Source organism: Ornithodoros turicata, chromosome 1, assembly GCF_037126465.1.
Source record: "Ornithodoros turicata isolate Travis chromosome 1, ASM3712646v1, whole genome shotgun sequence".
NCBI lineage: Eukaryota > Metazoa > Arthropoda > Arachnida > Ixodida > Argasidae > Ornithodoros > Ornithodoros turicata.
This window is the reverse complement of record NC_088201.1, coordinates 183834458-183906546: the sequence shown is the minus strand read 5'-3', so window position 1 is coordinate 183906546 and position 72089 is coordinate 183834458. Positions and strand designations below refer to the sequence as shown.

General features: G+C 45.4%; 1 protein-coding gene and 1 non-coding gene across 2 annotated transcripts; both read right to left on the bottom strand.

The window, feature by feature from the left end:
• Nucleotides 1-22820: 22820 nt before the first annotated feature.
• LOC135378867 (uncharacterized) lies at nt 22821-71017 on the bottom strand. The gene is made up of 7 exons (XM_064612017.1): nt 70796-71017; nt 52924-53003; nt 45759-45860; nt 45382-45557; nt 27883-28051; nt 23776-23916; nt 22821-23192 (listed from the first exon to the last, which is right to left on the bottom strand). Exons 1-7 carry the CDS (start codon nt 70898-70900, stop codon nt 22925-22927), a joined length of 1041 nt encoding a protein of 346 aa, XP_064468087.1. The 5' UTR covers nt 70901-71017; the 3' UTR covers nt 22821-22924.
• Trnat-ggu (transfer RNA threonine (anticodon GGU)) lies at nt 53471-53543 on the bottom strand. Its single transcript has one exon. It is a non-coding gene; the product is annotated as a tRNA-Thr (tRNA).
• Nucleotides 71018-72089: the final 1072 nt, after the last annotated feature.

Here is a 72089-nt window from a genome sequence, read left to right as displayed (position 1 = left end):
CGCGCGCATATACGTGATTCCGTTGAAGGCACACTGCGCCATGATTTCCCGCGCGATCACCAGAGTCTTCCAGCCGGCACCAGCTGTGCTGCCTGAGGCTTTCCCCGAGTTTCGGACAGAGCTTCCAGCCGAATGCCGGCACATTATCCCATTGAAGTCGGCCCAGGAGACACACTAACCCCTTATACCCGACTCGTTCCTGCTGTCCTCTCTGCATCTGTCCACGTCTATACGCCGCTCATAGTCGCACTAGGCTTCCTGACGCTAACACGGAATTTTAAAAAATCGAAGTGATATCAACAACAATAACAGACCACAACTACCCACTCTTTGCCAGCAGACACAGAATGACCACCGCCTTATATTGACCGAAAAAGCGTCTTTCTGTCCACCAGTGCAGTGCCTCCTCCAACCAGCTCCGCCGCCAGAAAACACGTAGCCCTTTGACACGAACGTCCGTCACTTCTTTTGCACCCGATAAGTGCCTGTTTTCAGTTTCCGCCCATTTGCGTAGCAACATTTAACGATCTATAGCTCAAAGTACGTGCTCGTATCAGAACATTTTAAAATTGAGGCTGGATATAAAAAAATGAGTGGCCCCAATCGTGCTGTCTCGCGTTTCCCGGAAAACATCTAATTAATAAGTTCAGTCGTGAATTTTAGCTAATTAATCGTGCAGTTGTTAGGCACGTTTTCCGTAAGGATGTTAGCGTGGCCGCCTAACCCACCTGCGAAAGCTGTATCCAGGTAGTTCTTTATAAAAATGATGACAAGGATTAAAAAAAAAACACCCTGTATAAAGGGTATAGGTTTTGTGGTGCAACTCTGTAACTATAATTTCGGTTCTGCGTGGTATCCTCCGACTATGCCTCTGCTCAGTTTTTTTCCTTCCAGTATTCGATCGGATCCATGTTTCTTCGAAACCGAATATCCCAAGCAGCACAGAATATTGGGCCCATATTGGATGGTCATTGGCGATACGGGTCCAATATGGGGCCCGTTTCGCATATATTTGTCCCATATTGACTGAAATTGGGCAATATGGGTCCTATATTGCCCAGTTTGAGCCAACATTGGGAAGATCCTGGCAATATGGGCCCCATATTGCCCGTGCCATATTGACTGAAAATACAGAAAATGGTACGTACCCGTGTTGCACAAATTCCCAAGTAGCACGGCAAGATTGTACGTTCAAGCGTGTGAGATGCCCAATTCAAAACGTCGTTACCTCCAACAACTTCCCGCAGATGGTACACATCTTTCGTAACAGTCAACATGCGTGGCAATCCCATTGAAACATTCACTAGATCTCCATTTTCTCATGGAGGAAAGAAGAAAAGGAGGCGCCCCAACTGCTCTTCGACAGAAGAGCCGAGCGTAGGGCAAGTGATGTCAGGATAGGAGATGAGCGTTAGCTGCTATGGAGCCGCGAGAGGGTCACGTTACCTGAACAGCCCAATGAGGTCGCTTTGCACACACCACTATGGAGGCACTTTGGCGCCCCCACACCTGTCCAAAAATTCCGAAAGTATGCGTTTGGGTCTTCCATAGAGATGTATGTAACTGAAACCGGGGGAAAGCGAGCGGTGATTTCACTGGAGTGGCCCCCGCTCTCGGCTTCATTTCTCGGAGCAGTAGGGCTCCTCCTCTCTTTCCTTCCTCCATGCACTTACTAGAAGCAGCTGCCATCTTGCTTCGCGATGTCAATTCCAATAGGTGGAACCGACTGAGAGCGAGCGTGGTCATTTGAGCGAAATCACGCGTCCTACAACTAATGCGCATGCGCGACTGTTGTATCGGACATTTCAAATGACAAATGTCAAAATGTCACCATGTCGAATGTCACCAGTGACCAATGTCACTGGTTCCTCTAATGATAACGGAATTGCCTCAGGTCAACTAAAAAACACAATGTTTGATAGAAAGGGATCTCCTCTGTAAAGTTAGGTGCTTTCAAGTTACTGCAAGCAGTGTGAGTTGCTCGGTGTATGTCCGTCACCATCACGAAAGGTTTCGCTCCCTTTTACTCTCGGAGCAGGTTGGAAATTTTTGGTTCATAGACTATTGCGATCCCAACGAAGGATTCTGAGGGATGTTTGGCATTGGCAGTTCCGTGACACAGCCTGTGTCCTTCAGCAAGACGGGCGTAGCACCCGTTCTCCGTTTTTGGGGCGATGCAGTCTTGTTTTTGTAATTGTATGCAACGTGGACCAATGAGATCTGCAGAAATGAGAAAGCAAAAAGAAGATAGAAGTAATGTCAATGGTGGACATTAAATCGGATAATGCTCTATTATTACACGGGCTTCCCGTTGGCGTTACCACATAAATATTGGCGCAAAATGGGCTTGCCAATATGGGCAGCCATGATTGGTCCAATATGAAGCCTGGTTGGACTCCCCATATTGGTTCAATTTTGGCAGCCCATATTGGACCAATATTGGCAATCTTCGCAGCCCATATGGGTCCAATATTGGACCAATATTGGCGTGCTGCTTGGGATATTTCCAATGCTGCCGAAGCTGCACACGTAAGGGGACCATGGTACTCTCATAATAACTAGAGACCATGGCATCTTAACATGTGAGCCGCCATGATCGATACGGAAGGCGTAGCGAGTTACGGACGGTGTCTCGTACGAGTTCCGTTCTTTCATGTCGCAAACGCTCTGCGCTCAAAGCTCTTCTGATATTTCTGGACACCATCGGACTTCGATCGTTATTGTGATGGGGCTCGTTATTTTATTCCCCACATTCCCACCAGCAATGGGGTAGAGTATCGCCTGTGGCGATGAAACTCCCCACTCTCCAAAGCCAAAATAAAGTTGTTGTTGTCGCAGTACAACGTTTCAACCGTAGGATACTGGTTCCTTACGGAATAAGACACAATCCAAGGGCACACGTGATAGCGCACGAAACCAACGCACCTCGCGTACTGCATGGAACACGGAGCCCATCGGAGGGAATCCCGACTTGAATTGGATATCACGGCGCCGAACTTACCTGATCCAGTGATGGGCAGTACTTGAAGTACCAAGTACTCAAGTAGTACTTTAAGTACATTTCTGTGTACTTGTACTTTACTTTAAGTACATTTTAAATCGTGTACTTTGTACTGTACTTAGAGTACTTTTTTCCTGTACTTTCCCATCAAGTACTCAAGTACCCAAACTTGAACTCCAGACAAAAAATCACAAAAGAGAATCAAAAATGCATCGTACTAAAAGTGCTAAAATGACAGCAAGAAAACGAAAACACACAGATAGCGCTATCTGTGTGTTTTCGTCTTCTTGTCGTAATTTTAGCGCTTTTATTGGGATGCAGTACGTACCAAGAGTCCCAGTCTGACATTTTACCAAAAAGGATTTTTGTGCTGTTAAAGAGCATAATTGTTGAAGCTAATGTATTGTCGAGAGGCTTGAAATGTTGAAAAAGTATCAAGGCTTCTATGATTATGTAAAACGAATGGAATGCAAAGACACGCACACATTATGACACTGCAACCGGCAGCACAATGACTTGGTCAGTTGTCATTCCACTTCTCCCAATGCAGGGTTCTACGCTTTTTTGATATGGTTTCCTTCATTGGCAATTAATAATCATTTGATATCACAATGTGTGATTGCATTACATGATGAACACTCTGAAAGACACACATGCTTCCATTTTTACATTTTACGTTTGTTTTTTAAATTTGTCACATGGATTACATTGCTGCAGATCACAGTCGTATAAAAATGATGGCTTACATTGTGCTTCATCCTCTTTTACTTTCTTCATATTCTTTTTTAAACATGTTGTATTTCAAAAAGCAACATGGAATGCCCAGAAATATATAATCTCCGTTGACTTGTACTTTTTTCCCTCGAAATTTCCTAGCCTGTTATAGCAGAAGATTAATACCGGAACACCACAATATGCGGGTGATCTTGGATCAGTCAGGTTACAATACATAATCACAGCACAGCTGACGGATTACCTCTCTACATGTAACTGCAAATTATGTCATCTGATTAAGTTCATATTCACGGGTTAGCACTTAACCTAGAACTTTATGGCTTTAGAGGATTTGTCAAGAATGCTCGCTAAAGTTTTGCCAAAAAGGCAAGACACAGATAATAGTGAAATGCAAAGTGATACAAATTAAATTCGCAATGTACTTGATGAATACTTGAAGTACTTTGCCTTGTACTTTGTACTTTACTTGAAGTACATTTGGAATTGGGTACTTTGTACTGTACTTGAAGTACTAATGACCCCAGGTACTTGGTACTTTACTTTAAGTATAATCTTGAGGTACTTTGCCCATCACTGACCTGATCTTCACGCATGATAATGCTGTAGCTGAATCACGACGTACTAGAGTATAGCCGACCATGTCACAACCACTAGGGTTCCTCAATACTAGCTCCCTATGTATAGGGTGAAGACCACCGCGTCGTCTGCTACGAATTTCCGCCATGATGACTCCCATGCACAGCTTGCGATGCGCTCTCAAGTGTAGCTATTCGCTGCGAGATCGACCAATAGGAGGCGACACTGTCACCGTTCTAGTGTGGATAACACGTGGGCCGATGTTCAGAGTTGATTCTTTTCCGTAATTCTTGTGTATATTCACCGGAAGATGAATTGTGCCGCGATGGTACGATACTGTTCGGTTCCCCTATGCCCCACTTAAGGAGCAGATATAGTCCAACGTTTTTGGCGTCGCAGTCAGCGACAGCCGAAGTCAGACACGCCAAGCAAAGCGATCCGGGAAATATGCGTTTATAGTCAGACGCGCGTCAGCAGTGGCCTACGACCGTTGCGCATGCGCAAAGTCGCTGTGACTGCAGCAGCGCGACTGCACTGATCTGAGCGCGGCCGAGCGCGATCGGCGTCGCGAGCGCGGTCGGCGAAAAATAGAACATGTTCTATTCTGCGCGGGCGACGTCCTAGCGCGTTGAATGCCGCCGGCCGCGCCAGCCACTAGACAATAGAGGTTGTGATTTCCCCCGACGTAGCGCAACTGTGCAGCGCGTGTACGCGCAGCACAGTTACGTCGGACTATATCTGCGCCTTTACTGTGCCGAACGCGGAATAAACGTCCGCAGCGCGCCGACACCGTTCGATCTCAGAGCGAATACGCCAGGGATGGGCCGTATTTAACTACATTGTATTTAAAGTAGTATTTAAAATATAAATGCATGTACTTAAAATACGTACTTAAATACAGGCAACAAAAATTTATTTATATTGATATTTAAATACCGTTTTTTGCGTATTTATATTTGGAATACACTTAAATGCACATGCCTCCTCCTCCCGTATTTGTGGGCTTCTCTGGAGTTCCACATTGTTATTCCACTAATTCCACTAATTCCATTGAAGCCGTTCAGAACCGTGCATCCAGATTCATACTCTCTAACTACGATTATCACGCATCTGCATCAAGCATGAAATCTGAACTTAATATTCCTAGCCCTTCAGAGAGACGTGCTGTAGCGCGACTGTGGTTGTTGTACAAGTTATTTTTTCTTTGTCTATCACAGCCTAATTCCTGTCGTCTGCAGTACACATGTCATCGCGACTAGACCATTGCTTCAAACTAAATCGCCCGCTCTGTCGAACATTAATATCCCGTAGCAAACTAGCCCGTTGCGAACTTAGTCAGATCCACCAGAAATCTGCTCGATATTGCAAACGGAACTGCAAAAAAAAAAAAAAAAAACTCCCGAAATTGAGGCTTCTGAGTTTCGGGTATTCAACGACGCACCAAATCAGTCGCAAAGATGCGCGAAGAGGAGGACATGCTCCTGCCCCCATGAAGCTAGAACAATTTATCGCCAGACCGGCGTGCAGCACAAGACGCGCCGATAACAAGGCGGGTGACATTCCACCATACGTTGATAAGCGGCAAACAAAAATGATTCCGCCTCTTTTTTCGCGCCCTCTTTTTTTGCGAGCTTCTATCTTTCATGGGTGTAGGAGCATGTCCTGCTCTCCGCGCATCTTTGCGCTGATTTCGTGCGCCGTTGAATACCCGAAATTTTGAAGCCTCAATTTCAGGACTTTTTTTCTTTTGGCAGTTCCATTTGCAATATTGAGCGGATTTCTGGTGGATCTGACTAAGTTCGCTACGGGCTCTCTAATTCTGTGAAAAACAAAAAGAAAACAAAAAGAACGTTAGGTTGACTTGGGAAATTTTGATTTAATTTTAATTTAAATTTAATTTCTTTTAGTTAAAATCAAATGAAAATATTTTTGCAAGGTGGGAAATTCAGTTGCCACACAAATGCCGTTTACACCGTATTTTTCCGTCGCCCCGTTTTTTTTTTATTTTAAGTCCGAATGACACGTTTTTTGAAACACCCTGTATGATACAGCCTTTGCTCCCCGTACCATATGAGATTGGAACTCGCTTCCCCAATCCATTGTCTCACAAACTTCCATAACACACTTCAAACAGGCATTGATTTCCTATCTTTCATCAGCACATCGTCAACAAACTAATTTACAATACGATGGTCGCCCATCTGTGCATCAGCAATTTTTTTTTTTTTCGTGTTGTGTTCTCTTGTCGGGCTGTTGTCTGTGTCGTTGCCACTATTTACACATGCATTTTATAAATACTCACTCCGTTCTGTAATGCCCTCAAGTGAGGGCCTTGAACGTATAATAAACAAAACAAAACAAAACAAAATAATGGCTGCAGCGCGTCGGACAATTTTGGACGGGGAGTTTTTTGCTGTCGTCGCTAAAGACGGAAAGTCGGTCCACGCAAGGTCTAAAGCCTGCAAAACGTCATTAGAGGATCCTATTCGGCAACGTCGAACTTCAAGCTTCATCTGAAGGTATGTGACACTGAAACGTCATGTTTTCCTTGTTGATAAGCATCAGCTATTGCCTTCGTTCACTTCTGAAAAAATTTGCGCGGGTCTCGGCGCGCTTCTGTAAAGGGATCTGGCAATGATTAGGAATCCAAGTCGGGGGTGTTGTTAGGTTATAATTTTCTAAGAAAAACTGCGCGTTAGAGTTTCAGAACTACAGTAGGTGACGGCTAGCTGTGTCACAGATCGTGTCTGACTCAGTGCCTTCATTTTGTTCGCAGAATTGATTTTTTCGCGGAATTTACAGATCACACCCTGTCCTGCTGGCGCAGTACGAAGATACCCTTGGCTTGAAAGCTAAAAAAAATAGCAGGGCCATTCCGAAATCGAAACAGCCACGACTGACAGAATTTTCGGTAGGGGCAGCTACCACCGCCATAACACAACAAGACTTCGACAAGCTGCTCAAGAAGTTCATCATCATGGTACTCCATCCCGTTCAACTTGTTGAACAGCTAGAGTTTCTCAAACTTGTTCAGGGTTAGTACGCGAGACAAAAGGTCGGACTATTTCTTTAAGCCATTTTTCAATCCACCTATTAATGTGGCCAACGTTCTGTACCGTTTATGTAGCCCATATCCTCTTGTTCTGCCCAGGTCTATGTCCCACAGTAGAAGTAATGTCAATGAGGACTTTGGGGGGGCCCGACCAATTGACGCCACTTTCACGGCACACGTGGCTTCAATTGGAAGAATTCTACAGCAGGTGCCCTCAGTGTGCTTAACAGCGGACGTGGCTGGAGACGAGCTGCCGCCCAGCAGGCTTCGACCATGCAACATGGAAGGAACCAGGCACATGCAGTACCAACACGTGATGACTTGTTTAATTTCGAGGACGGGCCATCTGAGGAAAACCTGAGTGCAAATGATACTTACCTGGAGGTTCCAAGTACCTGAAAGACTCACGGACGGACATAAGGATGCTGTACATGCCCAGCAATAAAGCAGTAAAGCGGGCTTCACCTGATATAGCTCCCATAGAAGCCATGTATTAGGAATAGAAAAGCGCGTGTAGCACGTTCCTTTGTTACCGCTTTGCATTCGTTCTCTAGTGGGACGTTCTCTGTGTCATAGCGAAACATATGGTGCAAGTTTCGTTAACGAATATTGGGGTCTTCGAGGTTCCATTTTGGTTCCAAATTTCTGACCTGTAAAGTAGGCTTCACCAGATGCACTGAAGCGCTGGTTGAAACCCTCTACCTGGTGAGTTAGCGCAAATACTCCATGTACTTTGCAAGAAACGCGTGAGCAATTGAACGCTCTGTACGGCATCTCAAACACGCTACAAGACAGATAAGTTCGCATAATTTGTTGCGCATGCAAACAAGAACAAAAAAAAATATTTTGCTCTCACGAGGCCCTTGCTTCGATGCACGGAGCTTGTGAGGAGGTCTTAGGCCAGTGGCGCGCGCAGGCAAAGAATATCGTGGTATGAGCGGTGGTAAACAAGCACAGAGGCTGATATTAGAGCAACTTTTGCGGTGCGCTCGCACCTTCTCTGGTGCGATCGTACCGTTTCTTTTGTTGTGGGGTAGCAGAATTCGCTTGCGCGAATTCAACCTACCCTTATTATTTAACCAACCAACAACAACAACAACAACAAGTTGATTCCTTTCGCATGGTAATAAGCAGGCATCATCTACCTACCGCAGCGGGATGCGCGTATTGAAAATCAAAGAGCGCGTGTAGTGTTGTTTTTGTTATGGTGATGCTTGTAAATGCATATTTGTGGGTGACCATATTTATGGTCAGGTTATTTTGGGGTCTCTCCTGCGTCGACTCCTTCTCAATGTGGCTTTCACCCCACAATTCAAGTGCATGATGAAATGCTGGCACACAAGCCTCTGCTTAACGTGCGGTGTCGTTGTGAACTCTCAGCACATTCTTATGGAATGTGCACTCTACTGCCCGCAAAGAATATACTGTGTGATGAGGTAGCCCCTATCAACAAGAGACCACTCAATTTAGCTGCATTCATTGTCCCCATGAAGATCCTGTGCTCCATCTCGGGTTCTTCACCTGGTCATGGACTTCCCGTCTTCCATTGGATTGACGCTCTAATTCTTTCTCGTATTTTCATCCTTCCTGCATCAGCTTCATATAACGTTCCACGTGCAATGGGTTAGGGTACTAAACCACCGCGGTGAAACACCCCATCTCATCGTCATCATCTATTGTTGGTGTTGTCCTTTGAGGTTCCAAACTGTTCCGCTCGGTTTGTTGAGAGAGCTTCACTTGGGAGCCCCAATGTGTGTGTGTGTGGGGGGGGATTTTCTCTGCATACTTCCGCATATACTTCGCGTGCTCAACATTCCGCTTACGTGGATTCGAAATAAGGAACAGATCCAATGCTCCTACAACCCGAAGTCCTGAATAGGCTGTGAAAAGAACAATGAAAATCAGGTGAGAAGATGGTGATATTCAGAGGGCAATGGTAACATCCCCTTTCTTTTTCTTTTTTTTTTCTGCCAATAAATCCCCCCCCCCCCCGCAAGCAATATCTGTTTTGAAAGTCCCGAACGTACACACTCATCCTGGCCTCCTTTAATGTTCTCTATGATTAGTCCTTCAAAGAGCCATATTTGCGTATGAATGTCTTTATGTTTGCGCTACTTGGCTACGCGCGTTTCGGATCGTTTTTCCTCTGTTTGGTTGGTAACATGTGTCATGGTAACATCTATTTCTGTCATTTGTCATCCATCGTACATTCTCCCGTCTCATTTTGTACAAGCCAGACATTCTGCTGCTGCACGAAAAAGAAAAGAAACGGAAGAAGCAAAGCTTTTCAGACATGGTATGCGGAAGCAGAATTGGCACAAGCGGAAGACCAGCTGTCCAGCACCGGATCAGAATCCGTAAAAGTGAAGCACAATTCACTTTGTTGAGTATGCGGTCATCGTAGTGCAGCGCACAGTTCAAGCAATTCCAAACAGTTCTAGCAATTCGTCGAAACATTTATCTACATAGAGGTGACATCACGGGCTGCTAAGCTTGGATATGATAATTTATTTATCGTATCGTTTTCGTAGAGTTCTTCTGATGTACTAAAACTCGCTATTAGCGAGGTTTAGCGAGAATTCTTCTGGTGTACTAAAACACACGATAACACGCGTTTTAGTTCATCGTACGCTATGGCTTTTGCATACGTAAGGGATAGTGTGGTGGTCCTGCGCAGCTCTCTAATGCGCGAAGCTCTGTTTTCCTCATGCGCACAACCAACAACGCTATCCTTTACGTGCGCAAAGGAGATACCGTACGATGCACTAAAGCTCACTATCAGATAGTTTTAGTGCATCGTACGCTATCGCCTTTGCGTATGTAACTGATAGCGTTGTTGGTTCTGTGCACGCGTAAAACATAAAGCGAGCTACAGAAGATACGCAGCCAGAGCCAAGGGATGACAAACCCGCACAACTGCATGCTTACTAACAACTGACATAATTTAATGCAACAGAAAACAAGGAAAACACAAGCGGAAGTGATGAGAAAAACTGACTTGTTAGTCACTATCTTCCTCTTCGGTGGTCTAACAGCGCCTGTCGTACAGGTAGCTAATCTCTTGTGGCGATAAGTCAATTCACAACCGAACAGAAAGGTAATGACTAAGAAGACAATTTTTCTTGTCACTTCTCTTTGGGTTTTACTCGTTTTCTGTTGCATTAAATTCGGTTAGTAAGCAGTTCTTGCGTGAAGTCTGTCGTCCCTTGTCTCTAGCTGGGTATCTTCTACAGCGAATATGTACCTGCGTGAACTCATTAATAAAGAGAGCTTCGCGCAGTGCGCATAACCACCACGCTATCCCTTTGCACTAAAACTAGCTGTTGGGGACTCCGGTAAATAAGGTACTTTTTACATTGACGCTTGAATGAATGATAACGAAAAGTAAAGTCAGCAAAAGGAAAAAAGATCATATAGTGCTGTTTTTGACACCCGGAGAAGCTGGCAAATTCGATTACAAACTGCTGAAGAAATATGTCTTCCACATAACACGAACACCAATTTACCTGCCGAAGCGTGATGTAGAGTACGATCATGGCTTTTCGCTTTTATTTCTTTTTTTACGTGCGAGTGATCTGAAGCAGTCAGCACCGCATTATTGAGACTCCTCAGTTTGCACTTTCGTTTGATTAGGTAGGAAAACACAGAAATATCAGTATGCAGAAGGCCACTAAGACAGAAAAGTACAAAAAGTTTCAACAAGAAATGCAGCGGCGGCTCAAGGGCTGTTGCTCAACACACATCGTAATATTTGCCTGAGCTTCCTTATGTCCTTCGAGGTGTCACTATGACACCTCGCCTGATTTGCGTCGAGCTCCGCGCGCAGTTCAGCGTGCGTCATTGAACCTACGGATATGCGGTTATGTGGTTCCATCAACCTGAAGATAAAAAAAAACGAAATAAGAAAAACGATATTGTGCGATTTGGGGGCGTCAGAGGCAGCGTTGCTTCCCTCTTAGGTGTCTCTGAAGTAGCGATAAGCTTAATTTTTAATAAAGCTAAAGTTTAATAATAATTGGGTGCTTACGTCGCGAGACAACTGAGATCATGAGCGACGCCACAGCGGTCGGTCTGTGGATTGCTTTTGCCCACCTGAGGGTTCTTTAACGTGCGATGAAAGCTCGTCACACGGCACCCCGTATTTAACGTCCCTCGCGGAAGACGGCGTGTCTGAGCAACTTGTACCCTTGGTGAAGCAAAGATAACGTGGTTCGATCACAACACGTTGCATACACTCGTGGAGCTTCTTCATCGCATACAGCAGGATGCTGTAAAAGCGTCAAGATGTTACCTTTATGTGCGGAAATGTTTAAAGGAAAATTGCTGGAACTGTGCGCTGCAGTGCGATACTCAGCAAAGGAAATTGACGTTCATTTTTACGAATTATGCTCCGCTGCTGGACAGTTAGTTGGTTTGCCGCTTCATGGGGTGCAGCTTAGGACACCAGTTCACGGCACACCGTGGTGTTGCATTCTCATTGGAGCGACAGCCCAGCGACAAACCAGAGCGGACGCACACACACACTCAGAGAATAGCTGGCCACCCGTTTCTTATTCGATCTCTTCCTGATAGTTAGCAGAGCGCCGCTCCGATGAAGAAATACGTCAGCGCCGTGTTCCGTAAACGTTTATCCCAAGCTGTACCAATAGACCCCCCGCAGCGGCACGTCATACCAAGATATCATGAAACTGGGAAAGAGTGGATCTTTGGCAAAGCAAGCACACGTGGTTGTCGCCGTCGTTTAACGTCGTGGTTTTCGCGTTTTGTGAGGTGAGGTCAGGGTACTTCTGCCTCGCACATGAAGTTTTCCTTGGTATCTCCTTCTTGCAATGGCATCCATCATCGGAAACAACTCATGTGGTCGGCATCTGCCAACCCACGTCGCTTTATTTTGCCAACGACGGGTCGTGACATTTGGCAGTGTGACGTAGACTGCTCGCAAACAGCGGGTAGTCTATTGCGCACATTCTATGTACCAAATGCTCTGCTTCTGTCTTTTCTTTTGCGGGTAGCAGGAGAATTCCCACCTTGTACAAAGAGAGACGCGATGATAAACACTGGACGACAAAGGATACATAAACAATTGCTCTTTTTTAAGTTCAGTGTTAGTCCGCGAAGCAAATGTAGCTATGAGCGGCGTACAGACGTGGACAGATGGAGAGAGGACAGCAGGAAGGACAGGGGGTTAGTATGCGTCTTCGGCAGATTTCAGCGAGAACTGTACAGACATTCGTCTGGAAAGTCTGCCCGAAAAGCCAGAGAGAACCTCAGACAACACAGCCGGTGCCAGGACTCGAACCCGCGTCACCTCCCAGTCTCTGCGTGGAAATGAGTAATTCTAACCACTATGCCACGGTAGCTAGCACAGAAATATATATTGGGTAATATGATAAGGTGGGGCAAAATGAGACAGAAATGCAATTTATGCAAATGCAATTTAACGTGAAATTTTTATTTTTCGTGTTTTTCAAGAAAACTAGCCATAGACACATTCTCCGGGTTCTACAACTTCTGACCTGTAAATGGAGAACGAATGTAGCCGGTCTAATATAATTACAGAACAAGAAATTTAAAAACGCAGATTGTCTCATCTTGCCCCAACCCTCTGGGCAAGACGAGGCATCGCGTGGGGCAAGATGAGACACGCCGTGGTAATGAACTATCGTACACAAATTAGTTTTTGCAATTCAAGCAGACAAAGTGAAGCCCGTAAACCCCTACACAACCCCCTGAGCCCACCACAACCACATATAATGTCCAATAAAACCGCACACAACCCGGTGCTATTTTGCTCCACCGTCCTTTACAAACACGGCACGGCCCGTCTGACGTGTCGCTGGTCGCTCGCTTTTGTGTGCGCTTCTGCTTTGCTGGAAATATCCTAGGAAACAGGAAAATTTGCTGGAAAGTACTACACAATATGCACAAAAGAAATCCCTGAGGAACAGGCATAAAGCCACCTAATAGTTGACGTATCAGTTTTTAAATCACATTAAATTTAAATTGCTTCAATTAAAATTACATTAAATTGTCGCGTCTTGCCCCGTGCATGTCATCGGACGCATTATTTTTTCTGTTCAACAGTGAATAACCAAGAGTGCCCATATTTTGTATATATCTAGAAGAAGGAATAAAAAAAAACGGGATGTGAACTTCCATTGACAGCAAAGGCTGCGAAACGCTGCCGCACTGATTGCAACAAACGGACTACAGAAAATCGCGCCTTTTTGTCGGGTCTTTACATTCCAGTCAGAAGTAACCGATATTTTTCTCCTAAACGCATACACCAGTACGTACAATTCTCACGTGCAATAAACCGGACATGTAGAGCCGCCCATGAGTAAAGTTTCAAGAGCATGCAGCAACGCGTCTCTGAGACAGGCGGCGTCGAGTAAAGAATGTCGCGTCTTGGTCCGTGTCTCATCTTACCCCACCTTACCCTATACCAACCAAAGTGAGAAAAAACGATCCGCAACACGCGTAGTCAAGTAGCGCGAACAAAAAATCATCTATACGCAAATATCGCTACATAAATCAGCTGTTTCAAGGACGAATCATAAAGAAGAAAGATGGCAGATTCTGTACTTTCGAGACTTTCGAATCCGATGTTCGTAACTGGGATGTTACCATTACCGTTTGAATATATTGCATTATTTGCGCATTAAGATTATTAGCGGTATTTGGAGCACGCGAAGTTCATGCGGAATTGTGCAGAGGAACCACCCAGATTGGGGCTCCCAAGTGAAGCTCCCTCAACAAGCCGAACTGGAAAGTTTGGAACCTCAAGGGACAACAACAACAACAATAAATGATGACGATGAGATGGGGTGTTTCACCGCGGCGGTGCGGTACCATACCACATTGCACGTGAAACATTATATGAGGAGGATGAATGAAAATACGAGAAAGAATTAGAGCGTCTGGAGCAATCCAGTGGACTACAGGAAGTCCATGAACAGGTGAAGAACCCGACGATGGAGCACAGGATCTTCACGGGGACAATGAGTGCAGCTAAATTAAGTGGTGTCTTGCTGATAGGGGCAAGCTCATCACACAGAATCCGCCTTTGCGGGCAGCAGAGTGCGCGTTCCATAAGAATGTGCTCAGAGTTCACAACGACACCGCAGGTTGAGCAGAGGCTTGTGTTCCAGCATCTGATCATGCACTGGAATGGTGGGGTGAAAGCCACATTGAGGAGGAGTCGACGCAGGAGAGACCCCAAAGGAACCTGACAATATTCACCCGCAAATATGCATTTAGAAGCATCACTATAAGAAAAACAACGCACTACACGCGCTCTTTGATTTTCAATACGCGCATCCCGTGGCGGTAGGTAGATGATGCATGCTTTACCAGGCGAAAGGAATCAACTTAGTGCTCTAATGTTGGCATCTGTTTTTGTTTACCACCACTCATACCACGATATTCCTTGCCTGCGCGCCACTGGCCTCAGACCTCCTCACAAGCTCTGTGCATCGAAGCAAGAGTCTCGCGACAGCAAAAGATTTTTTGCTTGTTTGCATGCGCAACAAATTATGCGAACTTATCTGTCTTGTAGCGTGTTTGAGATGCCGTACAGAGCGTTCAATTGCTCACGCGTTTCTTGCAAAGTACATGGAGTATTTGCGCTAACTCACCAGGTAGAGGGCTTCAACCAGCGCTTCAGTGCATCTGGTGAAGCCTACTTTAGAGGTCAGAAATTTGGAAACAAAATGGAACCTCGAAGACTCCAATATTCGTTAACGAAACTTGCACCATATGTTTCGCTATGACACAGAGAACGTCCCACTAGAGAACGAATGCAAAGCGGTAAGAACGGAACGTGCTGCACGCGCTTTTCTAGTCCTAATACATGGCTTCTATGGGAGCAGGATCAGGTGAAGCCTGCTATACGTTTTGTCCCGAATTGCTGGGCATGACGACTCCCATCGGTTCGTGGGGTATTCATCAAGTACAACACTAACCTGTGTTCGTCAGCCCGTGTGGAGAGACTCTTTTCTTTCGGAAGCCCCATTCTGCGCTCCAATATTGGCGTCAATCTCATTGGCTTGCAATAGGAGGCGTCTCAATGACAGTATTTTTGAAAAACTCTTGTTCCTGAAATCATCACCCTACATCGCGGAAAAATAAAGAAATATGTGTGCACATTGTGCAGCGAACATCAATCCACGGGTGGCTCTATTTATACATCAATTTAAAAGAATATGGTGCCTGGACGGCTCAAAGTATTTACGGAAGTAGTTACAGTATTTAAATACTGTCTTAATGTATTTATATTTTTATTCATAGGAAGTATTTAAATACATGAAAAGAGGTAGTATTTACATTTAAATACCCAAAAGTGTGTTTATGTCCATCTCTGCTATACGCGTAGGACACGCCGCATTTTAAAGTTGAGTAAATACATTGCGAAGGAGGTTTGAAAATGTTTGCGAAATCAGTACACAACATTTATGCATGGTAAGCGTGGGAATCAGTATGGCGGCTTTCCTGCATTTGCTTTTAGATAGGGTGACTCACCCTACACAGAGGCAGCTAGTAGTCAGGCACCCTCAGAGGCGTATATTAAAAGGGAGTCTGACCATTAATGGCTCATGCCTATACCTGAAGCTCCACCCGCTTTTTCAGCTTTCTGAGCAATACAGTCTTGAAATATGGGGCGCTATCAATCAACCTGTCCTTACTATTTGCCCCCCTATCCAACATGGGCAGCGCCATTTTGGGCGGCAAGTGGATTGGGTGGGATTGAAATGAATAAATCTCGCGATCTGCAAAACTAGTGAATTTTTGATGCAAATTTGATGAACGCCTCCTAGGGTGCGTGAGGCACGTCGTGAATTGCCGTCTGCCTCCGTGGCTGTACCCTTGCCGGCAGAACCACCTGCTGGGACACATTCTGTCGTCGGTACGGTTTTTAAACAAATCGTCATGGATAGTTGGAATATAAAAGGCAAGAATGATTATGTCCATGAAATCCAACAATTAAATATGAGATGAGATTAAGCACACTGCCGCTTTTGTTATGATTTTGTTGTAATCGCCGCTATCACTGTTTTCGCTAGGCCTAACACCGGCAACAAAACGCATTGTTTTCGGTTAGATACCAATGGGTGAGCATCAGTTGAAACTGATTTCCGAGAAACGTATATAGGATGTACATTTGAAGCTTAAAATTAGAGTAGTCTGTGAAAAATTTTTGTCACGAACTCTCCGCTTCGCTGTGTTTGTTTTCGTCGCCATTTTAAGTGGGGTGGCAGTGAGGTGTCACGGCCCTTGGTAAAAAGCAAACCAATCAGTGTAGCGAAACTGATTGACAGGTCGAGCCTCTTGATTGTGACTCCTCCCAACGGCCAGACTCCCTTATAATATATGACTCTGGGCACTCTAACAGGCACTTCTTCCCAGCGCCGCATTGGAAGATAGCGGCGGCGCTACTCATTGACCCGGTTATTACTTCTTCGATTTCTACAACATTATGTACGTCAGTGTTTTACCTTAATGTTTTTGTACAAGTGGTGGACGCCTCACGGGAGAGGCTTCTTTCTAAAGTTTGTTATCGTCATCATTCTACGCGTTTTCATATAGAGCTGTTGCTGTCATCTGCTTCTGCGTAGTCATACATCCGCTTCTGCGCGTTCATAATTCAAATTTCCATTTTCCATTTATGATTTGGATCACTCTGTCCGATGTGTAGCTCTCCACGCGGATCGCGCGGACGGGCCCCTCATAGAGGTTGTCGATTATGACCTGATCGTTACAGTCTAGCAGGTCGTAAAGGTGGCAAAGATAAGGTTACATATACACATTCGAAGGTATAAAGATACTACAGGAATTTGTTATTAAACAAATCTACCAAGCGAGGCGTAATATCAGTTTACTGTACGTAATCCATGGTTTACACGTGATACAGACGATAGCACGCTATAGCGTGCTATCGCTAACTATAGTTACTTCCTTATACATCTTATATAAATTTTACTATAACAACTGTATTATAGTCCGATTCAGAACATAATTTTACAACCGGCCTGTATTTTTTTTTTTGTGATGCAAAAGTAAGTTTAGGTCACAGCGAGAGACTCTTATGAATACGCCTTACTATGAAAATCATGTTACTCTGACCAAGCTTCGGCATCGGGCAACCTTCTACAACATCATGCCACGAAAGCCTACTCAAGCAGCCAAGTGAAATCAGTCTTCCGGGGCACAGCACCGGTTTAACGTGGTCAAGCTCCTTCGAATATGTCGCCGGCTACGCTACAGTTGAGTTAGAGTCTGAACCATGGACAGCCTCTGACGTCAAAACACGACTTCCACCGACACTAACGGAACCAAGCTTCGGCATCGGGCAACCTTCTGCAACATCATGCCACGAAAGTTTACTTAAGCACCCATGTGACATCATTCGTTCGCGGCACGGCGCCGCAACAAGAGTTCCTCCTAAAACAATTATGTTTTTACTTCAGGTTAGTTACCTTAACCATACTGAGTGTCCTCATTGTAATGATGTGTGGTTGTTGAAGGTGCCATACCGCCGAAAATTTAAAGCATACATAAGCATGATATGTATAGAATCAAGAATATGGACTTTTCAGTGTGTACTAAATATGAGATTCTCTTATTCTTATCTGGGGATGTTGAGATTAATCCAGGTCATAATTCTTCAAGTGAAGTTAAAACCCGTTCAAGTGCAAACGAGGACCAAATGAATACTATCTTAGAAATACTGCAAAGGCTAGACGGTGGACGAAAGGACATGATAAACGAACTTAAAAGTGTCCAACTGAAGCAACAAGAAATAGAAACAAAGCTAGACGGTCTATCATCACGAAGATCTGCTCTAGCAAGTGATGTAGCTCAAGTTAAATGTATGAAGACTGACGTCAAGAAGATAGGGAATTCAACCGGAACTTGGAAGAACAAGTTAATCGATTACAAATCCGAAACGATGAATTGGAAAAGAGGTCACGTAGGTATAATCTGCTATTCTACGGTATCGAAGATATGCCAACAGGAAACTGGGGCGAGGAAGAAAGCGTGGAAGAAAGCGTGGAAGAAAGCGAGGAAGAAACCTTACAGTGTTAGCAGTTAGCCTAACTTTTTCAGTGACTTTCATCTTTCATCGTTGATTTCTAAGGCAATTTGAGGCTTTGTATATGTTTGTCTTTTCTATGTTGTTCCAGCCTCAGAACATCAGTTCTCTCTTCTTCAACAGTTGCCGCTAGCGTCGATCCCGTCGTATGAATGTGTGTATGAGTACGCAAAAATGTAAGAGCGAATGGAGGATGAGTGAGGGAGAGTGACTGGTTTGTCCCTTCAGATGACGCACGGTTGGAAGTCGCTGAGAAGGCGTGTTAGCTTACCTCAATTGGTGGAGCCCTGGACCGGTAATCCAGAAGATGTGGGTTCGAGTCCTACAGCTGGCTAACGTTTACCAGTGACTTTCATCTTTCATCGTTGATTTCTTAGGCAATTTGAGGCTTTGTATGTGTTTATCCTCTCTATGTTGTTCCAGCCTCAGAACATCAGTTCTCTCTTGTTTGGTAGTTATGTTTTCAATGGCTTGGCCTCTCTCTTTCTCTTTTGACCCACGGCAAAGGGCTTGGAGGCCCCTACTGGGAGGTTATCCCTACAAAGAGGAATTTAATGTGAAAGACAAAATAAAATTCAGATCTCCACTATACTTGAGGTCTTCCTTCACTAGGTTAGTGTGAGGCCTGCTTGAGTAGTTGAAAGTCCAGTGTTGTACTCCTTACTGAAATATGGTATCGCGATACTGATACTAGTTACTTGAGAAAAAGGTATCGGAATACCGATATCGATACCTTGTTTTTAAAGTAACGGAGTACCGCAACCGTTACCGAAAAATTACTGAAAATGGTGCAACATAGAAATATCGCTTACGTCAAATGTTTGGCAGTGAAGCTACGGCAGATTTCATATGTAGCTCGGACGCATTATGCTTTACTTTATCATGGTTTCGCTAAACTTTTATCTCGGTTAGTACGGACCGTCCTTTTATCAATAGCTGGTTCTCGAAGCCGTCTTCAGTGATCCTTGCAGGCCGTGATCTCTCCGGCAGCCGACAGAGGCCAGTGTGGCAATTACGTTAGTGTCAGGCCCACACATACCGTGGAGTCCAATGCCCAAGGAATCCTATCCGAAGTTAAGAATGCCACACCATATATGAGCGTGGCACAGTGGGACACGGTCGCTTATAATGGAATCCAGAGCGCACTGTCAAAGGCTTAAACTCTGTTCGTTCATCTCAGTTCTTTTCTTGAACACAGCGTGGTTATTTCCTCCAGTTTCAAAGAAAAACAGTGAACATGTGTTTGGTATAACTCCAGAATTCCGCTTCCGGAGCACGTAGGTGTGTTCACAGGCTTGTTGTCGATGGTTAGGAGGACCCTTGACAATGAATAAGAGTAAGAAATATGGTAAGTGATGAAAGGGTGGGGCACTAAAAAGTATCGGTATCGGTAACGATACGGAGATCGCGTTACCATAATTTCTAACGGAAATACTTTTCCGATACTGATTTTAAAAAGTATCACCGGTACGCATTCCGATACCGAAAAAAGTATCGATTACTGTAACGGCGTTACATGCAACGGTGATACGTACAACACTGGTTGAAACTAGCGCAAGCAGCAGAAACGCGCATCGTGAAAAGCTTTGCAAGAAAGCCAATATACACCCTCAAGAGTACATGCCTATTTTCTCTTTTTACTGCTGATTTAGATACTTTTCGGGGCTCACGTGCCTGGGGGAGGGGGGGGGGGGCTAGTTCGGGCCTTTTTATTGCCTAAAAATACAGGCCTTGGTCATTGCATTCGCTGTTCTATCCCCTCCTTATGCTTCGAGTGAATATTTTTAACCCATCGTGGCATCGGAATAAGGAAAGCCAAGGTGAAATCCCGACTTGAAAGTAGGTAATGTGTGCTTATTTTGCGTTCCTTATCACCAATCACACTACCTATCATCTATCTCTACGGGGTTCATATTGACATATCGCACTTCTACGTTCGACCTGAATAAGCGCGAACAGAAATTTATCATTCATAGGTATTCATAGTGGCTAGGACATAGAAGGGGTACATATGAGTCGGCGCTGGTCATCTGCACCAGGTTCTTTGGTAACCATTTAAGCTTTTGGGAAGGAAGGCGCACTGGATTAAACTATATTATTACTGCTTTTATATGTGGGGTACTTCTGCCACGTAAGTGCTAGACAAAAGTTTATGCTACACGCTGCGGAGCATCCTTTCCTCATGGTGACAGGCTAGCAGCGAGTGGGACAGTACAGACTTTCAAGCAGGTGAATGGGTTACCTAGGCACATGTCTGTAAGTCCGTACGGTCCCATTCGCTGTTAACCTGTCACGCTGAGGAATGCTCCATGTGTTGACATAGTTCCCAAAGAACTCGGCCCAGGACGCACTCCCCAGGGTGTCAGTCGTCTCGTTGCTCACCTCTGTGAGGCCAACAACGGTGAGCTCTTTAACCCCACCACCACCACCACCACCACCACGACCACCGAGTGCGACAAAGCGTGCTCCGTAAACTTTTGTCCAGCACTGTACTGCGAGTAATCTTATAGAATTTTAATTGAAGTAAACTTCATTTCACGGAAATTTCCCAACTCCACTTCACTTTTTTTGCTACTACCACAAGACATGTCATATCTACCGGGTTCCAATATAAAGTAAACCCGATATACAATGGTGGTAACTGGACAAATAATGCGATAACTGTCTTTCCAGACGCGCACGTTGTCAGTCGCGCTCACTTCTCTGTCAAGTTAATGCAAGGAGCGGTAGAAGAACATGTGACCCGCCATTTCTGTTTTCCTCATACTTTTGTTAGACAAGTACTGTTCTTACCTTTCTGCTGTTATTAGCAGAAGCATTGAAAATTGATTAGAAGTGGCCCTTTTGCCTCGCTGGCTTGGCAGGGAGATGCCACGATATTCCACGTTTAAGAATACACCGTTTAAAATCCCAGATGTTCAAAATTCGAGATTTCTAAATTACCTCTTTAATATGAAGAATGGCGGAATGATAGTGTTGAATAATACGTATTAGTGAGAATCCTCGCAGTGCTGCGTGATTATCACGTCGGTAGAATTCATTGCGAGAATAATAAAAGCCAGTTTTTTAGCGACCCTTTAACTTTTTATGGCGGGCACATCAGAGCAGCAGAAATTGTTAGAATACGGTTTGGTTAGCTTTCAGATGTTAGGTTAGTTTAGGTGTGTCTTTTGGCAGTTCACTACACTATTGGAGGGCCCCAGCAAGCGCGCAACGCTGCGCTAGCGCCGTTTGGGATTTTGAACATATGGGATTTCAAACGGTGGGTTCTTAATGGCATTTCGCAATATAACTGTAGAGGAGGTGGGGTCTCTCTACATGAGTCCTGACCGGCGACGATGGAATGTCCCAGCGGGCAGATGGTCGTGGCCTTACGCTAGGACGGTGCCGGTAGAACTGGATGGCAAGAGCAGTGGCGCGCGCCAGCAGAAGCACGTCTTCATCGTAGTCCACGGGCCGCCACACACCCTTGGCGGCAATGGGGGCCCGCTGATAATTTTTTGCGTGCGGAAACGACGAGTTCCGCAAGTATTTTTTAGCAATTACACGCGTTTTCAGTTTATGGCGAAACGAAAAAAAAACAACATTGCGTTGATAAGGCAGGCTTCGAAATTCAACACAGAAAAGTAAATATAGTTTAATTAAAATTTCACAATACCGCCTACGGTTCATGGCTCACAACGTCCCGCAGATAAATGTCGCTACTCGCATATTTTTGCGTAGCCTGCCTTTAAATTTTTTGTCATGGCTACTGAAATGCCCTGTATGATCGTATCTTTAGACCGGAGCTGTACCTATGCATGGTTCAAAGTGTTCCCCAAGCCAGGTGCCTGCTCGAAAGTATTTCACCTTGCTCGAAGGTATTTCATCTAAACAACTGTAGGTACACGTCGCATGCCTATACCGAACTCCACGTAGACATTCTTTTTTCTTTACAGATGCACATGCGCACCTTCATGACGGCTTGCTGAGGTGTCGCTTTACACCTTGCAGTATTGCTCTATACCCGTATCGAAGTGCCTTTTCTACGCCTTGATCATAAACATGTGTAACCTACACAGGTAGAGGTTTATTTCCCGGAGTGTTTGATTTATAGTGCTCCTCGAATGTCTCATATTGCGTATCTTTTCAAAGGAAATTATGTTTTCTTTTCTTTCGCTTTATTGAAGAAAGCAACGTTCTGTGTGTGAACACATTTGAAAAGTAAACATTACTCAAAGCAATACATACCTACCACACGTTGCGGTGATACAGCTCTATTATAATAATTAAACTACAGTTGCTTTTACTAGGGGAATACTAAAGACTATACATGATTGGGTAGCCGATACGTGACCTGCGCGAAAGAAACCGTCATTCGTCAGAACAGTGTTTTAAAACACGAACTTTATTCCACAGAGATGCATTCATTTAAAACGGTGCTTCCCAAACCACATGGGTAATTTCACTTGTCTTTAACTTGACAATTTCACGCTGCGCCCTGCATCTCCTTGTTTTTCTTTTTATTTGTTGTTCTATTTTTTCTATCGAGAAATTCATAATCGCCGCATGCCATGTCTGGATCCTTCCTGCATAGTCGCTTCCACGTCACCTTGCCTTCCTCTTTTGCGATGGTTGTTGTTTTGTTGTACCACTTCTTCGTAAACGCAGCATAAAAATTTGGAGGATCGAGGAATTGCCACGCTTTCTGTTTTTCTTGAATCTTACACGTTTTTTTGGACGACCACCACGAAGTACTTCATAAGAAAACAAGAAAAGAAAAAGACACGATGAGACTCTCAGGCAAAAATCTGATCATTTCAAATACACGATAACCAATATTAATTTGAAGGAAAACTCTTCTTGTAGAAGGAAACTAATTACACGTGTCTGTACCTCAAACCATAACATTGGTTCGAAGCAGACCAAAAATTATATTTAAAAAAACGCTGTTCAGATCGCAAAGTGTACTGATTTTTCCAAATGTTTCCAGTTGGCTTCTTGCGTTTACTTCGCCTACATGATGAAAGCACCGAAAGACGTGCACTCCATTTTCAAAGCTTATCAGAATTATCAGAATAAAAGCTTATCAGGACCTCTCAATAAATAATCGCTGCACCTAGCCAGTCAACGTTGTTCCAGCAAGTCAACTTGACCGAAATCACAGATCAAGGTACAACATGGATAGGACACATCGTCAGGCGTCTAGCAGCAGAGCTTCCATCGTGGCCTACCATGAATGGCGCTCGAACAAGACATCACCACCACTACCATTAGGTTCGAAAATGCGTGCTCCCAGCTAGTTAGCTCAATAATGGGAGCTTCTGCTAAGCTACTTACCGGGTGCAGTTTACTTTGAAAGTGTAAGCAAAGCAAGGAACCCCAAGAGCGTCAAAAAAAGCTTGGCCAAACTGATACGAGTCTGTGGAATTGTCTTCCAACAAGCAGTTGAAGAGCTTTATGTCATCCGAGCAGTTGGTTCTGAAAGTTCCACATTGCACGATGAACGTATCTCATTAAAAAAGACGAGTGCTTTGCCCGCACCGTCTGCAAGTTATATATTATAGACAAAGGCATATATTTATTTGGCATCCTATCTGCTTTTCTAGAGTAACACTCGAAGTGGAAAGCAATATACAGGGCGCATTTCGTTTTTAACGACATGAAACTTTTATGAACAAGTTACGAGAGCGACATAAATCTCGTTCTTGCTGGTGGGCTACAGTGAACATTCTGTGTTTAGGAACACTTACATTTACGTAGCTTGATCCAGAGTTGATCTGAACGCAGCTACGCCGTGCCGAACCAGCGGAAGGCACGCTAGCACCTTCGTTGAAATAATGAGAGAGAAGGTTCGGGCTATCCCACTCGTGCTACACGAATGTCTGCCTTTAGCGGGGAACGATGTTGCCCTCCGCTGTGGCTATATCAACCTGTTGTTACGCGTTACCGCTTGATATTACGGCATTACGTTGAAGGTATGTGAGTTCATCAATAGGTTTCCCGCATTCAAGCTACTGAGTTTCGGAAAACCTTCAGGAACGCAACCTGAGCATCGGCGCTGTCACAGGACTCCATGATCAAGTTGCTTCGATGCCCAATAGTCCAGATTGGATATGACTGTGAACAAGTATCACCTCATCGATCGCTTCCTCATTTATACTGAACTGAATAAATGTTGTACAACGCTCCTGATGATCAATTCACGGCACGAGATCGTAGCTCGGAAAGTTCAAACGGGGAAACAACATGGTCTCTTGGATTTTTTCAGTTAACATGCATCTTACATACTCACTAGAATCACAAAAAGCGCCAAGGCTCACAATGTTCATGACTAATACTGAATGCAATATATTGTTCCATGATAACGGCGTAGACCCCTGTAGCACGAGTGCGATAGCTCAACCATTCACTCGCTTTACTTCCTCTATGCACTGCTAGAGTGTCTCTCCCCCAGCCCAGCACGGAGAAGCTGCGTTGTCAACTCTGGATGAAGCTGTCTCTACGATTAGAGACAGTGAATATTTAGACTTCTCCAATTTCTAAAAGAAGGTCCTGAACGGAACACATAAATTGATACCCCTATCGCCAGATTCTGTCATGGGTATCAGCCGAAATCACGTCTATCAGAAGCGCACAAAGGAGGGGCCCCTTCGGCGTCGGCGGCCTATGTGGTCCATCAACCGGATTATATCAACAGCAAATCACCATCGACTCCAATCAGTTGTATCGGACCATAGCATGTGGTCGTGCGATGTTGGATGGATGTTTTCTTTCTGCACTCGCTTTTTACTTTTTATATTTTACTAAGCAATCTACCAAGCAATAGCGAATACCAACTGAGTTTCTAACAGGTGGGGTATCAATACACCTGGCATTTGTCCCTTCGTAACGTGAGGCCCTCTCAGCACCACTGTAAGAGGTGCTTCATGAAACAGATTTGATTTTTAAAAGAATAGCTGCGTCTTTGCCACTGTGCCGAACGTTTCCAAACGTGATGGTTTTAGATGGAGATGTTTTCCGGTAAATTTTGAGCTGCACTCTTTTTGCAATGCTACTGAGTTCCATTGGAAACCTCTTAAAGGGGCAGTGACATGACTCGGAACATGGCTCAAAACCCCGTTTCATTCGTCGTGTCGTCCCTGAAGAGCAACCACGCAAAATATTTTCGCTGCGCAATAAAATGCCTAATGTGCATGTGATTGATCATATGTATTGTCAATGTCAATACATGGGCAAAACCACTGGGACCGAGCAACCTCTGCCGGCCGGCCCGATCTCCTCTCGTGATCCCTCCCCGGTGCATTCATTTCCTTCTTTCTCTTTTTTTTCTTTTGAGCACACTCGCTTAGGGTCAGTTCTCACTTGGCGACGCCCGACGCGACGTCGTGAGCTGGAGGGCGGAAATAGACGCGCATTTCCAGCGTTGTGAGAGGAGAGACGTCGAGCCAAAAAAAACTGCCATGCCGATTTCTTTCACGACGCCGGCGAGAGCTGCCGAGAACGATAGCTGGCGACCAATAAGGTGACACAGAACGGCCACGCCTCCTGAGTTTTCCTCTGCTATGGACGACGGAATGCCACTGTGGTGGGAACATGAAAATCGTGCGCGCTGACGGAGCGGCGAAAATGCACCTCTACTTCAGCCGCCTGTTCACGACGTCGCGTCGGGCGCCGTTAAGTGAGAACTGGCCCTTCTGCCCGCTTCTGCTGTGCCGTTATAGCCTACGTCATGAGCTCCATGATTAGGCCGTAATGGCTATCCCCTCCCTATCGGTGCACTTTTTTTTTCAACGGTGGCCTCTAGCTCAGTGCTGGGCCCCCTGGTCATAGTTATTTTGCCGGGGATCATTGTATTTGTCGCAAAACACGCATCAGCCAAAAACATAAAGAAAATAGGGTCACCTTATTGTTCTATCAATGTCTCGTGAAATCGTTATTTTCACGTTTCAATTCTGGCGTAGTAGTTTCTCTGTATCGGAAAGACAGTCAGGCGATCACGTGGTTCCTTGGCTCTTAGGTGTGCCACCGCGCGCGCGGTGGCACACAGTACAAAGCCACAGTGCTTTGTCCTATTCAGCTATCGTGTGACAGGAGCACTGATGTGACCCCCAATTTTTTTTCATTTTTTTTTTTTTGCTGTGGCGAATATAGAATAAAAGCAATAAAGAATACTATGACCTCCTGCGAGAGAACGAGGGGCGCAGGTGACCTAAAGAGCGCGCACGATGCCTGTGTTCGGCACACCTTTGAAAAAACCTCCACTCCTGGAAATAGCGCATCGGAGAATGAAAACGTGGTGACGTAGCGTGTTCCTCTGACATGTGACTCGTGACGTAGATCGGCGCGGCTCAAGCGAGTACACTCTGCGTAGCATAATTTGAATTTCTTCCACAGACGGTAATTCGGGTTGGTGTGAACCATTATTTGAACCGGTTACCGAATTTTTTTAATGGTTCAGTTCTGGTTCACCTCCAAGATATCGCCAATAGTTTCAGTTCGATTCAGTTCCGGTTCGGCTAAAAATAACAGGTAATAAGGGTTTCCGCTTCAGTTTCGGGTTCGGTTCGACTCTTAGTTTCCTGGAGCCCGATATTCAACTTGTCAAATTCGAAGTAGATTTGCACACAAAGTGAGTCAGCCTATTTTTGCGGCGACGTACTGCACGTGCAGCAGGGTAGGACTGCGGATAATTTCGGTCACCTGCAGTTCTTTTGACGTGCGCTGGAAAAACTCCGACACACGGTGCTGGGGGCGATGTTTACCTCCCCTACTCTGCTACCGTCTTCGACCGGGATCGAACCCGCGATCTTGAACTCAGCAAGCAAACATTTTACCGACTAAGCTACCGAGGCCGGCTTCAACTTGTCGTTATCCCATAACGTCCGTTGAGTGCATCACTTCGCCCTGTGATTCGCGAAGAGCTCCTGCGCAATCCTACCAAAGCGTCTTTACTTTACCTACCAGAGCGCCTACCAGAACGCGTGAACTTTAAATGTAATGATAGTGCTTAAAATGGCAGATTGGGCCAGTTATTACATGATAAAGGTTTGTGAAACTTGGAGCAAACATACACGAACAGGAGGACGGCACACCACACAGTTCCTGCAGCTGCGTGGTATGTCGTCCTCCTGCCCGTGCGTGTTTGCTCCAAGGCTCACGAACATCAATGATAACGCATGCGATGTCGAATTTGAAGATCGGGACCCTGGTGTATTTAAAACATAGCACTCCCTTCTAACCTGCATTTTGCGAAAAAGCTTGGTGGATCATTCTCCTAAAGTAATGGCAAATAAACAAAGCAATAGAGTGTAAACGTTACATCACGGTCGGTACACCTTCCCTCCGTTTTAGACCTTCATGACGCGTTCGTTCTGCTGACCCGACATCAGAAGAAAACAAAATCATGCAATATATGTGGTAATTGCACACACTGTTTACACTTACACGGTATATTTTTTGGGGTTTGCCAGTTCTGTATGGTTAGGGTGTGTTTGCGACGCTAATATGTAATCCATGGCTTTATCATGCGTTTGGCAGCACTTGTCTGTTGCCTGGGCACTTCCATACTGCGCTTCATCTGTGGATATATTTCCAGCGCCGCACCATTTTGTACCTACAAAGTTTTTATAAGAATGATTAAGCATGCATAGGACAGAAGAGGGGCGTGTATGCTTGACATAACCATTATGCACTGAACACGTTTCTATATAAATAAATACTAGTATACAACCTGCGAACGCCTGTGCGCTGGTACCGGTACGAAATAACCTATGTTGCGTCTAGTTGTTACGTTATTCGTCGCGGAGTTCGCTTTCTAGAGACATCTGGAGGAAGAAACGAGGACCCCTCGATACAGGGTATGAGAGCCACCCTCCATAGACTCCTCTCCTCACGGACATACCACTTCATACACCAATGCGCACAACCTACTGACTTTGTCGAGAAAAATTGATTCGCAAAGCATACAAGCGGTCGTAAATGAGGATGATTGTACGAAAGCCTCACGGACGTTTGCTGCTCCCGGCAATGTGTGGGCTAAGGATCCCACACGAAAGCAGCACTGGGTAAAAGTGCTGTTCGTGGAAGGATTGGTCGAGTTGTTTACGACGTGGTGTTGGAAGGTGGGAAACATCGTCGCGTCTTCGCAGATCACTTGAAGGCTAGCGTGTCCCCGTCGCCTGTTTTAAATTTTTCCAGACCGCAGTTACCCAATACAGACCCGACCATACTACTTGGCCTCTGTGATCAAACGTCATGCATGTCACAGGAAGCATCGCTGTCAGCTTCCGTCATCGAGCCATCGCAGTACCCTCAACGACATGGTCGGTCTTTCGTACGGTATCCACAACTTGAGGGGGAGCAGTGTACTAGCTGAAGGATGAAGATGATACCTGGAGCGTGGGAGCAAGCATCACGGTTTGGCGCGCGAACGTAGGTCAGCCGCCACCTTGGTTGTCTAACATTAAACACTTCTTCTCTGGCGGTTGCCTCGTCTGGTAACATTGCTGTAGCTGTCAGCCATAATGATGTATTTTCCGAAAAATTCGTTACCAATGTCTGCTTGTAGCAATTATCAGTGATCAAGTCTTCTAAATGGACAATAGCACCATCAATCGCGCATTTAATCATTTGCTTCGTTGCTTTGCAGTGATGTCTGGGGGTCCACTCAGCTCAGTATCATGCGGCCTTATCCACAGTATTATCCGGCGACTATTGGGTAGACCCAACATGCCACTCTCGGAAAGCTCGCGGCGTGTCAGCAACACTGTGTGACCTGGTGCTGTAGTCACTGCCTTCTTAAGCACTTCCGGGCATTGGCACTTCCGGAAGTACAAGACGTAATTAGGCAACGTTAGGAGTCATCCCAAACTTTGCCGTCCCACATTAACACGTCGCCCTGTTCATGAGGAACGTGGGACATTCTCCATGGGGATTCTCCTGAGGGTCAGGTGCCGTGGTCATGATAACTCCAATATCATACATGTGTTTTACCCTACGCGGGGCACAAATCTCGATAAGCGATAAGCGATTGCCATACTAACGAGGTAGATTTATGTAGTGTCTAAAGCGAGCATTTCCGATTAATGGGGTCACACTAACTAGGGTTCACTACAGGATTCTATTGTTTATTTTTTTGCGTTGTTTCTTCTATTGACATTGAATACTTAACAAAAGTCGTTTCACAATGTGAGGATGGCTTTTAAGTATGATACCATGAAGCAAACTAAGGCCGAAAGACACGTGTGCTTTCGTCCTTCATTTTCACCTTTCTAAATGGTCAAATTGGTTTCATTGCTGCTGATCAAGCCACATAACAAATGACGGCTTACAATGCGCTACATATTCTTTACAATGTGCTCTACATATGTGGTTATGTGTGTTGTATTCTTTTTGAAGCATTTGATATTTCAGAGAGCAACAGACAATGTTCTGAAATATCTAGTCTAGTGGCATTGTGTCCTGTCGGCTATGCGTGGCTCCTCGCACGGACGCTCATGCGGCGGCACTTTTTGAAATGCACGTGCGAACGAGCGGTTACCATGATCACCCTCGTTTTTGTCTCTGCTTCTATAAAGCCTGGAACGTTCTACACCAGTGAGTGGAATTTATTTTGAGTTTCTTAATGTGCGGTGCACTTTCTTTGATTTTGATTGCGTTTCAGTCTCATATACCCTTCATCTGAAAATTTACACTCCCGCGCTATACTTTCGGGAAAAAGCGAGATAGTAGGATGAGAGACTATCCTCGCTGAAATCATTCCGCGTCTAACAAATCCTGAAACAGCACGTTCATTAAAATATTCGTTCTCGAATTTTGATACCCAAACGAACCGAAACCATGGTGATCGGCAACGCAAGTAGCACACTGCTCATTTCACGTCAGAGGGCCACGTGATTTGGGGCGATGGAGATGCAGAGAGTCCGCTTTCCGGCCCATATAAGTCTCCGTCGGCGTAGATGATGCGCTCTTGATGAACGCTTTTTGGGTTTTGGCTAGGGTTGTAAATCCTGAGCCATATTAGCAGTCCCAAGATTTCCGGACTTTTTGCTGTCAATCCCGGGATCCCGGGACGGGATATGGGAATTGTGACGCGTTCATATAGTGCTTTCAGGTATAGCCCTTTGCGGGTCAGAATTTTCTGACCCGCATTCGACCCGTACTCGCAGGTGCAAATCTTCACCCAACAGACAACCTGCGTCTTGTTACAAATGGAGACCCGCGATGGTGGTGATGTGATAAAGAAAAAAATGGGGATGTGAGACCCGCATCTGCCCGCAGCCCCTATATTTTTTTCTAAGATCTCACACGCGTTCGACCCGCTGCCCGCAACGCGATGAACGCTGACGAGAAAACAGAGTACTCCCTGGACTATGCCTGATGATTAGATGTGTCTGTGTGCGTGGTTTCTGGTACGACATCAGCGCAGGGGCAAAAAGGTGCAAATCCGTGTTGCTTTGTGACTTGAGACATGATGACGAGAAACGCGACATGGACAAAGAAGGACACGCAGGCGCTGTTGCACCCTAATGGTGTGAGCATTTGTTCTGCCCTTGTCAACGACGTTTTACATCATCTTTCGGGCCACTGCAGTGCAGACGCGTAAGAAATTGAGTTACCCGGTATAATCTCTAATAGTGTTTTAGTAAAATGCGCCAACTGCACTAGACCCGCTACCTGCTGCGCCGTCAACAATGACGCCCGCACACGACCCGCTACACGCACTGCACCCGCCACTCGTAACAAGCTGCGTGTGCCCGCAGGTCCCGCGGGCTTCATAAGGAGATGCTAGAAGCAAAGGTGGCGCTGGCTCTGCATTAAAACGTGGGATGTACCATATTGTGGCGGCCAGTGTAGCCATGTGCCAGTGCTGTCTGCGCGCTGTTATTGGCAGCTCGGTTTCAATGGAGAATATTGTTACTGTAATCAACTTATGAGGAAAAAATGTGCAGTAAGTATAAAATAGACATTAAGTTACTAATACTGCGCCTTTCCAGTGCTGTAATTACCTGTTCGAGAAAGAAAAGGAGGCCTTGAGTGCAAGGGGAAGCTAGCAGAGTTTCGGTTCAGAGTTGCTGACAGCCGGCCACGGTTGCCGGCTAAAGCTAATTACGTGCGTGCGGCTTTGACGCTCGCTGCATGACGAGAAACAATGCTGCTGAAACAACTGACCAGAAATCCTTGACTAGATCGTTAGAACGTGTGGGATTAGGGGGAAAGGACCCGTGGATGATTCGCGTGGGAGGTCAACTTCGATGGAGTAATGAAACGATTGAAAGACTGGTTTGACCTTGGGGATGGTAATGCTGGTGGTCCCTCCTTTGTGGGAATGCCGCCACAGCCGAAAAATATTCGTCTCTCCCGGAAGAGCCTCGTAAGCGCACAAACAAACATACCGCCTCAGGTGCATTCTGTCGTCGCTAAAGACATGGGGCCCTGACACCATAGGAATCATAAGGATGATTTCTCCTTACGATTTCTATGCCTGACACTCTTACGTTCAACTTTCGGGTGCTTGTTTTCTTCTTTTTACACAATTAATACACATTGAAAAGACAACATATGGAAAGGGGAGTGTCACTGAGCGAAGGCAGCAGAAAATATTACATAACGCGAATTGGAATGATTCAATGGCTCGGCGACCCCGTGGAAGAGGTGGTACGTCACAGCAGAAGCTCGCCGAGAATTCTTTGGGGCTCTGACCTTCTTTCTTTTTAATGTAATGGCCCTCTTCCTGGACATGTGGATTACAGTTTTGAAGCCAGTGCAAAGAAGCTTCCCAGGCCGCAGGATCGTGGTGAATATTGTTTTGTACTGTACACCGGCAATAGATCGGCAACCCGCTGGGGCAGGAAGACTAGAGCTCGGGATGCGATGACCAGAAAGGCTGGCACGTGAGACAACATTTCTGTCGGCATACCTGCTTATGGTTACGAAGCTAATCCAGACAGAAGATTTCTTGCCGCACTTCCCACGACGGAGGGAAAAAAGGTTGCGAGGGCCAAGCGCTTAGAACATCATGAAGGCCAAAGGTAGTGTTCGCTCTCGCAAACTCCCTTCGGACTTGGCCTTCCTGCACCACACACCGTGTTAAACCCTTTCCCCACTATTCCCACTGTTGTTGTCATGTCAGCATGTCTTCGTTCGTAATAAAGTGTTTGGCTGGTGGTCTTGCGAATCTTGCTGCACTGTATCTGGAGTTTTGTTTCCCGAACTGCGTTTGTGCTTCGGGCACAAGTCATGGCCGTGTCATGCGCGCTTCCAAGATGTCAGACAATATATTCTGCTATATCTGGAGTATCTTTCCACAAGTGAGCGTCAATGTTCACTAACATTCACTAATACCTTTATTGAAGTCATAGAAATAGTCAAATCATTATTTCTATTCATAGGCGATGGAAATTGTTGAGGTGCCGTAGGTCTTACCTCTGCCGAAATTGCAAGTTTCCCCGCCATGACCCCATACTTTTAAGACAGTGGCTTCAAAGCATATCTGAGCAGTCTTTTCACCCTTCTCAGACTCAAAGGATAGGTTCCAAACACGTCGAGCCCTCATGCTTTTACTTTAGCCGCAACAAGAAATGGCTGAAGCCAGGTGCTATCCCCACTATTTTCTCCTGGAAACAGGATAGCAGCACGGCAGTATATGTTGTGATGCAGAGAGTTCAATACACGCTTTCGGGGTACTAGCAGCGTTTCGTCGGGGGTCCATGATGGGGTCCATAATTATGTTTATTCTACACTTGTCCATGAAATATGCAGGAATGACACTTGAGCAAGATGCGGTACGTTAAAATTCATTTCATACGCAAAATGTGGTATGGCCTTTGAATAACAAGACAGATGAAAGCAATCTTGGAGCAAGGATGAGGTTGTGTACACACACGATGCCTGTCATGAAAATAATTACTTACATTTGTTTTATTACTTACTTACATAATTACATCTTGTCACCTCTGACAGGAGTAGGCAGTAATAATCAAGATTTGTAAGTAACTGTTCCAGAAAAGTACTAATGTCAGAGATATGCAATAGCTATGACTGAGGTGTAACTAACGTGTAAGTTCAAAATCAATACCTCAATTTCGAGCATTATACAGTGAATGCTCTTTCAGTCGAACGTCACATTAGAGAAAACTTATGCTCAACTCAAACACACCATGGTGCACAGAGATATTCACTCTGTTGTAAAGTGCAGTCCACTAGTCGAACTACTGCTTGGCTCAACAAAAAGTGCTGGATACTGGCTGTTGCAATTACTAAGTGTTTACTGTAGCACACAGTAAAGTACACCTAAAAATAGTTATTACAATGGATAAGCAAGTACTGAAAGCTGTTTTACGAAAGCTTTACTATTAATGATTGGCTCCACACTCTGGCGATACCTTCTTCTGAAGGTGATCATGCGCTTTCACCTGCTTGCGAGGCACGGTGCCACATTCATGTCATTCCAGAGCATATGACTGCGGATTCCACAGCCTGTGAAATTAGGATTTAAAAAAAAATGTGAAAATCAGATCCTGCAAGCAACAGATTTCAAAACACAGTCTCTATACATGCATATAGTGCAGTGAAATTCCTTCAAGTCAAAATGAATTGAGTAGAATTCTGTTTTGGTTAATCACATTGTCATGAACAATGTAGCATAGTTCTACCATAAAGTCCACTACATAGATTAAGGACCTCTGTTGGACCACTACAGCTCTGAGCCCGAGCATATCATCTTACTGGTGAAAGTGATCATGAAGCGGTTCCTGCTGTTGAGGCTGCGCTAACTGTCTCGCAAGATAACAGAGAAATACCAGAAGGCATACATGAGGAGCAATCTGACAAAACAAGTGCTCTTCATGAACCAGTGAGGCGGAGGTCACGACAAGACCAATAAACGAGTTCAACCAGTCGTGTTCGTTACATGTGCAAATTTAGGCGCCAAGTGTCCTACGTTTACTCAGAATTTTCGCTACAACTATGACAGCACAGTAGTGATAGATATAGCACTTGTTAACAATGGGCCGCTCAGGTTACATGCGACACGCACACGCACGATAAGATATATCAGAAAACAATGGAAATCATGTATCGATAGTGTGAACAATGGGTTCCCAGGTTTCAATAACATGCGCCGCCAGGATAAGGTAACGGTTAACTCAGGTAAACAATGGGAACTCACGTGTCGATAGTGTTTGATGGGCACCTCGATGCACGTTTAATGACATTTAATAACACGCAATGACATGTAATAACGCACAATGACATGTAATAACACGCAAATGACATGTAATAACACACAAATGACATTTAATAACAGGCAATAACATCTGATGACATTTAATAGTATTTTTCCGATCGGGTTGACGTCAGTCCGTTACCTAGTTTGGTTGCCGCGTCTGAGTGCCACGTAGTTTCGGTTCTCACCAAGCGCCCTCTAGTTTTCAAGCCTTGCCCGTCTGTAGTTTCGGTTTCGGTTTTAAATGAATGGACGCCAAGCTTGGTTGCTCCACGTGTAGTTCTGGTTTCAGTTTCGAATTCCTAGGCGTTGCCAGATGCCCTCTGGTTTCAAGCTATTGACCGACTGTAATTTCGGTTTCAAACCGCAGCACGCTAGTTTCGCTGTGACAACGTCAACGCAGGTTTTTTGAATGGTTGCCAGATGTCCCTCTAGTTTCAAGCTTTTGATCGTCTGTACTTTCGGTTTCATTTGACAAAAAAATAAATGCCTCGTCACAGCATGATTTTTTCCCCCATGCTACTTTGATAAGTACACTCAAATACTGATGTATATCAGAGACCAAACAACACTGTATATATTCCTTTTTTATTTCAGCACATTATTTTACTACTCTTTTATTCAACTAACGAAAGATATATACAAATTACCAGAGTCTTGCTTGACTTCATCCTTGTACAGAAGCAATCTGCAAAAAACAAAGGGAAAACGAAACATCCTGTGAATGCTCTTCTCAATCAGGACAAAGTCTAGGATGACTCAAATCTCGATCAGGTGCCATGCAACAACAACAAGCAGCATTATCAAAGAATCGGTTAACGTTTTCCACTTTTCTGATATGTCTCTGATACTATGTCATGCATTTGCATTGGAGTACGACGTTTGGAAGTAAATAACCCAGTGACAACAATCACTATAAAATAGAGGTGTTCTATACCCACGCATTTCCAAACTTGTGTTGCGCATTGCGACAACAGCATACAACGAATCGAGAAGCATTGCATGACTACGTATTGCGGTTACCAGCTGTGATGGTTTCGAAATAAAAATAACAAAAAATAAAATGGCATAAAGACAAGAGGTATACTCACATCCTTTCAAAGTTGCGTCGTCGATGAAGGTCTGATCGGTCTCAGTCGTCGACAGCTAGCTTATAAGACCCTTCATTTTTGTTTTATTTCAAGGGAAGGAAGGATCACGTGAATGCATCGTGGACAGCTTCTCCTTTCGCAGGAGCAGCATGTGAAATGCGATACCTCTTGCCGACGCGCTCTTTTTTCTTCTTCTTTTGGTATGATAACACAACCGCGAAACACCCGTCTGGCTTTTTCCAAACGCTCTTTGGGAACACCAGCCACACACACACACAAAAAGAAAACGTTATCGCCCTCGCAAGATGCATTTTCGACCGGTGGTATACGCTGTCTGCCACGTACGAGCTTCCAGCAGTGAGTGTGCCACGTAAGAGGCAAGTGATGTGAGTATTTCAAACCATTCTTGTGTTACAGTGTATCTTATAGCTAAATGAAATGCGGACATGTATTTGTTTTAAATTCTTTTTATTGTTTCGCTCAGATGAGACAGCAGAGACATGGTAGCCGATTTCGAAAGAGTGATACCGTAACCGCTGTGCTTTCCATTCCCAATGAGTCTTGCAATATTGCACACATTGCCGGGGCATCGTTCTATTACTTGCCTGGGTTCGAAGCTTATTTCACATAGCTTCGAGCACTCGAAGTTATAATAATTGTGCGCGACATTTGCTTCTTTCAAGCAGTGCCATAGTTGACGTGTATCATTTTACGACAGATTTACTCCGTATCTCGTCCGATGACCATTGCTGAGCCAAAGGCGTACGGCAGTTACTGCAGCTGGACATCGGTGGACGTAGATGTTATGGTCAATCTGAGTCACGGTAGTGCATTTTCCCTGTTTCAGTGTTGGTTTCGTAAATTCTGTTGTAGCTACGAAAACGAACAGGGAAACAGCACTCAGAAAGGACAAGGTGTAGCAGAACATCTCCGGGCATCTATTTACCATGACGACCTACAGTAAAATGAGACAACTCGTCATGGATTTCAATATTTATTGGTAAGCGTCTTTGGGTGACAACCTATTTTGCAACAGGTCAATTGTCATGTCGTTTATGTACACAGCCAGGCAATGGTAGCCAGTCTTCATTACGTAGTACATGATACATAGGCTTTCGGCCACCAGTTGCATTACGTCGACGTCACGATCACCGTAATAGCTGAATATGGAGCTCATCTGTTTTCCCCATTCGGAGACCAGGTCGAACGGGTGGTCGGATAGGTGTTCACACTTCCTGTGCACCCTGGCATACATTGTTTTTGAAGACTCCCACACAGTCTTTTTCGCGGCAAGGTTCAGAGGCAGGGACTGGAACAGGAAAATGTCTCTGGTTATCTTAAATGCTGCGACGAGCACTGTGTCGTCCGTTGACTTCGATGAACCGCATTCTAACACGTCATTCCAACAGGTATGAGGACGGCGACATTTTCCTTGGATTTGATGATCCTGGGTAACGTCCCGCATGCCGCACACATCATCACCCGATTGGGACCAGGAATCGCCAGCGTTGGCTGGCTGTTCGACATCGGACCAGTGATCGCCAGTCATTTCGTCGTCGGTGGTGGCAGGTAGTTCTCCGGAACTCAAGTCCTTCTACGACTTCCAGAAGGTTGCAACAGGTACTGCACCTTTCCGTTCCGAACGCGTCTTTTTATAATGCGGTGGCCCTTTCCAGGCTGCACACGTGTTAATTCGCTTGCATAAAATTGACCTTCAATAGGTTCTTCCTGCTGGTCACGTAAGAGATAGGTATTCGGCTAACCAATCTTGACTGCTCTCACCACAAAAATTTCACGCGTAAACGAACCAAGATAACTTTTGACTAACTGGTGTCTAGACTTTGCTATTCTGACAAGGTCACCAACGCGAAAACGTGGCTTCTCTGGGGGTTTGCTCGGAGTAGGATATAGCTTTTGTCTAAATAAATGTTCATTTTCTTTGTTGACATCCACAGGTCGTTCCGACAGAGTTCTATGAACACGATGATTATATGCTTTGACCAGAGGCTGTAAAATTTTCAAGTACGATTTATGTCCCTGATATTCAAAAGCACGATAAAGTGGCGTCATAAGACTTCGAATAGATCGTTCTGCAATACTTGCTTTCGTATTTGAATTAGAGTGGAAGAGAGATATCCCTTTTGGTTTTAAAAATGCTCCGACTGACTTATTGGTGAACTCTGTACCTCTGTCTGAATGAATCAGTCTCGGAGTCCCAATACGTCTAAAAGCGAGTCTCAGTCCACGTATAATTTCCGCTGCTCGTTTATTCTGCACAGGCACTACAGCAAGCATACGAGAAAATGCGTCGATACAAAACAAAAGATAGCGAAAACCCTTGTTGTATCTCGACAGTTTCTGAAGGTCTTTCAAATCTATTTGGAATATATCCTTCACACACAAAACGATGGTCTTCCGGAACTGACGTGGTCGCTTAAGTTCTCTGAAGAGAGAGTACACATCACTGGTTTCCAGGAACTTGGCAACCTTCGCCGGCTTTTCACCGATCGCTCGTGCGAGTCGTTGAACACCACCTAGAGCACCAGGATGGTATACGTCCACGTAAGCAGCCATTAGCACAATTTTCTTCCACGAACACGAAGACCGTCGAATGACAAGTAGGCATTTATAACGGCTGCCACGTCACCTTTGTACCAAGAGGGCGATCGATTGTGCAGTTCGTATTTTATAAGCTCGATGACGGAACTACTTGGAACAACGCGAGAATGACAGATAATCCTTCCCTCTTCATCTTACGCAAATACGGTCTTTAGCATCTGCAGAATGGCGAGGGCCTTCTTCCTGTGTCGTGCGGGAAAATGCGCCAGAATGTTTTCGTCCCGAAGGTAACCACAGTGTTCCTGTTGCGTTTCCAACGTGCTCAATACTGGTTCCATTCTCGAAGTCTCTTAGCCGCTCTTGTGATAACCGGAGAAATGCGTCGACGAGGTGTCTCAGGTGCGAACGTAGGACTACTGGCTGATGGCTCTGCAGTCTCCTTGTCAAGTCGAGATGGATGTACGATAAGTGTCGGTATATTTAGCTTGACCAATAGTGGTAGGATCCTCTCGAGATACGCGGGTCGCCACACATTTCGCGCTCTTGTGACCAAATAATAAACAAGGTCTACAACGTTGGTATTTGGTATTTGTTCACCATTGACAATGAGCTCAAACGTTTTACTATTCCAGCCGAGCACGGGTTTTAGTAAACGCAGTAATTGGCTTGCTCTCATCTTGTAGCCGCTGCTCATAAAATTAACGATGGCATCTTCCTCCTCGTCCGCTTGCATCTGTGTCTGCTCTCTTGTCGATGGCACATGATTTGTCTCCTCACCTGCTGCACTAGGCTGTCTTAATGTGTTCGCGGGAGGATGCAATAGCTTGTGCAAGTACTGGATGATCTCCTTGGCCTTGATATCATCAGGCTCCTGTTTATTCAATATCGACGGAATAGTGCTTTCCCGATAGGGAACAAGCTCGTATTTCTGCATTATTTAAATGCCGATTGCTCTTGCGATGCTTTTGCCCGCTAAACTTGAAACGAGACCTAACAAGGGGGGCAACAAAAATTGCAAAAACCCGCCAGACTGATGAAGAATCCGTTTAACTTTCTTCACATCTGCACGGTCTTGCCTGGAAGCCAGTGTCCTAATGGGTGTTGCAAAAGGCTGCAATTGCTTTTTAACTTTCGGCGGTACGTCGATGTTTCCTTTGCAGAGGTTCATACAAATCTCCCTGATTGTTCGTAGCTGTTCCCTGCTGGCATGTTGAATCAGGTTGTAACGATCTTCCCCTGTCTTTGCTTCAGCGATCATACGAAGGAAACGAATGTGTTTGTTAAGCCTTTTCATGACCTGTATACGATCTGTCTGTGATCATCCGGGAAAATGTTGGTCCACACCTTATAGTGATCGTTGCTCTGTTGAGACAAGTCGATAACTGAGTAGGAGTATGGTTTCTGACAGGCATCTTTATATATCGTGGGCAACAAATCATTTCGCCCGAAAATCTGCCTGGACAGCATACGCAGCTGGTCTGTAGTGCGTGGTGAACGAAATAAAACGAGAGCTGTGCTATTGAATTGTATTGTGCGATACAAAGGGTCGTTGACGAACAGGTATTGCGAGATGAACACAGCCGTGATTGACAGGTGGTGACACCTAGCGATATAAAATTTGCAGATTTCTTTGAGTCTTTGCCGGTCGGCTAAACAGTCGTCAAATATAAATAATGAGTGGCTATAATTCTCCGGATCTGCAGGGATGTCTTGACTGAAATTTACTTCAGGAAGAGTATCGAATACCGGCTGCTTATAAAGATATATATACCATATTTGCTTGAACGGTTTGTCAAAGAGGACAGCTCTGTGTTTAATTAGTCGTGCCACGAAGGTGGATTTCCCACTTTGACTAGCCCCTGAAATTGACACCGAGGCAGGCGTCACGAACCTAAAAGGTGCTATCACTGTCATTTCGTGCAAGGGAGTGAAGTCTGGTCAAGATACGTTTCGTTAGATAAACAAGTCCGTGCTTGCAAACTGCAGGGAGAAAAAGCAAACTGCAAAGGTAGGTTCGACTGCAGAGTTGACGATGTAAAAAAAAAAGAAGACTCCTCAAGGTTGCCATGCTGGCAACTTCTTATATAAGAACTGTCTGACGCTCAGCTCCTTCACTCTCGAACCTCCTTCTGAGGAGGTATGGTGTTCAGAATGATGAAATATTTTGCAGTGTTCTAACATGTGCTCCTTTTGTTTTCAGCCGGTCCAACGTGTCCGAAGGATCATCGTCGTCATCATTGCATCAGTGTACAAGTAAGCATCATGTCTTCGTCGATCTTGCATAAACTTGACAAGTTAAAGAAATGTGGAGAGTTTCAAACTGTGTAGTGTCTACTGAATGCTGCATAGAACTGCCACTCCTCCATGTTTATTTTTCAGACAAATTTCACTCGTCTGTCTTTGTTGATTTCTAGCACACGTGGTGTTTCGGATACAAACAACACCGTAACTGGTTCTGTTAGATTGGCAGCAAACGTTAGGGTCAGACGAACGTTGGCTTGAACAACAGGACAAAGAGCATTCACTTCTGCATCTGGAGTCAGATGGTAATAAAGCATAAATGTCTCTTTTGCATACGCAGCTGGAGCTATTGGTATATCCTTGCGTTTTAGTTTGTGAAGCAGGTGTATATAGGCTTTGGAATAGATGTCTCGTTGGAAGTCAAACTCATCCGTGTACTGTTGTCCACCAACGTCCAGTAGTGCTCGTTTTAGTTTGAAGTTCTCAAGCTTGAATGGGCTTCGTGGTCTGCTACCTTGGTAGGCATCGCTCCTGACCATCAATACTGTTAACTTGGAGGGAACTCGCTCGCTGTACAAGTCGTCAAATATCACCTGAGATTGGTTAGGGGCGATGGTTCTGTACTTAATTTCCAGTCCTCGGAGAAGGTATACTGCAGGTGTTGTTTGAAGTCTTCGTTCTATACCAACAAGTATACTCGGCGACAACTGAACATGTCGGAGATAGAGCACGATACGTGAAAATTCCACAGTGTGCTTTTCTGTTGCACCATCAGCTTGCAAGAGACGAAAATCGTCCGACGCTTGACGTAGCACAACTCTTATGTCGGTTCCGTTAAGAATGAGCTTCTGTTGTTGACATATGTCGCTGAAGATTGGGCTGTACATGTCACACAGTGCCGATCCTTTGGTTCGCTTGTAACGAGCGAAAACTCCTTTTGAATCAGATGTGGGAGCATATACCTCACTCGTGCCTAAAGGGTCTGGCTCGTATAACATTGCTGAAAGGGTGTGTGTCTGAGTTACATTGTTGGCATTCGTAATGATGTCCAAGTAGGAACGGTAGCCATAATGTTCGAAACTCGAAACCAAGGTTGAATTCAGGTAGATATGTACGTGTTGAAACAATGATGAACCAAACGCTTGGACAGGTATGACTGCATCAGGTGTTGTTGAAGTGCTTGTTGTAGTTACCGCTGGATCTCCATTCTTTCGAATGATCTTGCACTGAATATGCAAAAAGCTGGATTGAAGATCAAAGAAGCCCCCACCGAGTCCCGGAACATTGTACTCGATCACTCCGCTTGATGTCGGAGCAGATACTTGGAAAAACTCGACGTATTCAGACTTCTCCAAAGCAAAGTTTGTAGGTGGAAGAGAGAAGAGTTCCAGCTGGTTTGTAGTACACAGACATGAATCTTTATGCACTACTGCAATAGACAGTTCTTTTTTTTTCTGTCAAGTAAAGAAGTCAGATTTCCTCCGCTTCTCCGCAGGTCGAGCTTTTTTAACGGCCTTGCGTTTTCTTCCTTTCCCTGTGAGTCTCTGAAGTAACTCGTCACGAGTTTTATGCACTGTGCGGTCTACTCCTTTCTTGACGGCTTCTCGAAATGATGCTCCTTGCTGGACTTCCTCGGCTATATGTCTTCCAGTATCAAGGAGCTTTCTTCCAACGTATGGCGCTACCTTCTTGGTCAGTATGGGCAAGAAACCCCTCAACACGTCACCAAATATGCCTCCTCCAATCTGATAAAGCTCGGGAGCAGTATAGTGTGGTAGATGCTCTCGCTTTCCTGCACCAAAATGTGCTATGCAACATGGTGGGTTTGTTATATACATTTACGTAGGTGGATCGTCAACCCGACACGTCCAGAGCCAGAAATGAATGGAATGAAATCACCTATCTCGTTTGCCAACTCGATTTGAATGGTTGTCAATTCCTTCGCAGATACATATTTATAGTACAGGTTTGTGAATAAATAAGACATCACATCCTTCCTACCCTGGACTCTGAACGGTGTCGATCGAAGAAGTGGTGCTGTCACGTCACCCACAAATTCGCTCTCGATGACATCGCAGTATATGAAAATATAGTTTTGAGCAGGGAATAGACAAACGTCTCGTTCGGCGACTGCATAACTTGAGAAAGTTGTCCTCTTTCCGAAGCCCAACATCAAAGCCAAATAAGGATGAAAGGTCACATAGCCATCGTTCATGCGTTCCAGGTGACAAATTCCGTTGTATGGGTTACATACGAGGAGACGAGCATCTTGCGACAAATGAAGTTTTGTTCGATAGGCATGGTTAATGGAATTAAGGAGGTCCTTCCCCGATTCGTAGTAGCCTTCTGGAACTTCATACTTTACCGTTCGTGAACGATAGGTAACTATGTTAATCCTTTCTTCCGTATCCACCTGGTATTTGAGTAGCTTCACGGGTGACCCTCTGTCCAACTCTCCACAGCCGATTATCTTTTCAGCCATGCCAAGCTTAGCGGCAAGAGTTGCGCTAATTTCCAAACCATAGTTCAGAGAAAGTTGTATCTCATAATGACCGCTACCACGTATAATTCTTGTCCTATACTGCAAATGTTTTGCTAAAAATTGTCTCAAAGACAAGAGAATGTTTTCATTAGCGTTGAACTTGACATTCTCTGTTGCTTCAATCGTAGAACCAAGGAATGTCGTTTCCGATATACTATTGACTGTGTCAGTTACATTTTTAATCGCAAAAGGGATGTTGATTTCTGTTAAAGCGGCCTCCCACCTACCCTCCAACGTCTGTGGATGGGCTAGCTTTACTCGGAACTTGCTCATTGTGTTGTCGGGAAACACATCCAAAGATGCATTTGAGAGCAGGTTCACATAGAACTGGTCAACCATGTTTTTTTTTTCTTTTTCTGATGAAATTTCTACGCGTACGCTTAATTTATATCGCCAGAAAATGCGTTGACGTTGTCACAGCGAAACTAGCGTGCTGCGGTTTGAAACCGAAATTACAGTCGGTCAATAGCTTGAAACCAGAAGGCACCTGGCAACACCTAGGAATTCCAAACTGAAACCAGAACTACACGTGGAGCAACCAAGCTTGGCGTCCATTCATTTAAAACCGAAACCGAAACTACAGACGGCCAAGGCTTGAAAACTAGAGGGCGCTTGGTGGGAACCGAAACTACCTGGCGCTCTGACGCGGCAACCAAACTAGGTAACGGACTGACGTCAACCCGATCGGAAAAATACTATTAAATGTCATCAGATGTTATTGCCTGTTATTAAATGTCATTTGTGTGTTATTACATGTCATTTGCGTGTTATTACATGTCATTGTGCGTTATTACATGTCATTGTGTGTTATTAAATGTCATTAAACGTGCATCCAGGTGCCCATCAAACACTATCGACACGTGAGTTCCCATTGTTTACCTGAGTTAACCGTTACCTTATCCTGGCGGCGCATGTTATTGAAACCTGGGAACCCATTGTTCACACTATCGATACATGATTTCCATTGTTTTCTGATATATCTTATCGTGCGTGTGCGTGTCGCATGTAACCTGAGCGGCCCATTGTTAACAAGTGCTATATCTATCACTACTCAGCACCTATCACCTTTAAGGCCTCCTATTTCCCTGTGTCTGTGTGTCTACTTAATGAAGAACGCTGAGTTCAATGCAGATCACCGTTCATGCTTTCTCCTTTCAACTTTCAACATGACAAAGTAGCTTACAATACCTAAATTTCTTTCACAGACCAAGTTATATCGGTAACACCCACTGAAAAAATCTGAGTATTGACGTTCCATCCCCGTAAGAAATTACGCAGCGTACATGTTTACAGACATTATTTGTCATGCTAGCACAACCTGCGGTTGCAACAGGTAGACGAGACCGGGCATAAAAGGCTAGCATGACGCTGCGTTCAATATTTCGAGAGGCACATTCAGGAGGCAAAAAAGACGAATACGTACCTGCACCAGCTGCCATTTTTGTTTTTGTTTCTCTTGATTGCTTGATTGGAAGTGCGCTCATGCACTTCCGGTCGTCTTCGGTTACTACAATATGGCGAAGCCAGCGCTTTGCCGTTCAACTCCTTTGCTCTCTCCCTTTCTCCTCCTCGGGCCTTTGCTTCTAGCCTCTCCTTGTGATTTCCATGCCGCGGGCCGGGCAGGGCTCTATTTCCAAGTCCATACACCCCAAGTGACAATATCGGCGTGTCGTTCGCAGTTCATGTGCGCGTTGTCAATTCAGGAATACGTTGACTGCTCAACTGTTCTATGCAGTACAAGGCACCCAGTTGCTCAAGATACCCCTTCCTCATCACATTGCCGGTCACGCGTGCGTTATCTCCTGATACGTATATGATATCTACGACGATACCTCGCTGATTGTGATATATTGAATAGTATTGGATTCCTAAAAATACAATTGTATTTGTAGCCGTTCAAAATACCTTACGTTTTGCAAAGTGACCCCACCAATGATGACGCGCATTACGCACCGCAAACAAAGAACTAGTTCAACGTCAAAAAGTGGGATGTGGTTTCCCGGTACGCCTACATCACGATTTATCAAAGCAGGCAAACAGTGGAGAATTCAGGGGGAAGTGGCAGTAGTAGGAGTAGCACAGTGTAAGAGATCAACGGATAGTAACGATCCGGGAGAAACGCTTATCGAGTGACCACATGAACTTAGGTTACAAGATGTCTGTTAGCCGTCTTTACGAGACAGTGCTGCGGTGCTTGCTGGTGCTGCGCTAGCAAAACATCCAGAATTTTGCGATGCAAAATAGTGACGCTCTGAATAGAGCATCAAGTACAGGTACCGACTTGCCTGGATATATGTAATTTCCATCGCTGTTCCATTTCGTAAGTAGAATGTGTTTCGGAACAGGGCCAACATCTGGAGAAGTACAATTGCCTGCGTAATCCAGCGCTGCTTGCTTCTCCGACTTCGAGACGAGGTAGGGCGTTCCTCCGAGTACCATTTCAGCACCAAACCAGCTTAATCTAGAAGTGCAGCGATAAAGAGCTCCAATGAGTACATTCGGGTGCCGGACAAATAATTAGACAGTAATGAAAGCGTATGTATTTCAGTGCGATTATGAACGCGTTCCAAGAACTTATTAGCATTCGTATCAACGTTTTTTAGGAGGCTAGTTCCTTTGCGTTTGTCGTTTGCACGAAGGGTGTTATCCAACGATAACTTACGCATAACTCATACCGGTCGTGCCTCCTTTCAGCAACTTGCATTTATCTTCCAAGCTGTCATTTGCCGTCACGTCGGACCTGGGTAATGCCAATGACGCAACCCTGAAGGATGAAGCCACATAGTTAACATTGTAATGAAGAACATTGAATAAACGATATCGAGCGCTCCTTCTCAAAAATATTGCGGAACTCCAAAAAGCAATGGCGCACAGCGCTATAGCTCTATCTTTCAGACTTGATAAGCAGTACAACACAGCGCTGCACAATGAAGAATGTTGGACATCAGCTCAGAAACATCCGGTTTGATAAATAACGCGAACAAGGCAGCCTGATTAAGCTTGTCCTGTATGGACTGTGACAGAAGACGGAGAAATTTAATTCGTTATCCTGCGCAATTCCTACAATGAGACCCACTCCCTAAGAAAAAATGGCATGATATCTCCCTGCCCTACATGAGATTCCTATAACAACATCTGCATATTTGTTTGCGCGACAGGGTAACCGCGTCCTATTCCTATGGGCGAGTGTGGACATTACGTTATCGCTCGATGTAGAACAACTCGCGCAATAGAGCCACATTCTTGCCATGTGGGAGTTCAACCACTGTCTCATAAAGTGCAGCTCCGCTGCTGTTCCGAAAGTATGAAGACGTTGTGATATTCAGAACCGTGGTCCCAACTTCATTCATAAACGCACATTGCTTTCCAAATTTCCATACTCCTTCGTGAGAAATTTGAGAAAAACTACCGGGCGGCTGTTCCACTTGTGACGAAATACTTGGAACTGTGCGGATTGGATAGCCACACCTAGCCAGCTCTGCCTGGCAACCAGTTTGTGTTTACACTCCGTCATGGCCGCTGTATCGTGCTGAAATAGCTGTCACGAGCTATCGGGGACCACCGCACCGTTTTATCATGTTTCTTATAAGAAATACTTCGTCTTCGAGCACGTACTCGTTCTCGTTCTCAATAGCTTTGGTGGTGCTTTCTGCACGCGCAGCAAGTCCGCGCATAGTGCGCTGCCAAAGCTATTGAGAATGCGTATGAGCACGTCACACGTTAGGTATTAGGTCTTGTTGGTAGCATGAAGCACAGTGCGGGCACAGAATGTCCGCTCACGACGGCCGTCGTTGCACAACGAGGCCATCCTGTAAGGCTTGTTAAAGAAGATCGGCAAAACTATCTTTGAGGCTATTAACGACAGCAATTATCACGGAACACACCCAAAACATTCACCTTCGCCCATAGATCTCCGCCATCGCATCGACGATTTGGCGTTAGCCAAGCCACGAGCGAGGCTAAGCCAGGACGAAGCCGGGATTGGTCAGGGTTTGCCGACCACAGGACCGCCGTGCCAGGGAAATTTAAAAAATTGTTTTCTTAAAAACTACAAACAAATGGGTGAAAAATTTTCACATGTATGCTCCCTGTGCGGAAACGAACGCACAGCCCAAGCATGACTCCATTCTGTCGCAGTCGAAAATCGGCGGAGCTGAGCTTTAATGCGATACAAGTGAAAAAAAAGTGTAACAAGACCTACTAGTACAAACGTGGCTGTACCATTAGCTGTCAGTCAGTTCAAGGTATTCACACTCCACAGTGTGATTGAAGCGACAATCAGAAGCTTCAAACTGGGACCGAATAGATGATGGAAGATTTCCTTGGATAATAATAGTACTGTGTTAGCATAGCACGCTGCGCAGATCGTACCTTACAAAAGACACTACAGGCTCGCGATATTTTATGTAGCGGGGTAACAGCACTGCTGCTACCATGTTTTCTACTTTTTTCGGTAGCCAATTAGCGTTCTGGGTACATTTTAAAATGGTTGCCGAGAAAGGATTTCTGCTACCACTTCGGCAGCAGTAAACATTTCCTCTGCTATTGCTACTTGCCATAGGATGCAATATGTACAAGAAAGAGAGAGAAGGCAAGGCAGAGGCAAAAAGTGATACCTCCAGTTGTGGTACAATAATTGATCCGTTGTGTAAGTTATGCATGAGGTATAACTTAAATGCCTCGTGACATGCGTTTAATTCCAGAAACACGGAGCAATGGAACAAAAGTGTAGACCTTGGTGAGTGAATGATTACTATTTATGAGGTGTAGACCAAATACCTCAAGGTATAAGTTCATTACTAGGAACAGTGTACTCCAAAGGTATAGCAAAGAAACCGTTGGACTGTAAAATATATACACCGTCCCTTGATAGCTTCCTGGTCGCGCAGCTTCACCGAAAAGGTGGCCTTGGCACGACGGGCGCCGCATGGTGGCGCCCCGTTCTTCTTACGCCATAAAAACCTCCCTTTCGGCAGATTTAGAAATGGCGCGTTTCATATCGTTTTTGCGCTTTTTTCAGCTTACACAAAAATACGCACTGCTGTGGTGTCTCGCTGCCCCGCTCCAGCAACTCCGTTATTAAGAATCCTTTTTGCTCTCCTTTGTCTTGTGCTCAAAACTGTTCTCGTACCAGTGGAGTGTCATCGTTGTATTGCCGCGAGTGACGTGTTTTCGCAACATTCAACCTAACGAGGGGTGTTCAAGTCAAACCGGACTTTCTGTCTCCTGGGTGTACAAATGACTCGCGCTACTTCTTTTTCGTCGCGAAAATACTCCAAAAGCCAGGAGATGACATAACGAAAGAAAGAGACGACTCCGACTTAACGTAACAAACAAACAAACTTTAAGCAGACGTTTCGCCTGTCATACGACGGGCATCATCAGTGCAAGACTGAGCGGGAGAGCCGACAACCAGTCGCTACTTAAGGAGATGACAGTATTGTTCGGGAAGGGCGCCACGGTTTTTGCTACAATGCAAGGGATCAGCGCGTATATGCCACGATTCCAGGAGCTTCCTCGGTCCCAGTCTTTGCTCGCATGCCAAGATCACCGCGTTATCGTAGTCGAAACAATGCCCCGTGTTCCAAGAATGCTCGCTGAGTTCGGTCTTGAGCCGTGTGGCATGTGTTGCGTTCCGGACGTCGCTCTTGTGTTTTTTTATGCGGGTCCTTCTTTTCCGGCCTGTCTCGCCAATATAGCACGTGCCACAACCTAGACATTGTAGCGTGTACACCACGCCAGACTGGTCTTCTGGGGCGACAGTGTCCTTTGGCTTGGAGATGAGGCTGCGCAGTTTTCTTTTTCGTCATTTTCACACGCGACAGGCCTCCGCTTCCACCACGTGGTGGTCCATAGTTTGTACAAAACAGAAGACACATGCTGGGCAAGATGGCAACAACAAGATGAGTGCGCACATGGAACAGCGAATCGTCATAAAGTTTCTCGTGAATGAAGGCGTAAAGTCATCTGAAATTCACAGAAAAATTCTGGCTCAGTATGGCCACGATACACTTAGCCGCAGCAAAGCGTGTGAGTGGTGCAAACGGTTCCGAGACGGCCGTACATCAGTGCAGGACGATCCCGGCCGTGCGGCTCAGAGCCCAGTGTCAGAGTTCCTGAGAACATCCAACTTCTGGAGCGCCTGATCCTGAAGGACCGACGGATAACATGTCTCGAACTGGCTCGAAAGTCGGACCTTTCTGTGGGAACGTTGAACATTATAATCATGAACACTTCCGGTTTCGGAAAGTTAGTGCCCGTTGGGTGCCGAGGCAGCTCTCCGTGTTTGGCCAGATGAGAAGACCGGATATCTCCCCAGAGCTAAGATGCCGTTTCGACACTGAAGGACAGCCGTTCCTTGATAGGATCTTCACCTGCGACGAAGCGTGGGTGCACCCTTTCAGTCCTGAGTCTAAACGCGCATCATAACACTGGAAGCATCCGAGCTCGCCAGCTCCCAAGAAGTTCCGAAACACCCCTTCTGTGGGTAAAGTCACGGACACGGTTTTCTGTGACAAGGCTGACTTTGTTCATGTTGATTTTCTGTTCAGTGGTACAACCGTCAATAGTGCATATTACCGCCAGGTTCTCAGGGATGTACATAAGGCGTTGAAACAAAAGCTGCCGGGCCTCATCACCAAAGGGATCCTCCAACAGGACAATGCACGCTCGCATACAGCGCATCTCGAGGCACGCACTTTGCAGGAACTCGCCTGAGAGTTGCTGCCGCATTCCTCTTACAGTCGAGACCTCGCCTCCCGCGATTTTCATCTCGTCGGGCCACTGAAGGCGTTCCTTGGGGGCCGCCACTTGAGCTGCTATGACGAGGTCAAGAATGCGGTCCGATCATGGCTGCTATGCGACGGTAAGGATTTCTACAATGCTGGCATCCAAGCCCTCGAGAACCGCTGGGACAAGTGCATTAGTGCATCTGGAGATTACGTTGAAAAATAAAACTAATTTCTCGCCTGTAAGTTCATTTTACTTTCGCGAAAAATGAAGAGTCCCGTTTTGACTTGAACACCCCACGTAAAATTCTGGTGCCGTTTATTTGCATTATGACAGATGGTAAGATGCCCGTAATTCCATGGTCCCTAGATAGCTATTAAGGGACCGTGGCTGTTGTATTTAGCGCATAAGGGGCTGTCCCACAGTTAAACGGCGATCGTTACGGCGCCAATGGCGCCGTCCGGCACGAGCGGTCCAGTCAACACAGAAAATTGCAGTAATGTTGCTGTTTTGCAGCAATGTTTCACAACCAAGTGCTATGCTAACACACCATTTTTTTCTGTGTTGAAACTATACTGCTGATATTATGTTCTGGAAATATTGTTACTTTGCATCTGCAACAGCGTTCCAATGCAACTGTGACGGAACACTGCAGCAAAGTTGCTCATAAAAGGTTGTAGGGACAACGTTATGTCAGTGTCACAGGAACATTGCTGACGCTCGAGATGGAAAAGGAGAGCAGAGTAATAATTACAAATGAGCAAAATGACGCAGCCATGTAGACTGACAGCGTTTATTGCTTTCGTGTATTCAGTGCAGTCGCACTGCGCATGTATAAAATGTTGAATTCTATGTTGACGGTAAAATCATCAACCATCGTTTTTTGAGGGTATTTTATTAACGTGGAATGGCTTGCAACGAGGAATATCTCCCGTTCTGCTACATTGGTTGTGCGGGAAATCCTCTAATTAAAGAGTTAATGAATTTTGTGTACGTAGTGATCTTGTAGTTACGTACTTTCTTTGCGGGAATGTTCGCCTAACCATACCAGTCAACTGCAAACACGGCGTACGTTTTGCTCTTATATTTTTTAATAAAAATTCTGTAACGAATAAATATAAACATCCCGTATATTCATGTAATTAGGAAGGGTATAACAAAAGAAAAAGATATCTTGTTTTTCTTCATCTTATCACGTCGTGGTGCACCAATAGAATAGAGGAATGGGAAACCGTGCATCCTGGCTATAAAAAGGAAAATGGGGCTTGTGCGTAGCATTGTATGTGTTCGAATTTGCGGCAGAAGATGCGAAACTTTGCGTCCGTAGCAAAATTACTGGAGGATATGGAGCTGTCGACAGGTGAGTGCTCACCATGGAAATTTTAATTTACTTACACACTTATTTATTTCTTTTATCATTTGCGTAGGGTACACGATTCTCGGAATCGGATCCTCGGTCCCTGTTTCTACGAGGTTCCAGGGTGGGCTTGGGAAACTTCTTGGAGTTCTTGAAGTACCCCTTCGACGCCATAGAAGAGGTGTAAATTCTATTCACCTCGGGTATTAGAAATGGTGCGGACAGCACTAATCGGCTCGTCATCGCCTGGATCAGCTTTTGTCTGTTGTATCACGGAGGGGGGGGGGGGGGTGATGGCAGGATAGGCTCGCCGTTGTTGGCCACACAGAAGTGGGCGTCGTCACGACTATAGCCAAAAAAAGAAAAGGAAAACGCATAGCAAAACAAAACACAAAGGAAGGACGGACGGATGGAGGATAGAGGAGGTTGAAGGATGGGGATGCGGTGAGGTGCACGAGTTCATCGGGGAGAGTACAGTATTAGATGGGTCGATCAGCAAGGCCTGTCTTCAGCAGGAAGAGAATGAGGTTTCTTGCTTTGGCGGAACGTTCGGCAGAAGAACCAGCGGGGTAGAGGATGTCTGCTAGCGAGCCCGAGGTGGAGCGAGGGAGATGTGTTCCGCGCGCAGAATGGTATGCTCGGCAGTCTCGCAGGATGTGTTCGATTGTTTCGGGTAGTTGACAGTGGCCACAGCAGGCGTCACCCCTAGAGCCTATCTTGAACAGCTGAGAATTGGTGAACGCGCACCCAGTGCGGAGCCTATGGAGCATGGTCTGGATGCTTCGAGGAAGATTTTTCGTGGGAAGAGGAGGGCGATTATGATGCATGATGTCCCGTATTCCAGGGTGGCGCTGTTCAACAAGGAGCTGAACAGACATCTGCCTGTCGGCGTCGTCCGGAGTTGGCAAAACACTGCTGCAGCCCAGGTGTGCCGAGAACGCCAGCTGGTCCGCCCTTTCGTTGCCGCCGACACCGACGTGGGACGGTATCCATTGGAAGGCGATATCGCCTCCAGCTTGCTTATGTTGGGCGCATGATCTTATGATGCTTCGCGCTAAGATGTTGTCACACATGGGGTTCATCACGTCCCATAGAGCGCTTCTCGAGTCTGTGAGTAGGACTGCTCTGGCAAACCCTCGTACCTGGACCGCAGCAGCTGCATGCAGGAGAGCCAGGAGCTCAGCAGTCGTGGAGGATATCGGGTAACGCGATGATCTCCCTTGCCAGGACACGTTCACTGACGGGATGTGGAAGGCACACGTGGAAGGCACGGAACTTGGAGGATGTCCATATCCACATCCAATGGGATGTCGATGTGGGCATCCTCCAATTTCCGGGTTCTTCACGTGCTGCACCATCGTTACAAGGAGGCCCACGAGGGGTGCCACTACACCTATCCATCATTTCGTAACGTGCAGTGGACATCCGCATTCACATGCATCGTCTGGCAAGAATGACGTTACCGTAATCCCCCTTAATGTTTTCCTGTCCATCCCCTGCGGGATCTTTGCTAAAATACAGCGGAAGAAAGCTACCAAGAACATTGACGACCCTGTGGTCCACTAGTACGATCTATAATTTCCACTGCTTATCAATGCAACCAGATTCATAAATCTTCTTCATTGTATTCGCTGAACACGTCGTTTGGTACCAACTGACGAAATGAACCACAATGACCTCTCCAATGGGTTACGCGATGTTTTTGCCAAAGGAGAATAAAGCGGTATTATACGATTCTTACCTGCTAGATGATGTGTCTGCGTAGACACTTCCCTTAAGCAACACGGCTACAAGAACGAACCTCGTACTCGTGAGTGACATCTGGAGAAGAGAAACGCTTTAGCATTAAGACTGTAACTGTGCTGAACACATATTTATTCAGTAATTCAGATCATTCAAACGGGGATCTGTGGTGTCTTTAGTATTGAGCTCTTTGCCTGTCCGATAATTATTCACTCACTGACCTCACGTATGACCTCAAGCTTATCGACACTATCATGCACCATTTCTTCTCACTGTGGTCTTACTTGCAACCAACTGTGCAACACGTAAACTAGAAGCTACGAATAAAGAAACGTTCAGTAGATTTCTACCGACGAAACGTCACCGTGACGTGTTCATGGCGTTGGCAGATATAGCGCAACCAAAACGGCAGCGACGGAGAACACCGCTGAACAAGAGATAAACTGATGTTCTGAGGCTGGAACAACATAGAGGGGACAGATACACACAAAGCCTCAAATTGCCTAAGAAATCAACGATGAAAGATGAAAGTCACTGAAAAGGTTAGCTAGCTGTAGGGATCGAACCCACATCTTCTGGATTACCGGTCCAGGGCTCTACCAATTGAGCTAAGCTAACACGCCTCTCCAGCGACTTTCGGGGTGCGTCATCTGAAGGGACGATAAACCAGCCACTCAGTCTCACTCACCCTCCTTTCACTCTTACATTTTTGCTCACTCATACACACATTCATACGACGGAAATCGACGCAAGCGGCACCTGTTGTTTCACAAAGCCGTATTCCTTCACGAAGCTGAAGGATCGCTTCTACGGAAATGAGGTCACGTTTTCAGTCGCTTTGGTGTCTCCATTCGCATTCCCTGTCCACCACGGTAAGGAATGAAGGCTTCACCCAAGTCTTGGTTCCACGCTCAACGTGCTCATAAGCACCGAACGTCCAGAACGTTCATATGCACCGAAAGGAGGGAGACCACAAAGGACGGCTCTTCCTCTCCCGGATTTGGAACAAGGTCATAGGGTGAGAAAGGTGGAATGAATGGCGACTGCCAAGGCCGCTTAATGTGTCAGTTTGAAGTTTATGTAACAGCTTGGTCCTGCTTTTTATGTAGCCACAACGAATAGCGCCTCCTCGTTTATGGATTTCAATTCGAGCTTTATTTTCATAGACATGGAGGCAGCCTAGGAAAAAGACTTTGTTCTAGCTCGAAATGCACTCGACTCCCAGGGCTGTAGTAACAAAGAACGTGGCCTCCTCCGAACATATGTCCGGGCTCACTTACAATGCAGAAGCTGGAATACGATATTTATGTAGAGTTTATAATTATGCATACACAGACACACAGTGAACTTTTACGCAAAACCCTTCCAAGCCATGTTCTTCGCAAGTTGGTTAGTCAATGCGTCATAGTCTAGAGATATGATAATCTTGCTTTCGGTTGGCTACAAACTCAGAAGGCCTGACATCTCTATTAGTTGAGCGCAGGATATTCTTGATAGATCAGTTTCATTGTGCTGAAGCTTCTTTCAGCATCAGCGACAGTAACTGGTGTGGTCAGAAAATAAAAGCCTGGCGCAAATGCAAGGATTGTGATATAAATCCTGGAGGTTTTCTTGTACGTGTACGTTAAAAAATAGTTTGGCGTCTCTTTGTTTGGCGTTCTCTCTTTTTCTCAATGTCACAAAACGATATTCTATTATGAGTTCGTTGGCATTAATGTCTACCAGTTTTACTTATCTTTTTTTTTTTTGCTGCGACTCTCTAGTTCAAGTTCTCATTCACACTGCTCCAAGCTGTTAGCGTTTTACAGAAATCCAAACAACTTTTTACCACTCCGCGAATTGGTCGACGAAACAGATGATATGGCCTGATCAGTAAGAATAAGACAGAACTGCGATTTGAATTTTCGTTCTGCAGAAAGACAACTCTTACTTTTTTTGTTGTTGTCACTTTTAGGAGACGGTTGTAGAGATTGCAGAATTGCTTCCTGATCTTGTCGCGTTGTCTGTACTGCGCAAAATAATGCGTGGAACAGAAAGAACAGACGCAATTTGTACAATGCAAGCGGTGCAGCAAATGAAACCGCTTTTATCTTGCTCATTAAATGGCGTGTAGCATATATTGTTCAGTAAGATTAATGTGAAAAAGCATGTCTTCCAATTTCGAACAAATGATAGCACTTGTTAGGCTGAGATACGATTCATCAGATGTCCACAACGATGCTCTTGTATTTTTGGGCGCACCGAAACGCGCGGGATCATTTCTTCCGCCACGCAACCAATGACCAATTTTTCCGGGACCAACTCTTCCGGGACTATTTTTTTTCGGAACTCCGTCCAACATGCTCTACACATTCTCGCTCCTATAATTCTTCAATATTCGGTCTGGAAGACGACTGGCTTGGTTCTTTGGATGATTGGTTTTCAACTCATTTCTGTTTGTCCACCGTTTTAGGCATTCAAGAGCGACGTTACTTCCTGTTACAAGTAGAACTCGGAAATTTACGTGCTAAAACAATGAAAATAGACAGGTATTTAGACCCTCAAAAACACCGAAATAGGCAAGAACATGCAAAAACAGACACGTTGTAACACGTGCTAAAACTACTTCGAATGTACGCGCACGACGCAGACTTTATATTGTGGAACTGTAGCTACAGAACCATTCGATGACGCCAGTGCCTGACTGCGACGCTGTGCAGCGTCAAGCCTCCTTCCTGCACCGCTAGTTGAAGCTCACTGGGTGTTATCGTTGATTGTTTGCATATATGCAGTTTAATTTTATTTCAGTTTATTTTTACTACTCGTTTTCTCTTATCTTTCTTCGTTTATGTAGCTTTAGCCGCTATGAAGTACACGGCGTTCCGTGTTGATATCCGTCCATCGGACGACTTTTTCACTTAGATGTTTTGTCAGCCACACTCTACCTCAGGTAGGCGAATTTAATCCACTGTGGTGATGATGAAAGGTCTCGCCGTTGTCGGCCTCACAGAGGTGGGCGACGTCACGACTGACGACCTGAGCGAATGTGCATGCTGGGCCGACTTTTAAAGGAACTGTGCCGACATATGTCTGAAAGTGTCTGAGGAAAACCCAGGAAAAACCCCAGACAGCATAGCCGGCACCGGGATTCGAACTCGGGTACCTCCCAGTCTCGACGTGACATGGCCAGCACGCTAACCACTGAGCCACGCGAGCTGTGGCATCGCTCATGATCACAGTTGTCTCGTGACGTAAGTCCACCAATTAGGAACATGCTGCATGCGCATGACAAGGTGACGGCGGACGTGTTTGTCACCTTCAAACACCCATTGACTCATGATAACCCCATTTAAACGGACACATTCAGCTATATTCCAACTTCATCAATTTCGAAACTGACACATTAAGTGGCCTTGGTGGTCGCCATTCATTCCACCTTTCCCACTCTATGACCTTGTTCCAAATGCGGAAGAGGAAGACCCGTCCTTTGTGGTCTACCGCCTTTCGGTGCATATGAGTATTCGGATGTTCTGGACGTTTGCTGCTTATGAGCAGGATCTCCTCTCCTGCTCATTTACACCAAACGCTCAAAACCACCAACTTTTTTCTGTTCATTTGGGCGTTTGGAGGTTTTGAGCGTTTGGAGGTTATGAGCATTTGGTGCTTATGAGCTACTACCGCAGAATTCAATCTGAGCCGCCCAAAATCCTCAAACCGTCATTGTATATGCTGTACAAACATTGGATCTCCCCAGGCCAACCTGTGCAACAATCCCACTTCCCGTTGTTACGCGCCGTTTCGTTTAACACAAAATCTGTCCTCCAATTTCAATACCGACCGCGCATGCCTAATGACGCGTCTGCGCTAAGTCATTATCCGATGTCTTCATCCTAGTTGCGTATTCTGCGGGACGAAATTTATTACGCAATGCAAGGTGTGTCCTAGGATTAGGTGCAAGAGCGCAGGCGAGCTGGTACATGATAATACGAAGGGAACCCAGAGACAGGGGAAAGAAAACACGAAACACACACGATCTCAGAGACACACGAACACACACACTGAGATCGTGTGTGTTTCGTGTTTTCTTTCCCCTGTCTCTGGGTTCCCTTCGTATTATTGTGTCCTAGGATTGTCAACTTCAGCTCAACACTGACGAACACGCATGAACCCCTTTAGCAGACGATGACCCAGCAGTTTAAAATTCAACTCTGTAACATGTACAGCGAACGAACTGGCAAATGAATTTGTGTGAAAACGTCGCCCGTGCAAAAATCATCTCACTGGGATGATGTGCTATGCTCGCCGGGATTCGGACATTTCGGTGCGGATATTTCGGTGCACGGACGTTTCGGTGCACGGATATTTCCGTGCACGGACATTTCGGTGCAAGGACATTTCGGTGCACGGACATTCAGGTGCACGGAGATTTCGGTCCAAAACGTTGCTGAAATGTCCCGGAAAAATGGTCTCGGGAATGGCTGTCGCGATGTCGACATATCGTAATAAAACAAAGGGAAGCGGGTAGCTTGGCATCAAAAGGAAGTGTTGACAATGAATTTGGTTTACATAGAGAAGAACGTGCCTTGTGTATTTTTTGTGTATTAGTATAGATTTAAGACCTGATCAAGATGTGTTCGTGGTCTTTCGTGGCTTTTAAACTTTTGGGGAGTTTTCTTTTTTTAATATTTTGCGCCCTGCGTTCTGGTCGGTGCCGTATAGATATTCATTTTTTTTATTTCTTTTTTCAAAAGCGTATACGAAGAGGGGAGTCCAGTCCTGCAGATCACATAAACAAAATACAGAAACCGACACTGAAGATTTTTGTTTAAGTTTAATTTGTACAAGCTTTCGCGTGGAGCTTTCGCGCCTGAGGAAGCGTGGACCTCCACGCGAAAGCTTGTACAAATTAAACTTAAGCAAAAATCTTCAGTGTCGGTTTCTGTATTTTGTTTCTTTTTTCAAGAGTAGATGAAAAATTGCTTTGCCATTTTGGAGTGAGTACTACAGCGAGAATCGTATCTTCAAGGTACGGATATTATGCAATTTGAATTCCATTTGTTGAGGACGTGCCGGTTACATCTTTGGTGGAAGCATTTGATTAGACGTTATTTTCCTTGTATTCCTACATAATTTTTCCTCTGGGATTGCCGCTTATTTTCAAGGCTTAAACAACGACATAATATAACCATGTAGACCCTCCAAAAGCTGTTAGACTTGCTAGCCATATAATTACCGCAGTCACTTAAAATGATAAAATGATTTCAAATAATAAATTACGTGATTGACAATTATGTACTGCTTCTGTGGTTTAACCTCAATCTTTTGTTTTCTTAACTCGAGAGCAAAAGCTGATTGACTGAACCTATGCGCAGCGCATGTCGAAGCGCATTAAACGTGTTACATTTGTCACTGAAATCAAGTTTATTGTATAGTGTTTCCTTTACTGCGAACCACATTATTTTTGACATAGTTCATCAGAATGAATCACTCACGGGATGACCATAAGGGGATAATACGGCTTATTCCTTGCTTGAAGTCTTTCGTTCCATTTAAGCAAACTTGAAGGGCCACGGGAAGGTGCAGAGTTTTTGTCGAAACGAGAACCCGGGAACTAGACATGGTAACTTGGTAACTTTTTAGAATACAAGGGGAATAACGTCTAATCAAATGCTTACACCAAAGCTGTAACCAGCACGTCCTCAACAAATGGAATTCAAATTGCGTAATATCCGTACCTTGAAGGTACCCTCTTCGAGATAATACTCACTACAAAATGACAAAGCAATTCTTCATCTACTCTTGAAAAAATAAAAATAAATGAATATATGTACAGCTCCGACTAGAACATCGGGCGCAAAATATTAAAAAAGAAAATGCCCCAAACGTTTAAAAGACACGACAGACCACGATCGCATGCAGATCAGGTGTTAATCTATAATAGTACACAAAAAATACATAAAGCAAGTTCTTCTGCACGTAAACCAAATTCCTTGACAACATTACTTGATGCCAAGTCGCACTCTTCCCGTTGTTTTATTACGATATGTCGACATCGTGACAGCCATTCCCGGGACCATTTTTCCCGGAACCGAGTTGCAGTGTTCTCCCGCCGCTGTAACGCTTTGCACCGAAATGTCCTGCACCAAAATGTCTTTGACCCATGCTCGCCACTACTAACAATTCTCTCGTTACCGTAGCATAACTCCGATGACTCGAACAGAATAGAACATATTTTTGGCATGAGGACAGGCAAGAGTAGAACCAATGAAAATGATTTCCACAGGAACTCACACAAGCGCGTGGCGACGTCGCCGAGGGTTCTTTTAATTTTGTTTTTGCTTTTTCGTTCGCTGTCCACGTGAGTCTCATCGGCGATGATAGAATGGCCGTGACTTCAGTCCGTAGGACTGCTAACCACCTTACTTCATATATCGACCATCTTACAACTTTTGATCGATCTGAACCAACTTTCCTCTTCCAAAACACACAATGAGACGCATTCAATTACAGGCAACGGGGCCAGTTGCGCCAATGTAGTCTCCACTGTAATCTTCCATTGTAATCGTCATTGCAACCTTCCATTGTTTCTAAAAATGTAAGGGACATTGGACCTTGTCAAGCCTTCTTTGGTATTTGTCTTGGATTACCCATACGCTGTGTGAATTGCTGTACAGATTGTTATTGAAATGCGATACCATCGATGAGATCATCGCTGGCATTCTCCGATGATGGACGGCAGAGGGGTATGCTGCTGACGCGCTTTGCATCCACTAGCTTTTGCGTGCCCTTGACAAAAACACATATGGCACGTCCCATACAGGTTCTGCGAATTTTGTCGTCATTGTCTGGATACAAATCCTGCCCGACTCCGCCACTCTTAATCTAGTTCCCTCTAACGTTACTCTGATACGCACCTAACTTGTGAAATACAAGTTATTTGTGCTCGATGTAAAGGTTACAGCCCATTCAAAGGTTACATGCGGACGTGCGCTGCCCTCTTACAGGTTACATTGCGAGAGAAACAGTGGCGTTACCCCTAAGGACGGCGTCACGCTTTTGGAGAAGTTACCAGCGTTACTTATAAAAGCGAAGTGGTCCGCAGTTTCGCGAAAGTCGGCAGATGGAGGTTGCACGTCAAGTGGCAGTTGGCAACAGCGTGTATCAGGAAAAAGCGGGAGGAGCGTTTCGCTTGCTGTGTGGTACCTCGCCGCTTCGACATCCGTTGCATTGGAAACAACGGAATTCAAAGTCACATAGTAATTAACCTTCTGCGTTTGCTATTACATTACTGCGTAGTTCACTCTCATGTTAGTGCAATGTTGCATGGGTGAAGCTCGCAGGTGGATATATGATGTGACGGACGCACACAGCCCAGGCAAAAATCTGGAGTGGGACCACTTCAAAGTGGTTTATTGGGCAGGTCCCACTTTGAGCGTGGGACCACTTAGTGACTGGGACCAGTTGAAAGTGGAACCAGCTTTACGATGGTCCCACTTGAAGTGGAACCAGTGGAATTGATCCAGTGGTCCCCTCTGCTAAGTGGTCCGGGATCCGGCCACTTAGCAGCTGGGACCACTGAATGCATGACCGAAAATAATGCGTAGAAATGCACATATTGCTCAAGTAATTGCCGTTTATTCTGCTAAAAGAAAAGCATACACTGAGCAGAAAGAAATAATCAATATATCTCTACATTTACATACCACGTAGTATAAGTCTGATCACTGACTGTGTCTAGACAAAGCATATGCCTGACTGTGCGATGCACTCACGGACCACAGGGAGCTTTCGTTCGTTGGCCACCTCACATCTTGTATTTTCTTAGAGAAGATGACACGACACTCCTGTTTTCCATGCAGGTCGCGACATACACCCCATTCCTCTTCACCGTACGTTCGGAATCTTCTTATCCTGTTTCTCTTCAAGTTCCTCCGAAGTTTCTAAAATGAAACATCTAATTAATAGTAATCAAAACATCACGGTCATCACTCATACCTGCAAAGATTCTCGACGTGCAGTCCGATTGGCGTTTCATAGTGCGTTCTTGCCTCTACGCCGTTTACGTCTTCTTGGCGTCAAAACTCTTCCTGGAAATCGACAATGTGTTGCACAGGAACCATTGTCATCGCATTGACTTACAAAGCGCACTGAAACACACGTAAATACTGCACAGGAGATACACCATCACCATCCTTGCGACGGCTACTGAAGACAAAACCACCCAACGCGTCGAAGTTCTAACTTCCAACTGCCACCTGCCTCGCTCGCCTCTCGCCCTCTCCTCTCCCTCTCGGCTCTCGCCGTTTGAAGTTTGAATTGCCGTGGCGTCTTCACATTGCATCAGCCTCTGCAATTACATTTTCTTTTTTGTTGTTGTTGTTGTTGTCTTTCTTCTAGTATTTAGCTTAATTTTTGTTGTTGTTGAGATGTATTTTTTTACATTTCTCTGGTACTTAATATGTTATGATATTCACCTCAGATGAGAATGTGCACGAATTGGAGTTACAGCATTCGCAGACGCGCGCACCTGGATAAACAGCAATAAAAAGAGACCATGCCTGTGCTAAAATAGATCAGAGTAATAGAACAAACAAAATATGGCAAGTGTGAACAAGATGAAATCTCAAAGGGGGAAGCTGGGAAGCTGCCCAACTTGGAGTCTCAGCGACCATTCTGGGAACAAAATGGTACCTGTGAGGCTCCAGCTGGAACTTCTGGAACCATCTGAGACCAGAGTGGTACCACTGATGTCACCAAAGTGGAACCAGCCACCCCACTTGGGAACCCAGCTGGGACCATCCACATTCAACTGGAACCATTCCGGGATCATCAAACATCTAACTGGAACCAGTCCAGATTCAACTGGAACCATTCTGGGACCAGTCCAGATTTTCGCCTGGGAGACATTCGAGGTTTCACACAGGGACGTTGCACGGACGCCGGCTGTGATCGTGATGCATTTATTGGAGAAATGGATGAAAATGGACATGCACTGGAAGTAGCATGCTGTTGTTGTCACCATGCACGAGCCAAGCATGCAGCACTGAGTGAAACAGGTTAGTAACACGAGGAACGCGCTTTATGCATGCTTTGAGCAAGTGATTGCGTTGCGTGAAACTTCTTGATGCATTCGCTTTTAGTGATCCCAAAGACGCATCATAATTGCGACTGCTTCTTCCTCGTCCGGAATTAGACATTCGTTCTTTTCCTTCACTATTGTTTAAGTCGATTCCTAACCAGTTATTTTAACGGTCGCTTATGGTCTTTTTTTTTCTTCTGTCATTGCACTGAAATGTCGGTTATCATCACTTGGTTGCCTGTGACTACATGATAGAATCCCGAAAAGGAGGATAAGCAAGCTGCGCGTTTCCACGTCAGACTTGTGTAACCGTTATCATTTGGCTCTTCGCAGGTTGTTTTGAACTTGAGACGTCATGAGCAAAGCATTTTTAACGTTACAATTGCATTCGGCGCAATAGCACAGAAAGTGGTAGGACTAAAAGCACCCGATATATAATGGCCTTGCAATTTGTGCAGAATATTGCAGTAAAAAAGATTGTTCTTCGCAGGTAACCCATAGCGCAGCTCCACTGGTTCCAAATTTGATGGACACAGCCATGAGTTACCTGGCAGTATTGTGGCAGAGGGTAAGTGAATAGTGTGGGTAATGGTTCCCGCACTCGTAAACTGTGGGGATACGTGTAAAAATGAAATAATCAGCGCGCCCCCTTTTGACGTTGCGGTTTATATTTAGGTATCTTGTGCCACGGAAGTACATACGTACGAACAGTCCAGCAGAAATACAGCAGCAGCCCAATCCCAGTCTATAACTGTGCAGAGGCTCAGAGAGATAGCAGCAAACCAGGTCCTTCCCACAACTCTCCGCAAGCTCGGGATTCGTCGCAAACCCAGCCAGCCAGCCATGTACGAACCTATATTTGCCAACATTGTAGATTGTCGACTAGGTATTTCCAGTGCTTTTGTGACCACGTTGTTCAGTGTGTTGGGTGTGGCTTTCTCCCTTCTTGTGAAACTTGTGGAACAACGTTTGAAACCATCTAAAGATACATACATCATTTGAATTTTTGTATTTAGTTAAGCACACGAGTACAGGATGACATAACATGACAGGATGAGCCAGCCAACACAATGTATAGGTGAGCTACTTGAGCAGGTGGAAAGAACAGATCAAAGTTCGAAGAATAATCTAAAAAAAAGGCTATTTATGCCATAACCCAGAGGGCCACCACATGTGCTCCAAGGTGGTTGTCGATTGCGTTGTAAGCAGCATAGAGGAATTGTTTCAGGAAATGGGTGTGCAGATTGACACCACTTTGGTAAAATCAGATCAGGTTCGGAAGTTGCATTATGAGGAACCTCTGATTTTTTGTAACGTGCCTTAAGTGCAAAATGCGTTAGGGTTCTTTATCTCATTAAACTTTCATTTAGATAATTTTTCTACACGCCATGTGAAGATGACTACGAATTATCTATTTTGCTAAAGTCAAAAAGTGACTTGTCAACTCAGTTCCGTTATATGTACATTCAGTGCAAGGTGTTCTGCAGTTTAGTAATACTCATATTTCATATATGCCTTTTCTCTGCATGATCCTTCGGAGATATTTTGCTCCACTGAAGAAGAGACTTGTGAACTCGATTTTGACTTTCAGTGCAAAGTGTATTGCATCTTGAACTTTTAATATTACTCCTATTTAATATGTTACAATTCATTCTTTGAATGGTCTTTCCATGTGTCATATGAAGATGATAAAGAATTTTACAGTATATTTTTCGAGTATTTTGCGTAGAGTACTATGTAGTATGAACCGTTGATAATAAAGTAACGCTGTGTTTGCAAAGAAAAGCTTCATATTTTCGTTTAGCATTTCCTGCGTTTTATTGGGCAAGGTGTCCTTGAGAACGTGTCACAACCTTTTAGTTAATGAAATACTTTACATAGCGGCATGCAGTGAATGATATTTAGTTCCGTGAGGTTTTTGGAAACTTGTGACATGCGTTTAATTTGTTTTCAGTGGTTCCATTCTTACTCGTTTTTTTTTTGCAACTGAGCTCCACAATTTTTTTTAGTATTGTGATTTTTTTTTATTTTTCCAAAAAGATGCGCGTGTCGAGCTTACTCTGCTTCAGGTACAGCCAAATTGGCATCCGCGAGCGAATAGTTATGATTACTCAATACTGTTAGGACACATTTCTCTGTGGTGTGCTTCTTTTATTAGGAGTTCGTGCAATGTTCTCAGGGACGCCTCACCCCCCCTTCCTGTGTAGATGGCTTCACTGAATAACTTTAAGATAAAGGTTACAAACCTAACAACGCAGTGGGTGGGTATAGGTTATACTTTAACCTCTGTGTAAGAGTTACATGGGCAGCAACGTGGAAAGTGACTACAGGTTATGCTTTAACCTGTGTACAAGGTTATTCAGAGTATAGGTAACATAGTTACCTCTAGAAATAGAGGTAAAAAGTTTGCAAGTTTTTTACTTCTATTTATGGGTTAGTTCACAGCAGTCTGTTAACTTTTCTCCACGTTACAGCTTTCCATAAACTAAAAAAAAACTTTTTATTTCGTGTAGTCTTTGGAACAACTACGACTATGAGCGGCACACACACGTGGAGATAAAACGGCAGGAAGGGGTAGGGAACGGCGGATCAGCATGCGTCCCGGGCAGACTTCAAGGGGAACTTCGCCCAAATTTGCAACAAAAGTTGGCCGGAAATTCATCGCAAAAAATGGGGAACGGCTAACGCTTAGATTTAACACGAATTAGCAACGGCAGCAGCTGAGGGGAGGTGTACACAGTCGTTGTTTCACTGCTGACAAATAGCGACGAAAAAATTGCCACGGCGCGGCGCCAGCTGTGCTCCCATTGCCGCTCCGTTAAAATTCGCTCCTGAGACCACTCGTCGTATGATGAAGGTAAAATTTTGGTTCTCGGCTCAGAAAAATGTTTTCTTTCTGACGAAAACGAGAAAAAATAATTTCATAGTCGCTTTAAGGCGCACTGTGTCTTAATAGCTGCCGCTGTAAAGCAGAGTCTGCATAAGCACTGCTAGGATTTGATGACAGAGGAGTACCGTACCTCGCCCAGAAAGTTACGGACCGACAATGATTCGATAGGTATCACCTCCACGTAAAAAAAGCTTCTATTTGACATTTTTATGGTCTCCTACAACGAGACTCAGCTATGTTATTTCTTTCACGCTTGCTTTGTATCTGTTGGATTGAACCTTTGTGTGTCGAGCGCAAATCTCGTTAGTTTCTTTCGGTTTCGAGTGGACAAAATAAAATGATCCTGACAGCGCGTGGCAAGGGAAGGTGAAGTTACCTTGCGTGCGTGCTCAGCACCTTTTGTGTTTTTTTCTGCCAGACGAACGACGAAGATAGGTGGTTGTCTCTTGTCTTGATCTCCTCGGGGGTTAACTAAACCGTCACGCATCACCCACTGTGCCGTCAAGACCCCTCCAAAGGTCAACGAAGGTTATGGGCCCAGAAGGTCTCTAGTTGCCCAGAAGGTTTCAAGCCGCAAACTGCATCGAACACTACTAAGGCAAGTCACGAGGAGAAGCAGTCAAGATGGCGCAAGGAACACCCGGAACGTTGAATCACCTGGAGAAGCTCGAGGGTAACAAATACCCGACCTGGCGATTCAAAGTCATGGTTCTTCTCAAGACAAAGGGCTTTTGGTCTACACTTGAAAGCGACCCTCCCGTTGACGCAACCGAACGACAGCAATGGGACAAGAACGACATGGAGGCAACCAACATAATTGTCCAGACATTGCCCAGCGCCCAAACGAGCTACGTGATCAACCAGACGTCTGCAAAGGACATCTGGAAGAAATTGGAACAAGTCAACAGGGTGGCGCATATTGGAAAAGAGGATCGTGTTGAAACGAGAGCTGAATGGTATCCACTGGTCGAGAGAAGAGAGCGCAGCGCAGTACATGCACCGAGTCGAATCCATGTGCGTACAGCTTCGAGGCTTAGGCGAACACTTGGATGATGCAGAAGTGTCCGCTATTGCAATCCAAGGTCTACCCCCGTCGTATTATGGAGTGGCTAGAGGGTTTGATATTTGCGCCTTGGCAGATGTCACCCTCGAAAAAGTTAAATACGCCATTATCCAAGAAGAACGGCGTCAGAAAAAACAACCTGCCGAAGCTGAAGCTGCTTTTAGAGCGGGGAACGAATTGCCAAGGCACCAGCAACAAGCGAAGGATTCGAGGGCTTTAGAATGCTACAACTGCGGGAAGCCCGGTCACTTCGCTCGAAACTGCAGGTACCGTCACAAGGGTCGCCGCAGAAAGCCCTCACAGCAGCAATATCGCAGTGATGGTATTGGCTCAAACCACGGTTCAAGGCAAGGAGCGAGAATAGTGAAGGCGTCGAGACAGCATGGAGATAGCTACCCGCAGGAACGCGAATTTGCTCTTGGAGCAAAGCAATAAGATAATCCCTCTCAAGACTGGACTATAGACTCAGGCGCCACAAGCCACATGACTGGTTGCTTGGACGTTCTCATGAGTTTTACAGACGAGAGCTACAAGCAGGTGACCTTAGCCGATGTGAAAACGATTGACGCAGCAGGCTCAGGCACGGTCACTTTTCGACTCCAGGACAGCGTTGTAAACAACAAGCTTACAGCCAAAGATGTACTGTACGTGCCCGAAATCGCAGACAATCTGATTTCAGTGTCGATGCTCACCGACCGCGGAATGACGGTCACGTTCAACGGGGACAGTTGTAATGTGTTCCAGGATGAATCTTTTGTTTTCTCTGGTGTAAAGATCGACGGCATCTACAAAATGCAGGCAGAAGTCATACCAGCTCGTGAGCGAGCTGACCATGCCAAAATACCTGGCGCATCTGAACTCTGGCACCGTCGCATGGGCCATCTGAATATGCACACGCTCATCAAGATGTCGACTGCGAAAATCGTCGCCGCACTACCGCCTCTAGCAGGCTCACACAAAGTCTGCACGAACTGCTTCACAGGGAAGCATAACCGGGGCCCTTTCATAGCACGAAAAGGAAATGCTACGGAAGAAGTATTCGACTTGGTCCACGTGGACCTATGCGGCCATTTCCCCGTGAATTCTATCGGTGGAAGCAAGTATCGTTTAGTCATCGTGGACGACTACAGCAGACGACTAACCGTCCACTTCTTAAAGTATAAGAATGACGCAGCCGCCGCGTTAGAAGACTACATCCGTGCAGCGGAAACACAAACAGCCCACCGTGTTAAGAGGATTCGAACAGATATGGTGGGGAGTTTATTAACACTCGCTTGGACCAATTCCTCCGAGGAAAATGAATTTTGCACGAAAAGACTGTCCCATACTCGCCGGCTCAAAATAGGATTGCGGAACGTGCGAACCGCACACTTGTAGAGACGGCCAGAACACCCCTGCATGAAGCTCAGCTTCCTTCTGTCTTTTGGGCGGAAGCCGTAAACATGCTGCCTATGTCAGAAATCGTTGCAGCAAACGCATCCTTAACGGAAATGTCCCAGAAGAGGCTTATACAGGCAGATATCAATCTGTGCGGTATTTCAAGGTTTTCGGATGCCTCGCATACGTATGGATACCTGAAAAGCAACGAACCAAGCTGGACAGGAAAAGCAGACCAGCCATTTTGGTGGGTTACTGCCACGATAAAAAGGCCTACCGTCTCTACGACCCAACAAAAGGTGAATTGTTCGCAAGCAGAGACGTCAAGTTCATCGAAGAGCAACGCGGGTCAACCCTCCTGGATGCAGGCTCGTACATACCTGAACGGTTAGACGACCTTCGTTATGACTCCCAGCGCCTCAGCGCAATGACAGAGGAGCAAGAAACTGTTGCCGTCCCAATCATCGGAGAGACTGCCAGTGCAGAGCACGTAGACACAAGCCAAGATTCCGCGGAGATCGAAGACAGCGTTGATAGACATGATGACCATACTTCAGAGGGAGATGGACAGGATCAGACTACTGACACCGATGAGACTTCTCCAAGCCCCCCGTTACGATGATCTTCCCGGATAAGTAGACTACCTAATCGTCTACAAGTTGACCCAAGAAAGGTCACTTACTGTGAAATGGTGACGGAGGAGCAAAGCGACCCACAATCCTATGACGAAGCCATGCGCTCACCACAAAAGGAACAGTGGATCGAAGCCATGGAACAGGAACTTTCTTCTCTCTATCACATGAACACATGGACACTACTCACAAGGAAACCGGACATGAAAGTCGTCAAGTCAAAATGGGTATTTCGCATCAAGAGGGACGCATTAGGTCAGATAGACAAGTACAAGGCACGTCTTGTGGCCGTGGGAGCTTCGCAAAAAGAAGGCGTGGACTACTTTGAAACTTTTTCCCCGGTAGTTAAGCTCACCAGTCTACGAACACTTCTCGCTATCGGATTGGAGGAAGATATGGTAATGCGTCAACTGGACGTCAAAACGGCATACCTACATTGAACGCTCGAAGAAACGGTTTACATGGAACCGCCTTTGGGATACCCTGCGTCAGACGGCAAAGTTTGTCTCTTGAAAAAGGCACTCTACGGATTGAAGCAATCGGGTAGAACATGGTACCTGACGCTTGACAATATCCTGAGGAGACAGGGCTACACAAGACTCGAAGCCGACAGATGTGTCTATGTACTATCCAAAGGACGACATGAAAGAGTGATTCTTAGTGTGTATGTCGATGACATGCTTATGATGGCTACCTCCCAGACTCTCCTACAGACCTCAATTAGGAACCTAGCAAGAGAAGTGGAACTGAAGGGCCTGGGAGAGCCCACTTACATCTTAGGGATTGAAGTACAGCATGATAAAGAGCGGAGGACGCTGACCATTAGCCAGACAAAGTACATCGACGAGATTTTAAAACGTTTTAATATCGAAGACTGTAAGCCAGTCAAAACGCCAATGGATGCCCGAATGTCCGAAGAATGAAAACGCAGAACCTGAAGTTGTCGAGACTAGCCCCAATGTTCCGTTCCAGACTCTCGTAGGCAGCTTGATGTACTTGGTTCAAGGTACCCGACCGGACATTGCATTTGCCACCAGCTACTTGAGCCAGTTTAATGCAAGCCACACGCAAAACCACTGGCGAGTGGCCAAACGAATACTTCGTTACCTAAAGGGAACCCGTGACGTAGGAATAACTTACGCTGCGTGTCAGGAGCCAATTTCAGGGTACACAGACGCGAGCTTCAACGAAAACGGCACAGGAAGATCCAGAAGCGCCTATGTCTATACCTTGTCACGGGGAGCGGTGAGCTGGCGGTCCACAAGGCAACAGCTCGTCGCTCTCTCAACTTGCGAGGCTGAATACATCGCTCTTGTGGAGGCCCTCAGGGAAGGCAAATGGTTCAAAACCTTCATGGCGGAACTTGGACTCAACAGTTACGGAACAGACGTATTAGAAGTGCGATGCGACAACCAGTCAGCGATAAAAATAGCTGAGAATCCGACGTTTCACCAACGGACTAAACACTTCGAACTTAAGTACCTGTTCGCGAGGAATGAAGTCGAAACAGGGCATTTACATATACACCCTTATATCCCCTTTACATGCCCACTTGTACCTCTGCCTCGCTGAGGCTTTACCATATCTTACCCGAACATACACACACTCTTACACACAACTTTTTCCAGTTTGACACTCCTAATGCTAACGCATTAAAATGCATTTGATGCTGAGCGACGGCGGTTGCCTTCGAGTTCTTTTTTACTGTTCAAAGGCGTATGGATACCATAGTAAGGATGAGGAGCACAGGGTCACTCTAGTTCCAATTTTATGTACCGGGCTGAAGCGGTCACATACTGTAAGGTTAAATGGTGTATCGCCAGCCGTTACCACTTGGGCAATTTATTACGTGAATAACCCGTTACCTAGCAACCGAGGCACTATCTGACCAATATCGTGGTTTCGAAACCTTGCCATTTCATCCACGAAATACACGAGCGTAGAGGGCCACCCGAAATACATCTTGTTTGGTTGCTGAGGCATCGGAAAGCACAACAATGCAAAATACTGCCTGCACAGCTCACTGAAACAACATACATAAGGGTTGTATTCATTGCCGTTATCGGTACACGTAAGGCCTCATTGCTCCATTTGCGCACAGAGGAGCTCACCGCATGAATTCCCACTGACCTTTTTGCGTAATTCGGTGTCGCTGCACTCAAAAACCTATCTTAGGGACGAGACGCGTCTAAGAAACACTGATAAATAGTCGAAATCCCTTTGTTTCCAAAACCGTTGAGCGCCAACGCAAGACGGCGCCATTTTGTAGAAGGCCAGAGTGGTCAGGTGTGTATTACGTTGGCTATGACTTGTCACCAAAAGTATTGCGCCTTTGTTGTCTTCTGTGTTTGTTTAGATGTTTATGCCTGCAGCTAGCAATAAAAAAGGCGCATTAAAAAGGCGCAATAAAAAAAAGACGCAATTGAAAATCTGGAGGATATGCTCTTATCCTTAGAAATATGATGCATTATCAAGTATACCAGAAACCATGCAATATAAATACGGTATTCACGACTTCCTAAATATATTTCCTGTAGTTCAGACTATGCCTGCATGCATATACTGTCCCAAGAAAAAAAAAACATGCTTTTGCATACAGTTCGTAGCCCTAGTTGTATGTGATCAACATTAGCAGCAACACAAATTTGCATCCTCTCGTGCTGTACTCCTCTCACGTAAACAAGCTCAGCGTACGCCATCGCTTGCGTATGAACATCAACCTGAATTTTGCATCACCAATGACTTCTATTCACGGAGGTTGAACTCACTATGCACACGATGCGAGTGCATATATCAGGGGAGGGTCAGTCAATGTATCTAGCCGGTCATAGAAAAGTGCGATGCTCTTACATCCCAGGCATTAGTTGTTCTTCCGTAACCACTGCCTCCACTCGCCGCAACGGCGCCTCCCAGAAGGCAGAGGAAGAGGAAAAGAACGTGGAGAGCTCGAAGCATATTGGACGCCGTCTTCAGATGAAATTGATTAGACGCAGCAAGTGCAAGAGTGTTTACAGAGCAGAGCACTGCCTACTATACATTCGGCTTCCCTGGTTGACTCACGGCTACGTAACAGTCTGCCCTAGCTACATAAGTAAAACATTGACCGCTCTGATTGCCAAAGTCACGACAAACTGCAAGAAAGCGATTTGATTGTGTTGGACATGTTCCAAATTAACGTGGATCAAGGTTGCTTGTCGTGTAATAAGCTCCAGTAATTACGCCAACGTTGCTTGCCTGCGCACTGCAGACGATGACCCAATGATGGCGAAACAGCTGCTCTTACCGCAATGCACCTTTACGTTAAGGCTAACAAGGTGCGGAATTCGTGTTTTTTTTTTCATTCGCACAAGCATCTGTTGCAGGGGTGCTCGGAGTTAAAATAAACAAATAAAAGTTATCATTAAAATTAAAGTAGTTTTTACAAAAGTCACTATATGTGGCAGCGCACGCGACACTTTCCGCCTTCTAGAGGGAGAAACCCCTTCTGCTTTGTCTTGTACGGACAGTGAGCGCTGCAAGAGCAATGTGCTTTTTAGGTACAGGACCAATTGTTTCAAATGCGACAGCATTTTTTAAAGCGTTTCTGCGCCTTGGTGAAGCGTGGGTCACTGGAGGGGGTCGTTTCATTCTCGCGATACGCTACCTCTGTTCCTTCGTTTCGTTATCGCGGCACTGGTTCAATGGGAAGATTTTGAAGGCTTAGAAGAGCTTTAACAGATCAGAAGGTGTTTACGATAACCGTTCCGAAAATGTGGTAATTCAGGCGCCTAAATTCATTTGAACTGGCTGGCATCACGTTGCTGATCTTGAACATGGAAGATTTCCACTTGCCTTTTCGTAAAGCGCGTCCAATGTGCAAAGCTCCCTAATATGTCCTTCTGTGTTATTGCGTGTTAGCACCAGACCGTGAGTTGACAGCGGCATACGGATGTGGTCAGATGGAGAGAGGAAAGCAGGAAGGAGTGTGGCACAGGTGGTTGGAGCGGGCCCTGGGATGATTTCAGGGGGAACCATGCCGATATTCGTCCGAAAATTTTGCCCCCCCCCCTCCCCAATCTAGGGTAAAGCATATAGACCCTCGATGGTGGGATTCGAACACACCACCTCATAATCTTACGTTATCACCAACCAGCGGACGATCCTA

Coding starts and splice junctions, on each gene's coding strand:
- LOC135378867 (XM_064612017.1), bottom strand. CDS start 70,900: ATGCTTCGAGCTCTCCACGTTCTTTTCCTCTTCCTCTGCCTTCTGGGA. Junction 28,052..45,381: donor TGGAAATTACATATATCCAG/GCAAGTCGGTAC, acceptor AAAACTTTGTAG/GTACAAAATGGTGCGGCGCT. Junction 23,193..23,775: donor TTCAAAGTAAACTGCACCCG/GTAAGTAGCTTA, acceptor TTTCTTATGAAG/TACTTCGTGGTGGTCGTCCA.